At 35.8% G+C, this 72,089-nt stretch overlaps 4 protein-coding genes and 1 long non-coding RNA gene across 5 annotated transcripts; 1 reads left to right on the top strand and 4 right to left on the bottom strand.

Annotated features, from left to right (window-relative positions):
• Positions 1-12,929: 12,929 nt before the first annotated feature.
• On the bottom strand, positions 12,930-14,040 carry LOC115970946. The gene is made up of 3 exons (XR_004087180.1): positions 13,601-14,040; positions 13,444-13,516; positions 12,930-12,999 (listed from the first exon to the last, which is right to left on the bottom strand). It is a non-coding gene; the product is annotated as an uncharacterized LOC115970946 (long non-coding RNA).
• Positions 14,041-26,520: 12,480 nt separating this feature from the next.
• On the top strand, positions 26,521-27,504 carry LOC115970668. The gene has a single exon (XM_031090261.1). It carries the CDS (start codon positions 26,521-26,523, stop codon positions 27,502-27,504), a length of 984 nt encoding a protein of 327 aa, XP_030946121.1.
• Positions 27,505-30,589: 3,085 nt separating this feature from the next.
• LOC115970703 (chlorophyllase-1) lies at positions 30,590-33,900 on the bottom strand. Its single transcript, XM_031090290.1, has 2 exons — positions 33,454-33,900; positions 30,590-31,462 (listed from the first exon to the last, which is right to left on the bottom strand). The coding sequence occupies exons 1-2, from the start codon at positions 33,724-33,726 to the stop codon at positions 30,782-30,784; spliced, it is 954 nt and encodes a 317-aa protein (XP_030946150.1). The 5' UTR covers positions 33,727-33,900; the 3' UTR covers positions 30,590-30,781.
• A 4,540-nt stretch (positions 33,901-38,440) lies between these two features.
• On the bottom strand, positions 38,441-51,872 carry LOC115970667. Its single transcript, XM_031090260.1, has 12 exons — positions 51,777-51,872; positions 49,581-49,742; positions 48,772-48,919; positions 46,974-47,123; positions 46,040-46,132; positions 45,701-45,793; positions 45,423-45,497; positions 45,042-45,152; positions 43,966-44,235; positions 41,420-41,467; positions 40,679-41,106; positions 38,441-39,067 (listed from the first exon to the last, which is right to left on the bottom strand). Exons 1-12 carry the CDS (start codon positions 51,870-51,872, stop codon positions 38,441-38,443), a joined length of 2,301 nt encoding a protein of 766 aa, XP_030946120.1.
• An 8,985-nt stretch (positions 51,873-60,857) lies between these two features.
• LOC115970666 lies at positions 60,858-62,151 on the bottom strand. The gene is made up of 3 exons (XM_031090259.1): positions 61,999-62,151; positions 61,158-61,556; positions 60,858-61,025 (listed from the first exon to the last, which is right to left on the bottom strand). Exons 1-3 carry the CDS (start codon positions 62,149-62,151, stop codon positions 60,858-60,860), a joined length of 720 nt encoding a protein of 239 aa, XP_030946119.1.
• Between the last annotated feature and the right edge of the window lie 9,938 nt (positions 62,152-72,089).

The raw sequence follows: 72,089 nt of genomic DNA, 5'->3' as shown, positions 1-72,089 counted from the left end.
AAAAATCTTGAAATCCTTGAAAGAAAAAAAATTAGGCCTTTAAGAAAAAGTCACTAGGAAGTTCAATGCCCCTAGTTCAAGGAATTTTTTTTTAAATGACTTAAGGGCTCAATGCCCCTAGTCCAAAGTCTTTTTTCATTTGAAAAATTTTCTCTTTTTTTGGGAAAGATTTGGAAATCTTGAATTTTTTTTTTTAATATATATACACAAACAAAGCCCATTAAATGCTACATGAAATTTTTGAATTCAAAAAAAACATAGAAGAGAAGAGAAGAGAGGGGGTTTTTTTGTGTGCTTTGGAATGAAGGAGATGGGGGGTTTATATAGTAGTGGTGGAGGAAATATGAATGGAATGCCATTTAATGAGGGTTGACAAAGAATCATGAACCTAGACCTCATTTTAGCCTTAGGGGAGATCTGGTGCATTAAATGGAAAGATTGGTGGGAGTGAGGAGCAAGCCAAAATTCAGTTTTCCCGTAGCTGCTGTAACAGCTTGTAGAGCTAACTTTGAATAATCATATCTGACACAATTCTGATCGGAATTGTCTCGTTCTTGTTCTCAAATTGAAGCCCTGGATGTCTAGTTTCTGGGAAAATTAACCTCATTCACAAATTCAAAATATTCTAAGAGATATCAATGAAATGGTGAGCAGAGGTCATTTGTTAGAAAATGATTTCAGCACAATTAACATTAATAGGTCCCAAATTAGCTCCCAATTAACATTAAATGGCTCCAATCACTCCCATTTCAGACTTAATTGGTTCCAAATTTACCTTAATTAAAAGATAATTGCATAAATTACTCATTGAATAATTAATGTTTAACTATCTAGTTAATTAGGTGTGTACAACCCTATCATAAAATGTAGTCCTAACCAATCAAATTATGACACATCATTGTTCTCAAATTGATTATACTTATAACCAATTGAAATCAATTGTTCATAATCACATATAGTCGGACTCAATTTGTGATTGTGTATCTCGGCCATTAGAACTTGATTTGATGATAACTTTCAATCTGATGGTCCGATTAGGGCTTATGACCAGTCAATTTGATCATTACAACATCAAGATCATTTTGGTGAAATGAGATTAAGGATCTAGTGATCAGAATCAAGATGCATATTTCCAAGGTGAAATTACCCTTTTACCCTCCATGTGAGGTTAAATGCGAGCTGTAAAATGGGGTGTCAACACTTTGAAGACGAAGAACACACAAAGAACATGAAGAACGTGAAGAAAAAAGGATTTCTAACAAGCTCATTGCCAGAGATTTATTGTAATTCTGTTTCAGCAATCTTCGATGCATCCCTCAACCAAATTGAAGGATATTTTGTGTTCAAGTTAAAATCACATTACCACCAATCCAATCAATAAAGTCTTGCATGGAGATCAAATCGGAGGATCACTCTTTTGTAATTTCAGAGAATTGTACCACACAATCATTAATACAAATTCGCATTTGTAAAACTATATTACTGGTTTAATTTATTTCGAACTAGGAATTTAGTCGTTCTTCAAAGTCTAAGGTAGGTATGGTAATGATGGGGAGGGGTGGGGTTGAAGGATGAGATCTCCATCCCCGTCCTACCCTGTATGACGAGGAAAGCTTCCTTACCTCATCCCCACCTCTTGGGGCCCTGCCCCATCCCTTAAAATTCTATTTCATTTTAATTTGCCTCACAACTATAATAATTTTTTTTTAATAAAATCTGTTTCATTAATATATATATATACTTGAAATTCCAACTAATTTTATCTCATCAAATCAAACTAATTTTTAGCAATAATTAAATAATATTATCAAAGTATTTAACAAGACAATATAACAACAAAAACAAAAATCTAAATAATAGTCATGCATTTAAATAAGCTAGTATTAATTTGTTTGTTTAAATAGTAGAAATTTAGGATATGAAAAATTTATAATTATAGCCCTTATCAACATGAGGCTAGATGGGGATAAAGCGGGGCGGAGCTAAAATGTCTAAATCCATCCCCACCCCGCCCCATGGTGGGGGCTAAAATCTGGCCCCATTCCTGTCCCACCACCTTTGTGGGGCGGGAAAAACCTACAAGGGGCAAAGTGAGTCAAGGCAGGACGGGGCAAAATTGTCATTCCCATTAGATTGGTGGCGGCACTACAAAAAAATGGGTCTGTAGCCGCGTTTTTATAGGGTAGAGCTGCGTTTCTTATAGCCGCGTTTGTAAACGCAGCTATAGGTTTTTTTTAAAAAAAAAAAAAAAAAAAAATTCTAGGTTTTTTTTTTTCCCAGAAAATTCAAAATTCAAATATAAAAAATTCAAAATTAAACACAAATCCAAAAAATTCAAAATCAAATACAAATCCAGAAAATTCAAAATCAAATACAACATACTCACAATACAAACACACCCAAAAAATTAAAAATCAAACACAACATACTCACAATACAAACACAACCAGAAAATTCAAAATCAAACACAATGTGCTCCAAAATATAACACAAACCCATAAATCTCCTCTCATTCAACAAAACCAACCAAATCTAACACTAATTCCATTCAGGAAAACAAAAGCACAAGCTCAGAAACACAAAAGAACACAAACTTGTGAAGAAGGAAGAAAGAAAAAGGAAAAAAAAAAAAAAAAAAAAGGTACCCAGATGTGAAGGAAGAAAAAAAAGGAAAAAGAAAAGAAGAGGAAAAGAGTTACCTGGATGTGAAGAAGAAAAAAAAAAAAAAAAAAAAAGAAGAAGAAGAAGAAAGACTTACCCAGATGTGAAGAAGGAAGAAAGAAAAAGAAAAAAGAAAAAGAAAAAGAAAGAACGACCAAATGAGATTAGGTGCTTTCAACCCAAACATGTCTTTTTCCCATTATTTAAATGTACAAAAATAGATCGAAGTGGACCATAATGAACCAAAGTGATCTGAATGGACCAAATTCGACCAAATGAAACAAAGTGGACCAAATGGAGAGAATATGATTGAATGGACTGAATAGGAACAAGGTGGATCGAATAAGACTGAAGTGGACAGAATGGACCCAACGGGTCCAAAGTGGAGGGAATAAGATCGAAGTGATCAGAATAGGATTGAAGTGGACTGAATAGGAGCATTGTGTAATGAATAGGACTGAAGTGGACAAAATGGACCGAATAGAACCAAAGTTGACAAAATGTACCAAATAGGACCAAAGTAGATCGAATGGCCCAAATAGGACTAAAGTGGATCAAAATAGACAGAATGGACCAAATAGGACTAATGTAGACCGAATAGGACCAAGTAGAACCAAAGTATACATAATGGACTGAATAGGACCAAAGTAGACAACATGGACCGAATAGGATGAAAGTGGATAGAATAGAACCAATGTGGACTGAATACGGCCAATGTGAACTGAATGGATTAAATTAGACCAAAGTGGACATAATAGGACCAATATAGACCGAATAGGGCCAATGTGGACTAAATGGACCAAATTAGCCCAAAGTGGGCTGAATAAGATTGAATGGGCAGAATTGGACTGAATAGAAACAAATAGGACTGAAAAGGACAGGATGGACTGAATAAAATTAACGTGGACCGAATAAGACTTTTGAATATTTATCATTTTTAGGGCTCATATGTCTAATTTCTAAATGTCTATTTTAGTGTTTTTCTTTGTATTTTGTAACTCAAAAATAAATAATGGACCAAATTGGACCAAATAAAAATTGTTTAACTTATAGGGAGAACAAATTATCTTCAAATTTTTATTAAAAAAAAAAATTATACATTATATCAAAATATAAAATAATTATTTATTCTCAGACATCACATGAGTCAGCGAATAGTGATAATAAAAAATAAAGCATTTACACAAATTGAACTCCCAACGAAAAATTGTAGTCCAACAACTTAATTAAGAAGGTATATAACATTCAATTCCCCTAGATATTTGTTTTACTTTACTGAAATAGAACACACAAACAAATACAAGTCCAACATCAATATTATTGGTGAAAGTGTAAATGAGTTTATCAATCAATCAATAACCTTAACATCAAACTTTGTATGAAAAGCCAGAGGATGCATCACCAGCTACCACACTAGTGTAACGCAACATGTCACTCAGTGCAGCAGCTAGTGCACCAGGTGATGCAGACTCAGCTGCCACAGCACAGCATGCTACCCAGTGCAACAGCTTGTGCATCAGGTGATGCAGCCACCCAATGCAGCTCGTATGCCCTGACAAACACTGGACCAAGTCAGACAAGAAGTTCAAGAACAAATGAAACTCAGATTAAAGATTCAAGTAGAAATCCAAATTGTGTTTCAGAGTTGAAGAAATTGAAGAGTTGTAATTACTCATCTAAACGACAGTGTAGTTTAGTGTAGTTTTTACTTGATGTGTGTACAGAAACGGCATATAGCTTTTGTTAGTCAGTTTAGTTAGTTTTAGTCAGTCACGGGCATATAGCAGTTAAGTTAGTATATATACAGTTGTATAGTTACTGAATCAATCAATGAAATCATTTTTCATCAAGATCAATTTCTCATTACTTCGGAAGAAAGATAGGAATATTGGAAATTGTGACCGGAAAATCACAATTTTTTAGTTTAAATCTCGTGTGTATTTGTATGTGTGTTCCTTTTTGTGTGCTAGCATGCATGTACTAGATATTTCTCAATTATAAATACTAGTAAATCTTCCAAATGAAGCCAGTATCTACGTTGTGGCACCTTCTTCAAGTTAGCCCACAGCAAATGAAGGTACATCGGAAACTGCGTAATAACAAAGAATGTTATAAGCAACAAGCAGGTCACCATGCATATACAAGGAAGCTGCATTATTCCGTTGGTCACTGAAGATGAAAAAATGTCCACTGGAAAAAGATATCAAGGTTGTAACTATAGACACGTAGAACGCTGTTAGGCCGACCAAAAGCTTTGATAGTAAAGTGTGGTGGAAATCTTTTTTTCTGTAACCTGATGTGAGAATTGAAAGGAACATGACCACAGCTATAAGTGAAGTGCAGAAAGAGATGAAGGATGAGACGGCCAAAACTTTAGATGCCTTATTGTTTTTGTTTACTTCTTTGACACCATCAGGCACTGTGGTTGATGTAGTAAAGGTGATCGTGACAAAGAGACCTGCTACGACTGAGCATGCATTGCATGTGCTAGTTAGCCACTAACCACCCATTTTAACAAGATCCTTGTGTTTTTCGGTGAAGACGTCCTCTGGGGTTTGGCCATTCTTACTGAGAAGAGGAAGGCCTGAGCTTCTTTGCATTGAGTTCTTTATGTACTGCATTCCAAGAAAAAAAAAAATGACGTGGTTATTCCTTCACCACATCTATCATTGTATACTGAAACTATAAGCCCAAGCTTGCAACAAAGTACAAACTACAAACTAAGAAACAGTTTGTATTATCTTCCTCGTGTTATTCTATAAACCTAGTTATCACCTAGCAAGTCAAACCCATAAAACATATTATTTATAAAAGGGCCTTGGAATCAATGATCAAGCAAAAGTCCTCTCTAGCCTAGCTGTGATGCATACCTCATACCACTTGATTTCCCATTGCATTTGTGATGCAGCTCCTAGAACTGGCCAATTAAAATCTGCTTCTGCTGCAAGATGCAATGCACTATTCCCGTCGCAATCCACTTCATTAAATATACTGTATTTTAATGTATTTTTCTACCTGAGTAGGAGTAGGAGTTCATATACACGAGGTTGCTTATGCTTCACTCTCAATAGCACTACGTTCTTCCGGTCTCTATCCTCGTCATACATAGCTATAGGATGACGTTCAAGGATTTTCTCAACCATTTCAGTAATTCCATTTTTCGCTGCAATTAGTATTGCCGTTGCAGGTTGATCAATATCATCCTTTTTCCTTTCTTTATCTGTCATTGCAGAAGACAACAAATTTTACTTCAAATTCATATTTAAACTATATCATTTTTTCCCTGCAACATCTTTATTTTTTCTTAAGAAAAGTACATCAATTTCTCTAAATGTTTAGCGTTGGTAAATATCAAATCTTGAACTTCTTATTTTTGTTGGAGAACAACCTTGACATATAGATATGTACATTGAACATATTTTTCTAGAAATGTACTTAGTGTTATACATTTACAAAATCAATGTAATTCATGTATGAGTGTTATGAGTGATACATGCAGCAATTAATTACGAAGGTGTCAGTCCTAGATGTAACAACTCTAGCTAGCTTATAAATACCCATGTAATCCACTCACTTCGGGGAAACCAGAATTTGATCTAGATGTTCTTGTGTGCTTCCAGAATACTCTAGATTATTCTAGAGTATTTCCTATTTTTGCTCTAAGGGCATGTGTACCTTCAAATATCTATAGGGAGCAGAATCCATTGTATGAAAAAGGAGAAAGCCTTTAAAATCTTACTAATAAGAATTGCATTTCGCTTGGAACTCGCGACCTAGTTGTGGTTGCAACTAGCTCAATGATGGAATTCTAGCTATTAACCTTACTTTCAGCCTGCCCGTTTTTGTTTATTTGAACGCATTCCAATTTACTCCAGAAACGTAAGAAAAAACCCTAGAAGAGCAAATTGTGAATACAGAAAGCAAAAATACTCCTCGTTCCTTTAAGAGAGGGAAAACCCATACATTCCCTTAAAGAACCCCATTGTTTTCTCTTTTCTTTCTCTCTCACCATTTCATATCTTGAGTCTTGAGAGATTTACCATCACTACCATATTACCTTCAGAGTGATATTCCTGAGTGATTAATGTTGGAAACCAAAGAAAAAGCTTCACCCCAAATCCAAGAGGTGTCTTGGTGACTTATTGTTGGCTGCTTAACATGTGGACTTCGATATTAGATGAAGAAAGGACTCTAAGAAATCAGTTGCTAGCTAAAGTTTGGAAAGCCCGAGTATATATATAGGATAGCTTAGACTTGAAGTGTTTTTGTAATAATTATGTATTGCAACTATTCAAACTAGTGGAGTTTCAATGATGAAGAGATTTTTCAAGTTTTTCACTAAGAGTTCTGATGGGGTAAGAAATCGCCAAACATTGGGCCTGACGACCTCGGACTCATGGGCCAGTATTAAACATGGGCCGAGGACTTAGCATCACTTAAAATATTTGTATACACGTTTGGGATCCGAGGAAACCCTAGGAAGATCAAGATATTCACATAAAAGAGAATTCTAGAAAATCCGCCCTACAAGGGAATACTTGTCCATCACGCCTAGGATTGTTAGAAGTAGAGTCCCATATGGAAAGGACTTGGACTCCAAGAAGGAAAAGTCGACTCTCCACTACTATAAAAAGCCCTATAACCTCGCGAAGAAAGGTACGCATAATTTACCCTCTCTAGCACTTTAGAGTTGTGAGAAAAATTCTAACTTGACCTTCGGAGAGTATTGGGCCGGCACCACACCGGTGCTCTCAAAAGGCTTTCTTTCGATTGTTCTTGTTGTGCAGGATCGCTTTGAGTCGCGAGTGCGGTGTGACCTATTGGTGATATTTTCGGCATCATCAAGTTCTGTTTCCTCTTTGATAATACATCCAGTGTTATCGTTGATTTGCTCCTTTTATATTCATTTATTGTTATTTGAATATGCTTTTTATTGAAATTGTTTAATCATTTATATTTGGTATTAATTGGTAGTGTTGGATTAAAATTGATTTAGTTCATAAAAATTGGTTATTGGTGTATAAATATTTGCTAGGGTATTAATAACAATCTTTCACAATCAGTAATATTATTTAACCAAAAAAAATCTTGATCTAAAATATTTAAAGGATACTAGTTATGACCAATGTTCTTTAAAATATATTTCAGAATTCATAAAATGACTTGATGAAAGAAATTATTTTGCGTCATTTAAAGACTAATTTAATGTAAATATTTTGGTTAATAAGAAAAAATAATGTTAAAAACAGATTTTATGTATAACTATTTAGATCACAAGAAAATTATAATTCAAATTCAATCAAAAAGACAAATAATGAAATTGGAATTATCCAGAAAAAAAAAAAAAAAAAAAAAAATGTGGCTAGAACAGAATAAGATGATTACCTTGTAAAAATTGATACATTGAAGCATTTTGCAGCAAATTGTTCATGATCAAAACAGACCATGTGTGCCTCACCTTCATCATCCTTACCTTCCTTACCGTCTCCAAGGTGCTAGAATCATACCACCAATATGTGAGCAAGGAAATATACGAAGGCAACAGAACTGAATATGGTAGACGACGAGTGAGTACCAAATATAAATAGCATTGCCTTCAAGACAAGTTTCATAAACAAAAAGCACATAAACAAAAAGCATGTTCTGCAATTAGGTGGATGTTCTCCATTGGATAATCCCTGTGAATTTGATGGATCCTCTATATAAATTACCCTTCCTGGGCATCTTAATCCTGAAAATTAAAAAGATCTCATATACCAAATTTCAAATGAAAGTGTTACTAATCGTTCGGTACATATACAAATAGACATATACACAGACAACAAAACAGATAAAACACGGTATAAGTTGGAATGCCACATACAGTATACAGATGATAGTGCCTCATATACAATTTTTACAAACTCAAAGCAGGTTCTGCAATTAGGTGCATGGAAGCTGTACTGGAGCTCCGTTTAATCATTGTGTTTGACCAATAACAATAGAAGCTCGAGTCATGACAACATTTTTTTTTTTTTGGGGGGTTTCATTGTGTGTGTTAACATTTCTACCTCCATGGGTAACTTGTAGTCTTTCAAGGTTCTGTTCATCTGCTGCTGCTTGACAAGTGTTTTCCCGTGCTTGCCGAATTAGTTCCTGGTCATTTGTTATGGCAAATGCTGAAATGAAAGCAGCTAATTAGTTACAAAGCACGTTGTAAATGATTTTTTTTCATGCTACAAGATGATGAAGTAAGATCGGGTCCTACCACATGGAAACAAAGCATAATATATCTCACTAGTTACTCTTGGTGGCTTATTGCACTATTATTTGGGTTGAACACAGTGATCAAAACGACACCGCAGCGTGCAGCATGGCAACTAAATTAGAGACTTGCCAAAACGATATGTCGTCTAAATACATAAAGCCTAGCCTCAATCATTTTAAGAGACGCACAAGAGATATCAACAGAGCCTAGATCTACTGAAACTACGTGCATTGCCTAATAGATTTTCACGAGATCATCCTATTGCATTAGTCACATTTGTATTGAGAACCTAACGTTCCATAAAATCAATGACTTGATGTTTTTTTACTTGAGATACACTATCAATCTAAAAAATTATACATAGTATACTTACAGTGATAGATAATATTTTCAAACCATCGAAGATTGCTGCCACTTTTGAATGCAGAAGGCTTACTTGCAAGGAGATGGAGAGGAGTTATGCCTTTCTTATCACCAAGGTTTGCAAGGTCTTTATGCAGGTGAAGTATTATTAAGGCCAATTCTGCCAAGAACAATACCAAAATGTGACCAAATAATTAATTCTAGCGTATCTAACAGACTACCAATTCTCATCAACTGTTTTGTTACATTTATTTACTAACATTGTGTCATAAATTAGTCACATCAGCTTATTTGCCTTATAACGCACGCTACAAAAAACGTATAGCCGCGTTTGGAAAACGCCGCTATAGGCTATAGCTCCGTTTTCCATAGCCGCGTTTCTGAGAATCGCCGAGGGGACCTATAGCCGCGTTTTTATAAACGCAGCTAGAGACACCCTATAGCTGCGTTTTTACACCTTTCTATAAGATGAGACCTATAGCTGTGTTTTTTAAAAACGCGACTATAGACCTGGTTTGGGCAGATACACACTAAGGAATGCAAAAAACAGTTCCCAACAGATACAAACAATATTATGCTATTAGAGAAAGGAAAATTAAATGGTTCTTTGATACTCAATTCATATTCAATAAAACAACAAATTGTACCTATCAATATTTACTTTACGGGAAGTATAGGGAGTTTCTTAAGAGGAAAAAGATGACATAATTGATTTATGCAATGACAAGACCAAGTGGATACTTTCAATGATCAAACCCTTAAAAATTGTAGTAAATTGTGATTCAGATAACCCGATTGAACGATAATCAAATTTGTAGTCTAAAATGTGGGTACACAAATTGCCACTCACACACACACATCGAATGAAACATAGAACCATCCTATATTAACCGAGTTGGAAATACACCCAAAAATTCCTCTCAAGCAGAAACTTAGAGATCACTCTTGAAATTAAGCCTAGTAAAAAAATCCAAGCACTTAACCACCAACATTCTTTGTCCTAGCCTCTTCATGATCCATGGTACCAGCAGAAGTCGTCAACACAATATAATCACCCTAAACCAGACATTTTTCATCACTCCGCCATTTAATGAAAAAGTAAATGGCATAATCATATTAAGGTAAAATAATATATTAGGAGACATCTGGCTTGAAGGCTTGCACTAATAAAGTAACAGCAAATTTCCTGAAAAAGACTTTACAAGAAGCATGTGGTGCCAAGAGGATGCCCCCAATAAAATTTAGCAATAATATATATGGCATACTGAGATTTTCAAATGGTTGTAGAAATTAATATCTAGTTGCAAATAAGCTTAACATATGTGTAAGATACAAAGATTTATGGTCTCCACAAACTTGTGACACATAAATTGTTATCCCCAATGCAATAAACTTCAGGCTACATGCTAATTAGGAGGTGGTTGCAGTCTATTGTTACAATATTAAATAAGTGATCAAATTCACCTATTCCAAGCAACTTATACTTCTATTACAATTGGTAATTTATCATGCACAGAGAAGGTCCTAATTTCAAACCCTATCTCCACTCTACCCCCATTTAAAAAGTAAACAATTAAATTCATAATTTTTTTAACAGCTTAAATCTTTGGGACTATAGTTAATTCATCACCTATGACATAAAAAATTTAACTGAGAATTTAACTGAGAATTTAATTTTAAAAACAAAGTCCTATCAACAATACAACTACAACGTTCCCAAAAGCTCTACTAGTCCTTACTCATTCCAACCAAGTGACACCTCTCCCCCTTTTAATGTGAAGTAAGGTCTCTGGACAAATTTCATGGTTCGGATATTTAAAAAACAATCTAAAAGTTACTAAACTCGGAAAAAGTAAAAGTCTAGCTGCCTAGCTAGTCATCCTATGTAGGAGATTTTTGTTGGAGTCATTTACTTAACAAAGAAAAAAGAAACATAACTTTCATCAAGGGCAATTCTACACTTAAAATTAATATGTGAGAGAGAGAGAGGCAACAAAAACCCTTAAAAAGAAAAGGTACAAAACTTAATACTGATAGCTATTATTAGCAGTTTTTAGTACAAGAGAAACAACCAAAATAAGGAGACAAGAAAGAAGCAACAAAGAATTGGAAAAAAAGAGATAAGAAAGAAAAAAACAGTATACAAAAGAAGAAAAGTTTCTATAGTACTATTACAACTATATTTCACTTTTATTCAACAATAAAAGAAAAAGTGTCCCACTGCATTTGCCTAGTTCTATAGTAAATAATGCATTATAATATTACCATGCTGAAGTTCCACCAATCTCATATATTGCCACACAATTTATAAGTTTTTTCTATTAAAATTTGTACTAGCTTTAGCATTTTCCCCCAAAAAAAAATCCAACCCAATTACCATTAAGTGAATTAATCATATATTTTTAATTATTATTACTATTTGATAGTTGGGGAGAGTGAATTTGAACTTAAAATGTTTTCATTAGAAATGCAAAGAAAATATCAGTTAGTTATTTCAAAAAACTATATTGAGCCAATCTTGGTAGAAGATACAACTAAATAATACTAATTAATAATAATCAAATTTCTCATCGAAATTCAAATTCAAAGGAAAAAGGATTAATTTACAGGTAGGAGTAGTTGTCCTCCAAGCAAAGTCCAACCATGACCACGACCACAGAACTTCATAGGCTCACCTTGTTTGTTCTTACAAGCCCATATTCAAAAACCCTACTGAAAAACAAAATATTCAAAAAATAAACTGCATAATTTGTGGAAATCTACAAGGAGATGTACCATGTAGCCTTAATTTGTAGGGTATAGTGCAATTGATATTTGTGGGCTTGTGCTCAAAAGTAGGTGCAGCTACTTTATGTTCCAAAATAAAGAGTCAGGTATCATTTACAAGCATTAAGAATACCTTTATTCTTAATCAAGGGGTAGCACATTCTCACCAATTGGATTTATATGTTTATCATTGCTACTTGAATAGTAGCCTTCATTAATTACTACAGTTTTGGACACATTGGTTAATAAATAGGAGGTTAACTTAAGTATTAAGCATTCAATTGATGAACTTTTTTTCATCTTGAAACAAAATTTCCTATTTAAAAGTATGATTTTTTTAATGTACAATGAAATTAAAATTCCAATCCCCATTAAAACAGATATTGGTAATTTGTAGCTGGTCCTCCATGGATGAAGCTTCTGAATGACCCTTCTTTTAGGCATTTATCATGCCAAAAGGAAGGCCACTGTTGTCAGTAAAAAGACATGACCCAACAACCAAAAATTGAAGTATTAAGGGATATTTGGTCTTTTATAAACAATATTTCCACCTATCATCAGTAAGTTTTAAGAGGAAAAAAACATTAACACTTCAAGTCAAAGAAGCTATTTAGAAGTCTCTAGAATCAAAGACACTGTCTCTGTCTCTCCTTTTCAATTTTCTATATCCTTAAATCATCTTTAAGCAAAGTTGCCAACCTCAATCACCAGCATTATCCATCCACGTCATCAAAGAGTCAGTAGATTTTTCACTCCCAGGCTATTTAAGATTAATATACACTATTTTTAAAATGGACGAGTAATAGATTTTATTGCAATGAAACTTAAGATTGATATACTCTGTGTTCATCATAATGGTAGATAAAAACACATCATGCAAAATGAGCTCAGATGATATAAGAGATTTACCCATTTGATCCAAAGCCCTGGTTAGCTCTCACTGCAAGTCTTGCTTCCATATGCTGAGAATGACATGAGGTCACAAATCTAATGGTCAGCCACCTTCTCAATGTTAAGAGCCAATTTACAGCTCACATTATAACACATTAGCATATTGTAACATAAAATTGGAAGAAGCAATCAAGATGAGGAATACTAGGAGTTGTTGCAAAGCTAACTAAATACACCCATATAACTAATTGGCCAATGCAGCAAAACCATGCTGTAACTAACCTTTTTTTTTTTTTTTTTTTTTTTTTTTTTTTTTTTTTTTTTTTCCTTTTGCAAGTCAATCAGTTAATCTTCCATTAGATTCATACCACAACCAAACACTCAAAATCCTAGTTCTAGGAATAAGTTTGAGAAGAAGAGCTTCTTTGTGACTAAATTGCCATATTGTAAATACTAAATAGCAAGTACATAAGAGAGCAATTACATAAAATGAGCAAAAATTAATTATAATGAACCTGCATATTTGAAGGCCAAATAGGAAATTGCAAGCAACAATGGATTCGGATATTTCCATTCCATTTCTTTTAGCTGAAAAAAATAAGAATAATATTCAACATTTTTAATTTCAGTTTCCAGATAGAAAAAGAAAAGATGAAAAATGAAAGAGGGTACCTTTGGCTTCAGCAGTTCGAATGATGGTCTCAGCATTTGGTTGTAAGTTTGCAAATCATACATCAGGATTCTTTTCCATCTTAGTGGTGAGAGCTCCAATTGAACCAGGATGCACAAGTATTTGTCTTCACAAGTTGACTGAATTCCAGCAAGAGCTATTGCAGGTAGGGGCTGTCCTAAAAGGAGAAAATGTCTTCACAAGTTTCCCAGACAAAGTAGGGAAGGGAATGAATGTTAGGCAAGGGAAGGAGTATGTAGATGATGCTGTAAAACGCTTCTTTGAGGCTGGCCTTTATGCCAAGAAAATGGGAGGTGATGAAGAACAAATTGTCCAAATGAGGCCCTCTCTCACTACAAGGCCATCAAAATCTCCAAGCAAAAATCCATAAAGAGGATGATGCTAAAAAAAAAAAAAAAAAGTGATAGAAATATTTGTTGAGAAAACTAGTAGTGTATCATTAGGTACATATGTACAAAACCACTAATAGTTTTATGTATCTATTCAAATTAAAAGAAAGGTGAAAAAAAAGATATGGTAAAAGATAGATTACTGAATAAAACTATTTATTCTTTACAAGGCAGTTCTGGTTTAGTTGTGCTAAGTTGTTAAACAATTGATAGGCTCTTACAGTAAATTTTAAAAAATAAATAAATAAATAAAAACTAGTCAATTGATTTAGATGGTTTACCTTTCCGTCAAGAAGTCAACCAAGGGTGGAGCTAGGGAGTAAGGGGTTTCATTTGCCCCCAGCCCCACCAAAATCCCCGTATACATTAATGTTCTTTCTCTCTTTTGTTATCTATTTTTGATGTGTTATTTTGTATATATTTCTTTTATTTATCAATCAAGTTTCAATGAAAAAAAAAATAGAAAGAAAATCTTATGAAGAAGGTCCTCATTCTCCTTTAATGGTTTTTCATAAAGGGCAGCCTTGTTTGTGTGTATGTGTGTTTTGTGGGGTGTGGGGGGCAAGGCAGGGTTCAAGTCTCCAGGAGGAAACTTCACACATATATATACTTAGATTACGCTAGAGTAGAAATTCTATCTTATATATATATATTTTTTTTTAAAAAAAGTTTTAAACAATAAGTATGGAGGGAGAAACAAAACTGCTATTAATTAAGTGAATAATGTGTAAATCAATTAGCATTTAATGCTATTTTTTTTACCGTTAGATCTTTAGGAAATCTATGGCTTAAAAAGAGTGTAACTTGAACCCATAATATATATATATATATATATATATATAATCTTTAACGATGTATGCATAGTCAAAAGTCACAACTATTTGCTATAAGTCTCAGCAACGTTTTGTACAGAACTTTTTCAAAAGTTTTGGCAAACATGTTGAAGAAAATTCTTCCCAACCTAGTGTCGGAACAACAAAGTGCTTTTGTGAAGGATAGATTGATTTCTGACAATATTATGGTGGCTTTCGAAACCCTCCATTATATGAGGAACCATAGTTCAGGGGAGACGGGGTATATGGCACTTAAACTGGACATGAGCAAGGCATATGATAGGGTGGAGTGGTTGTATATGGAGAAATTGATGAAGAAGATAGGTTTTGGAGACACTTGGGTAAATTTGATGATGCAATGTATTTCAAGGGCTACTTATTCCGTTTTTATTAATGGAGAGCCACATGGTCACATCATACCTTCACGGGGGCTGCGCCAAGGAGATCCTTTGTCTCCTTACTTATTCTTATTATGCACATAAGGGTTTCATGGTTTGTTGAGAAAAGCAGAGGAGACTGGAGATATAAGGGGTGTTTCTATTTGTAGAAGTGCACCAAAGCTAACACACCTTCTTTTTGCAGATGACAGCCTTATTTTTTGCAGGGCAAAAATTAATGAGTGTGAGAAGCTTTTGGAGATCCTAGCCACTTATGAGCAAGCATCGGGGCAACAAATAAATAGAGATAAAACTACTCTATTTTTTAGCAGGTCCACTTCCCATCAAATGCAAGCTTCAATTCAAGCAGCCCTTGGAGTACCCGTGGTCAAGCAATATGAGAAGTATTTGGGATTGCCAAGTTTCATAGGGCGAAAAAAGAAGGATAGCTTTGCTAACATTAAGCAAAGAGTTTGGAAAAGGCTCCAAGGGTGGGAAGGCAAGCTCTTATCACAAGCGGGGAGAGAAATTTTAATTAAAGCAGTGGCTCAAGCTTTACCTACCTACACTATGTCATGTTTCAAACTACCGGTTACTCTGTGCCATGACATTGAAGCTCTTATTCGGAAATTTTTTTGGGGGCAGCGAGGAGATAGTCGAAAGGTGCATTGGGTAAGATGGGAAGAGTTATGTAAGTCAAAGGAGCAAGGAGGGATGGGATTCAAGGACTTGTCCCATTTTAATGATGCTTTGCTCGCTAAACAAACTTGGAGACTTCTACATGATAAATCCTCACTGTTTTATCGAATTTTTAAAGCAAGGTTTTTCCCAAATTGTTCAGTCATGGAGGCCACTTGTCCAAGCTCGGCATCCTATGCATGGAAGAGCATTATTAAAAGGAGAGATGTGATTAAACGTGGGGCTATTTGGAGAATTGGAGATGGGAAGTCAGCTCATATTTGGGGGGATAGGTGGCTGCCACAAAAACATTCAGCATATCTCCATGGATAGATGTTTTGGCTGAAGCAAAAGTCCAAAGCTTGATTGATGAAGAACGAAGATGCTAGAAGACTGAGTTAATTGATGAAACCTTGCTGGAATTTGAGGCAACATTGGTGAAAAGCATTCCCCTTTGCCTCACTGAGCAACCAGATGAACTAATTTGGCCTCACAGTGCTAATGGAGCATACACAGTCAAGTCGGGTTATAAGTTTCTGCAGACGGAATTTCAGAATCAACAACCGGGTCAGTCCGATCCTTTGATGCTCAAGCCACTGTGGAAGGGGATATGGGGTCTCAACATGCCAAGCAAAGTCAAAAATCTAGTTTGGAGAGCTGTGAAAAACTCACTCCCCACGAAGCAGAATTTAGTTAAAAGAAAGGTGTTAAATGATGACTGCTGTGATCATTGTAAGATGCAGCAAGAAGACACACTCCATGCTCTATACCTCTATCCGAAGTTGGAGGAAATTTGGCTCTCGGTACAAGCTTGGAACCAGCACAGTCTAAGGCAAATAAAGAGTTTTGTTGATCTTATGGGATGCATTTTGGCGGAGAACAGGGATCTGGAACTATTTGCTATGGTTGTATGGGCTGTATGGAAGAGACGGAATGATATGAGGGTTGGGAAAAGAGGTGAAAATCTACCAAACTTGGTGCAATTAGCTCGAAACAGGTTATAGGAATTTTTGCTGCATAATTATGCAGAAACAGCAGCTACGGACAGACCCTCAATGCAATGGCAGCCACCAGCGCACCAACAGTACAAGATTAATTTTGATGGGGCACTTTTCAAGGATGAAAACCAGGCCGGAATAGGGGTGGTGATTAGGGACAACAAGGGGGAGGTGATGGTCTCCTTGGCTCAGCGACTTCCACTACCTAGTACAGCTATTGAAGTTGAGGCCTTAGCAGCCAGGCGTGCAATGGAGTTGGCATTGGAAACTGGTCTCAATAAGGGGGTGTTGGAAGGTGATTCACAGATCCTCATGAACGCTCTGAAGTCAAACTCTCATAGCCTTGCACAGTTCGGTCATATTATCAAGGATATATAGTACTTAGCCTCTAGTTTCTCCATTATTTCTTTTTCTCATGTAAGGAGGCATTGTAATACTGTAGCTCACTCGATTGCGAGGCGGGCACTTTCTTTTTCGTCGTTACAAGTCTGGATGGAAGATGTACCACTAGAGATTGCAGATGTTCTTCAGGCTGATTTTCATAGCCTTAGCTGAATAAAATCTTTTGATGTGGATTCTCAAAAAAAAAAAATGTATGTTCTAACTGTTTTTAGATAAAGTACTAACCTCTGTAGACATGAAAGCTTGATCAGGGTTGTTTACAATCGGTGAGAGAGTTCCGTCGTAATCCAAAAACACAACCATCTGTTTCTCATGAGCCACACTCTTTATTTCTTCGAAAGAGCTTAAGGCGGATGGATGATTTTTCTGTAGCAATAAAAAAAAAAAAAAAAAAAACCTTGTTAGTAATTTACTACAACAACAAAGTTTTAGTGTGTACTTGGGTTGGCTTATTGGTTTTATATATATATATATATTATTTGTTGAAAGTAGATAAGAGTATAATATTGTATTTAGAAAATTTGAGGTTTTAAAAATTTTATATAAACAAATTAATATGCTTAATTAAGTTCCAAGATAAAAATTACTTTATTTTCAAAATATCTAGTTTTGTTATATTAATAAAACAAAAGTTGAGATCATCACATACAATGTCCTTACCAGCCACATATCATAAAAATCATCAATTACATCTTCATTGTCGTGAAATCTTTCTTCTGAGTTGGATTCCATGTTTAGAGGGCTGAAGGGAGCTGTGGATATACCATAGTTAGATGAAATTGCACACTATATATAATTAAACATAAATGAAAAAGAAAGAAAATAAATCAAGCTCTAGAAGAGGTGCTTGACCTGTGCATAAATAATTGAAATTCTTGCAATATGAATTATAGAACAGGACAACTTTTTTTGGGGGGTAAAGATAATTTTTTGTTTTAAATGTCATTACAGTTAAAAATTGTTGCTTTTGTTATGAAATAAGTTCTTAAGCCCTCTGCTCCATAATAAAATTCCACCTTGGTCATGGTTCATCAAAAGCAAGACACTAGATTAGACTCATAAATGTACATCGTCTAGAAGGCGGAAAAATAAGCTTAGAGATACGTGTCACTTAGTTGATACATGAATAATCTGTAAATGGTACAATGATTTCACTTAATATTGCTTTGCGGGAAGTACGTTTTTATATTTTAATGAAATAAAAGAGCAACCTTATACCAAAATTAAAAGCCAAAAATTAGGAAGAAAAAAAAAGTATTTAAAGGAGTCCTAAATTGATCTATTTTCTACTACCGATCCCTATACACAAATCGAGAAAATAATAAGAATTAAAATAAAATAAAAGAAAGGTTTCGTGGACCATAAATTATACACCCACCGACCCTCATAGAAAGGGTTAGGGGGACCTTGTCATCTGCAAGGGTATTTATAATCCTTTTCTACAATTGCAAGCATGGACTCCAAAATGCCTAAAGTTTTTAGGAGAATATTAATGCAAGATTTCTGTTTGTTTAAGACAATGACTGTCTTACCCTTACCCCTCTTTTGTTTAACAATTAATTGTCACAGTAAATTCACATCAAAAGTAAGGCTATGATGGACTTTCTAATCAACCGTAGAACTTAGAAAAACAAAACAAAACCAGGAGTTTTTTTTTTTCCTTACTAAGTGCTAACCCTTGGTGACACGCTACCAGGTTTCCTTCTTAATATAGGAGACCAACCCAACACACGTTAACGAAACGCTAGCTAGTATGAACATAAAACATATATACATTCAAATTTCTCTCTCTCTCTCTCTCTCTCTCTCAACCACATGATCAATCACACAAAAACCCATACATGCTAGCTGAAAAACATTAAAACATTAAGATCTATAACAAAATAAAAGAAGCAAAAATTAAGTAACTGAAGGCAAAAACATAATGAAATTTTGCTACTCACGGTAATATTGAACAAACCCACGTATCAAATTGAAGTTCTAAATCGACTGTATTTTGGAGGACAAATTAATTTGTCTCTGTAAATATTAAATAGAATCAAACCTTAATTATTTGCGATAAAAACACTATCTAATTTTGTTTTCCTTGCAAAATCAAAACTTTGTAACATAGTACATAGTATGTGCAGCTATGAATAAACAATGAAGTAAAAAGAATTAGAAGGGAGAGCAAAGAAAAAAAAGTACGTACTTTCTTAGTTGGGGTTTATTTGAGAAAACCTTCGAGATAGAAAAATTCGCAGGAAATTAAACTATGTAAGAAAGAAAACTTTGTTAGAAAGAGTGACGAGTGAAACTAAAAGGGAGAGGGGGTGGTATTTATAGAATTAGGAGGAGAGAATTAAAACTACAATCTCGTTAATGTCCTAGTAGTTGTAGGATTAAGAATACGGTAAAAGCATAGGTATGTGTTATTGTTATCATGATGACGGTGGTGATTCAATATTTACGTGTGCTTTACTGGAGTCGGTAGTGCATTAATTATTCCTAATTCTATTCGGATTTTTTTTTTTTTTTTTTTTTGAGAAAACTAATCGGAGAAGTAAATACTAAAGATTGAATATGTTATTATTAATTCACTTTTATGTAATAATGTAGTATGTCAGAAATTACGTACTAAGTATTCACTTGGGAATAGTTTATTAAGTTGAAATTAAAAATTTTTTACTAAAAATACTGTAAATAAAGGTAAAAGTTAGCTGAAATAGTACAATGAGACCCATGAATAGTACCAAACAGTGCAGTGAGACGCATGAATAATACCAAAAAGTGCAGTGAGACCCATGAGTAGTAGCAAAAATAAGTTAAATAGTAAAATAAGCTAGTTTTTTAAGTCAATGCCAAATGCAACATAAGAGTAATGGGATTTTTTTTTTTTCTTTGAAAAGGGTAATAACGATTAAAATACTTAATAGATGTTATGGTACTCGTTCCAAAAAAACAAAAAAAACAGTTAGGGTTCAAGATTAAAAAGTGAAGAGCAAATACAGACTCCCATAAACTTTAAAAATAAATAAATAAATAAAAAAGCAAGAGAGAGAAGAGCAAATAACTTTAAAATATGTAATTAAGATACATGTCAAACTTTGGAAGGCATCATGATTCTGAAATTAGATGTTCTCTAGAAAATAACAGTGTATTACACTCCTCTTCTTCTTCTTCTTTTCTTAATTTTTTTCGTGGGTAGGTATATTACATAAATATAGTAGTAGTGTAATTGTTATATGGGCAACCAGTAAATTACCTTGTTTTCCTGTTCAATAAAATTTTAAGTTTTCGTTGATATTTATTTGTCTAATAAATAAATAAGTACTTAATGAGGCTTGAGAACAAATATAAAATCAAGCATTATTTAGTACTTTCTAAGTACAGCACATGATACTGTCTCTTTCATCACACATTAATAGCAGATTTCATTATTTAAATTTGATTCTTCTGATAGAGTGAACTTGATTCATAATATATATATATATATATAAAGGTGAACTTGAATTTAAATCCCTACTTCCTTAGTTATTGTATGAAAAAACAAATGTGAATAAATTTGCTTGGTTTCCTTCATCCTTTTAGATGAAATTATAAGATTGTTGTCCACTTTCTTTATATTAAGAAACTAGAACTCACCAATTCAAAAATCATAATAAATACTTAAACTTCAAATCAGACCTGTTAATCCAGTATTTTAGTAGCTCTTGTGTCTCTATGACATGTTATTAAAAAAAAAAATTGCCACATCGATCATTATTCCATCAATTACATAGATAAAAAATTTATAAAATCAGATGAAGGGACCAATAATCTATTGAGTGTACACATGTGAGTGAAGTCTCATATTGAATAATGATGAAAAAAATGAGTGATTAATATAACATAATTGAGCACATACCCATTGGGCTTAGGCCTTTTGAATTAAAGTGTGTATCTATATGTTATATTAATTATTCAATGAAACTCTTTAAGATGTTTATCTCCCCAACATAACCTCAATTTCGACTGAGATTTTCCCTCAATCATTACTAGACTCAACACCTTTTAGTTGTCTTTCTTGAAATATGAATAAACTTCATCAAACACATAGGATATAGATTATAAAATTTTTAAAAAAAAAAAAATGACCAAGTAATGAAATTAATTCATAATCATTGAAACCATATATCTTGAACATACAAGTAATAATCATAATTTGACTACAATAACCAATCAATGAAGGCAATGATCATTCAAACCTGTAAATTAATAAAGCACAACATGAAAATGAAATTAACATGCTCAATGCCAAGAGTGCATTAAACCAAGTAACAATGTTTAAAGATTACATCAGAAATTATTAGAAAAACACAAATTATTAGAAAAACACAAATCTCTAACATAAAAAAGAAAGAAAAAAGAAAAAGTCTTCCCCCTATGTACGTTCTCCCCCCAGCCCCCCCCCCCCCACACACAATTAAATATATATAATAAAAATCATACAAACTCCCTACTCATTCTCCCCTTAAGAGCACTGCCAAAATAGACCAAAACTTCCCGCCTTTTTCTTCCGAAATGCCAAGGGAGAAACCAAGTAGCATCATCGCCACCAGCATCATGACAACCACGGATGTTCCAAATCTCAGTGCTCAAACGGGTTAATTAAGGTGGCGGCAATACACTCCTGACCCTATAGGAGCTGTTGAAGTCATGATCTCATGCATTCGGGGCAACAGTTGGTTGAAAACGTAATGTTTCTCCTTTTAGGCTAGAAAATAAAGTTTTTGAAATTGTTATAGTTAATAGTCATAGTGTTTGTTCTGTTTTGGCCCCTTAAATCAGATTGTTTAACTTAATATATTGTCCAAGCGATTACTTAGGTTAATTATTTAGATCTAGGTTAAACAATAATAAATCATATCATGCGCACAGCAGCAGAAAAGTAAATTAGGGATGTGCAAAAAACCCACAACCTGCCAAACCTGACCTGACCCAACCCAACCCGCCGGGTTAGGTCGGTTTTTAGGGCTTGGTGGGTTGGGTTGGGTTACAAAAAAATTTTTATAGTGGATCAGGTTGGGTTTGGGTCATAAAATTACAAACCCGCAAAACTCAACCCGACCCACCCATATTTTAATATATGTTTAAAATATATTATATATTTAATAAATTTAAAAATAAACAAAAAAAAAAAAAAAAAAACCAACTGTAGAGCACTTCCTTGGTTCCTACTATCATATATAATACAAAATCTTATTAGTTCTTTTAATATATATTTAAATATATTATATAATTAATAAAAAAATTAAAAATTTTAGATATATTTTGTTTATAACCGAGTTAGGAACTCATGTATATCTTGTTTATAAGTGAATTAGAATACTAATTCATTTATATTTTGTTTATCAACTCAATTGGATACTTAAACATATTTTTTTTACAACTTAGTTGAAATATTAGTTTATATATTAATGTATATTTTGTTTATTAACTCAGGTGGCAAGTGTGATATATATAAATATATATATATATATATATATATTCTTTTTTTTGCTCAAGTTAATAATAATAGTAATAAAAAAAATTCTCCAACCCATGGGTTCAACCCGACCCAACCCAACCCATGTGGGTTGGGTTGGGTTGGGTGGACTTATGTGATGGGTTGGATTGGGTTGAATTTTTTTTTACCCACCATGGTGGGTTGGGTCAAAAAATTTCCTTAACCAAACCCAACCTGGCCCATGCACACCCCTAAAGTAAATAACACCACGATATGATGATCTAGAAAAACCAATGAAACTAATCGTTTCAAGGTAAAAACCTGGAAAAAATTTGACCTACCTATCCTCAAGGTAAAACAAACCTACTATAAGAGAATTGAAGTATTTACAATCAGATTTAACTCTAAATTTATTGCTACCTCCAATAGTAACTTACTGACACGACCATATGCAAGCTCCAAATTCATGGACTCCTTCTTTCTTAGATTTGCACCACACAAGCACCCACGCTTGTGACTTCGAGATCTCACTCGAAGGTTTAGGAACACAAACTCTCCAGTTTATGACTCCAAGACCACCCTTGAAGGTTTAGATCATCAGCAGTTATTGATCTTGTTGCAATAACTTCAGATCTACTAGATCTAATGATATGAGAATGATTTCTAGTAGTGACTTTGAAAGAGGAAGGCACAATACCTTTTAGATCTCATAAGAGCACCTCCAAATTAAAGTCTCTTCGAAACATGCCTTAGGGTTTCCTTTATATACTATGTGGAATAGATCTGAAACCCTGATCACATAATGGGCCAATGTGCTGTTGGGCTTACTTAAAATTTTGCAGAATTTGATTTTCTAAGATTATCGATCGGTCGGATCTAATTTTTGAGCGGTCGGGTTTCAAAGAATTTGAACTCTTCTTTCTGTAGCTTATATGTTCTTGTGTTCTAACTTGTAACACCTTAAGTATTGTCTAATCAAACCTATAGATCTAGGAATATATATCTAGATAAGTTTGTACTCACAGGTTGCCAATTATTATAAACTTTTAGAACTTAACACATAGCTTTGTAATGAACTCTATTAAAGTTATTGGTTTTGACCCAAACTATAGCTATGATTTTTGGTTTTGATATTAAGTTGCCTCCAACCCCAACTTCCTGAAAATGTTGATGCAAACCAATGCAAGCTTGCTCTAGCACAGGCCACAGGAGAGGTGGAGAAGCTGCATTTGCACTAGTACTTGGATTTGCCAAAACTTCTTTAAAATTTAAAAGTGCTACTAGGCATAGATCATGTGGCAGGAGCCAGGAGATAATTCTAAATGTTGCCAAACCAAACCCCATATTCTCATTTGTGTTTTTAGTTCTTTTAATATATCAATTCTCTTTACTGTAATTGGCACTAGCTTGGGTCTGGAGCAAAAGAATTGCTTTATGTCACCATGTGCTCTAGAGGGATTGAACCACGAGGAGTATTTCAATGAGTGCAAAGGCTTATTTGGAAGGTGAGAGTGGGGATTTAGTAGCTATATATTTTGGACCAGGGACAGAGCTATTCTTGGACCTGGGGGGGGGGGCACTTTGACCCCCTTAAAAATATTATTGATATTTTTAAATGCTATAAAAAAAAATCCCAACAACAAAAATTAAGCCCAAACAACACCCCAAAACAAACACAAGCAAAAATAAAATAAAAAAATCAAAGCCGGTTCTAATTAGATATCTACCGAGTCTAGGAGTAGGAAACACCTAACTTACCTCACACATATAATAAAAGGAAAAAATAAGGGGATTTCTAAGCCATTCAAAAAAAAAAAAAAAAAAAAGGAAAACCTAACTTACGGCTGAACACAGAGGAGAGGAATTCGGCAGCCAGCGATAGAAGCAAAGGTATCCCTCTCAAGTCTCATCTCATATTGAATCCTTGTTTGGGATGACTTACTTTTAATAATGTGTTGACACTTGACACTATGACTTGTAAAGAAAACTTAAAAGAGAGCACATAGCAACTAAGCAAGCACAGGGATCGGAGAATTAGCCAATTTAGGGACGCTAGGGCCTGGGAGCCTGGGACAGAGAGACTCAAAGACAGAATATACTAGAGAGAAAGAGTTAAAAGAGAGCTTAGAGAGGTAAAAATCTTATCCAAGACCCATCTTTGTCTTTAACGGTTTAGCCCATAATTTATATTCTTTTATAAATGAAAACATTGCATCTAACAAACACAACACCACATGCAACAGTCACTCTTATTGCCATTGATGTTTTGAAATTTTTTTTTGTAGTTTTGTCTTTAGCAATAGTGAATAGCTATGATGTTTTGTGATTTTTTTTTGTAGTTTTGTCTTTAGTGTTTTTGTCTATTAGTAAGTGTCTTTTAAAACATCAAAGTTGGATAAATAATTAGAGAGATTATTTGTAACTTTAAAATTTATTGGTTAGTTGTTGAATGTTTGTGTGCATAGTATTTGTCTATTGTGTGTAATGATTATAGATTATTGACCATATAATAACATAATAATTTCAAATTATATTTTATTTGTAGATTATGAAAAAGTCAACTACCATATTTGATTTTTTCAAAAGAAAAGTTTCAAATGATTTAGAAGTTAATACTAGTGGTGCAACATTGCCAACCACTAATGTTGAGGAAAATCCTGATGTCCCAATTGAGGAAAATCTCGACATCTCAATTGAGGAAAATCTTGATGAACTTGTTGAGGAAAATCCTGATGTCCCTATTGAGGAAAATTCTCAAACAAAATTTCAAAAGGTTGATATGAGTTCGTTGCAATTAGAACTTGATCTTGGATTGCATAGACAAATATATACTTATCATGTTGATCAACGAGATGAGATCCAGTGACGTTACATTAAGTTGGGTCCATACCAGCCTCGTTTTAAAAAATTTTAAAAATCTGAGAAGGGTCGAAACTTTCAAGGTTCTTGGTATGAAGATGATCACTTTAAGTCATGGCTTGAATATTCTCCTAAAAAAGATGCCGCTTTTTGTCTACCATGCTTTCTCATTCATAAGCCAATTGGGCATTACGGACAAAATGCATTCACAATTAATGGATTTAAGAGTTGGAAGAAAGTTAGAAATGGTGAAAGTTGTTCTTTTAGTCTTCATTTGAGGAAAGATCTTAACTCCACTCATAGAATTGCCCATAAAGCGTGTCTAGATTTGATGAACCAGTCTCAACACATAGACAAGGTAGTGAGCAATTTCACTTCAAAAAAAATTGCAAATAATCGAGTACGATTGAAGGCTTCAATTGACGTTGTTCGACATCTTGCCTTGCAAGCTATTGCTTTTAGAGGTCGAGATGAAAGCTCTACTTCAACCAATCAGGGAAACTTTCTTACGACATTGGATTTGATGGTGGGCTATAATGATATTGTTGAAATAATGGCAAAAGCTCCAAAAAATGCCACCTACACATCACCTCAGATTCAAAAAGAAATTCTACATGTTATTTCAACCAAAGTGAAGAAGGCAATTAGGGAAGAAATTGGTGATACAAAGTTTTGCATATTGGTTGATGAAGCTCGTGATGATTCCATGAAAGAGCAAATGGCTGTGGTTTTAAGATATGTTGATACAAATGGCTTTGTGCGAGAATGATTTTATGGGATTGTTCATGTTGTTGACACTGCAGTAATAATCCTTAAAAAGGAGATATATTATTTGTTCTCTAATTATTGCTTAGATATCCAAAACATTCGAGGGCAAGGATATGATGGTGCAAGCAACATGCAGGGTGAGTGGAATGGATTACAAGCTTTGATTTTGAATGATTGTCCATATGCTTACTACATTCATTGTTTTGCACATCGCTTACAATTGGCATTAGTAGGAGCATCAAAAGCAGTTGTCCCTCTTAATAGATTTTTCACTAAATTGATTTCGATTATCAATAATATTCGTGCTTCATGCAAACGTATTGAGCAATTAAAAATTGCTAAAGCTTTTGACATTGCATATTTTATTGATATTGAAGAGCTTGAGACTGGGAAAGGACTTAATCAGATGGTCACTTTACAACGACCTGGAGATACTCGTTGGGGTTCGCATTATGAATCGGTTTCTAACTTGATAAAGTTGTTTAGTCCAACATGTGAAGTTCTATTTAAAATTATAGATGAAGGAAATTCTTCACAAAAAGTAGAAGCAGAATCCGCTTATGAGGTATTAATTTCATTTGAATTTGTCTTCATCTTGCATTTTGTTAATGAAACTATGGGGATCACGGATAAACTTTGTCAAACTTTGCAAAACCAATCGCAAGACATTTTAAATGCTACGCATTTAGTTTCATCCACTAAAAAACTTATTCAACAATTTAGAGATGAGAAATGGAATGACTTACTAGCTACTGTGATATCATTTTGTAAGGAACGCGATTTAGATGTCTCTGATATGAATGCTCGTTATGTTGCAAGATTTGGCCAATCTCGTCATCAACAAGAGGACTTTAGAAATAAGCATTATTATAAAGTAGATATTTTTAATGCAGGAATAGATTCTCAATTACAGGAACTAAATCATCGGTTTAGTGAGCATGCCATGGAGTTACTTACGCTTAGCTCAGCTCTAGACCCTCAAGAGGCATATGAATCTTTTCGAGTCAGTGATATTTGTTCATTGGTAAATAATTTTTATCCAATAGACTTCACAAATGATGAAAAGAATAATTTGGAAAAGGAACTTGATCTTTATAAGTATGATGTAGTTTAGCATTCAGGGTTCAAGAATTTGAAAAATATTTCTAAATTGTGCCAATGGATGGTGAGAACTAGAAAATCAGAATACTATCCGCTTATTTATAGAGTGGTCAAACTTGTGCTTACTCTTCTCGTTTCTACTGCAACTACAGAGCGAACATTTTCAGCTATGAATGTCATCAAAACTTACCTTCGCAACAAAATGGAAGATAAGTTTTTGTCAGATGCTATGATGTTATTCATCGAAAGGGACATTGCTGCAACAATTAGTACGGATTCAATCAGAGATGATTTCGAAGATTAAAAAGACGGCAAGTTCCATTTTCATAAATAACTGCATTGTAATATCTTAAAAAATAATAATTTTGTGTATTTTTCTTTGTTGATGGTTTATTAAATGAATGTTTATTTGGAGTTTCAATTTTTTTTTTGTTTATACTTCTGCCGCCCCCCCCCCCCCTAACTCCAAGTCCTGACTCCAACTCTAATTTTGGGTGATCCAAATCTTTAGTTATGATGTAAAAATAACTATTGTCTCTTATGAAGGCTAATTATTTAATAAAATTCTCTCTCTCTCTCTCTCTCTCTCCATCTCTCTCTCTCTCTCTCTCTCTCTCTCTCTCTCTCTCTCTCTCTCTCTCTCCATGTGTTGCTTGTTATTGTGATATGATTATGTTGATATTGGTACTAATGTGTACCTAAAAGGCTAGCACGCGTTTGATCTTAGAAATTGTGCTATATTGTGATGTGGTGTGATGATTTCTTGATAGAATGATGTTTGATAGACTGAAAAATAAAATTTTTGGTCAAGCTGTGATTTCATGGCTGGAGAAATTGTAGAGAAGTAATATAATTTTCTAATATGTAATAAGCAAAACTGAAGAGGAGGGGAACAGAAGTCCCCTCTTTGGTGCTCTAGGGCCTGTTTGGTATTTTATCTCAAACTCACATTTTCACATTTTAAATAACATTACACATATTTCTACACACTTTTTCACCCACATGTATTTCAAAAAACTACAAAGTACAAACAACATTTCTTAAACTACTCTACCAAACACCCCCTATTCATTGGAGAAGGATCCTCAATGTTTTGAATACATTAGGAACTTCCTCTTATGACAATTAAACTTCTACTTACCCTTACTTAAACTTTTCAAAAAAATATTTCAATCATAAAATTTGAGCAAAGTACAAAATTTTGAAGTGTGAAAAATAAAGTGCCAAAGAGCTCCTTTTAGAGTCAATTAGCACTATTTGGTTTGGTCAAAATTACCATGGTTTGTTTATAAAAATTGGCTGGTGTATAATCCTAGAAGATATTATGCTTTTAAATTATCATTTATTTTGTAGAAACAAATAACTAGTTTTAATAATTATAAAATTCCCCATTATATACCACGGTTTATCCTACACATGCATATCTTCTGCTCCATTTGAATTTTTTTTAACGACCAATTAAAATCAATTCACATCCAATGTATTCATGTCCATTTTAAGATCATTCTTCAACTAATGAGAAGTAACCTTTGACACATCTTGTTGGGAACTTGTAAATTTGATACAGGGAAATTCCATTTTGCCCACTGTGGCTCAATTTGATGTGAAAGGACCTTTTTGTCTCTAGACACACGCATGACAATTTTACCCCTAAATATTTTGGGATTTCAATTTTACACCAAGACAATTGATCAAATTCCAATTTCTTCATGGTGTCAAAATCAATTTTGTATTTTCACCGACAAATAGTTTTAACTCATGTGGACAATGTGATCATTTGGTCCTAGTACCAAGTACCAACAATTTGCTGTCTTTTGTAATTATTGCAAAGTGCAAAGAACCAATTTTATATACGGACATATGCATGCATGTTATTCGACCCTGATGTATATGTTATTAATTAGCTGTGCTTGCAACATTATTGCAAAGTGCAAAGAACCAATTTTATATATGGACATATGCATGCATGTTATTCGACCCTGATGTATATGTTATTAATTAGCTGTGCTAGTTGCAAGCACAGCCTTAATTCTCTCTCTCTCTCTCTCTCTCTCTCTCTTTATTCTTTGTTTTGTCTTGTATTTTTTTGGTCGATTTTAAGTGTCGTAGAACCAAAATTAAGAAGTACTACTGATGAAGTATAAATTCATCAGTCGTAATGAACATGTTCAGATGGAGTCAGATATTCGTCTGCGTCGCCGTAGAAGTAGCAACCCCTCACGATAGTCACCAGTGTGGTGTCTGCCACAACGCCTCTGATACCAAAGTCAGTATAAGAAGCTTATAGTAAATAACAGAGCATAAAAATAACTAGGGGTGTTGTTTTTGTGTCAATGTACCTTCTGTTGGAGGGGTGAGGGCTATATATATACATTCTCTTAGCTCCTAGCCGTTGTGGCTGTTATGGTAGTTTTAATGCTCCTTTGGATAACGCCTCTTCCCTAGTAATGTGGATTTTAATGGGCTTCCCACAGCTGGCCTTTTAACTGCCCGACTCATTTATTGACTGTATTGAATGGCTTCTCTACCTTCGTCAGAGGTGTGGTTGTATCGTCAGGGATGCTTAGTTGTTTCGTCTGTTAAGGTGACTTCGTCAGTATCTATGACTTTGCCCAAGGAGGTTGACTTCGTTAGTCCCGTCAACTACATAGATAAAACCAGAAATGCTTGGATAGCTGAGGGGAAACTCTATCTTTTGTATCAAATAACATAGTTTGTTATATGGAGTCTAACCTTGCATGAAGAAACAAAACTCCTATGCTGGACACTCTTTTGTGCTTATTTAATTTAAAAACAAGAAACAAAACCAAAGTTACATATTCCTCACCAATATACATACATACATAATCAATACAATGTGCTACATTAGTGTACTATATGTTTATACATGCAGTGTATGCCCTTCTCAGCTCATTCTCACAAAGCTACAGCGTGAGAGAATTTCCTTCTAAATTGATGTCCTATATGGGTAGGGGAATTTGACTTTCCTTCCAAATTATAAAATTGTGCTTACAATCAGGATATGACTTTAAATTCTATCTTCTCAACTATAAAAAATTAAAATAAATAAATAAATTGAGAGAGGGAGGTTAATTATCTAGTCACAAACCAAAATAATTTAAATACTTAATAGTCCTTTAGATTAAAACATAAGTTCTTACACATTAAAATACAATAGAATTTCAGCCCAAAGAAAAAAGAACAATAAATTGAGCTACTTTTCACCAAATACGTACTCCACAATCCATGTTTTCATTCCCAATAAACTTGAGCATTATGCATGCATGAATTTATTCTTCAATAAATTCAACTGGTTCAAGCTTCGCAGGAGCGAGACTAGGATCAGCCAAAATAGCTACAAAATCCCGACTCTCACCTTCCAAATAAGCCTTCAAAAACCCCACAGCAATCCCACCTACACTCCTCCTCATGGGGTCTCTTGGACCCTTCCCATTCACACACAAACAGCCACTCAATTCCCCAACAATACCCGATGGATCATCATTTAGCATGTCCATGTGACCATAGTCCTTAGCAACAAAATGTGCACATGGAGGCTTGCACTCATTGAAAAATTCGTCGTGGTTCAAACCCTCTGGAGCACATGGTGGCGATAAGCAATTCTTTTGCTCTGGACCCAACCCAGTGCCAATTACTGTTACTGGAATTGATAAGTTGAAAGATCTAGGAACATAGGTGAGAATATGGGGTTGGGTTCGGCAACATTTAGTACATCCAGCCACGGGGTCTATGCTTAGTAATACTGAAAATATTAAGGAAGTTTTGGCGTAACCCAGTGCTAGTGCAAATGCAGCTTTTCCACCTCTGCTGTGGCCTGCTAGAGAAAGCTTTTGTAGGTTTGCTTCAACATTTTCAGGAAGCTGAGGTTGAAGTCCACTTGATAACCAATCTGTCACTTTTGCTGCTGATTCAATTTCTTCGAGTCCACTCGATGGTATGTAGAGGTATAGCTTAAAAAGAAGATGATACAAACATGAATGAGAGAGAGTTCTGTAACAATTTCAAGAAGAATAACTTCTTGTGACCATTGAATAACTCTAAAATGGCTTGTGGGAGATCCATTCTTTCCTTAAAATAATTTACATTAGATAACCTGTTTTTCTTCACATTTCATACAATTTCCGTATCCTATACTAAAAAAATTAAATATATATTCATCCATTTCCTGAAATGTGATTAAGTTTTTGGATAAATTATACTAACCTTCTTAAAGTTTGGGAGAATGTTAGAAACCCATATATATGTTCTTATTTTGATAAACCATATTTCATCCCTCCAAGTTTTGATATAGATAATAGATACCCTTCTACAACCTCCTCATTAATTACATGCCATTATAATTAATAAAATCAAAACATGCGTTTTTTAAAGTAAAAATTCATCAAAATGTTTATATAATAAGAAAAATCAAATAAGAGTATCTTCAGGGAGTTTGTGTCATTTTTGAAAAATATTAGACAATTTTTGAATTTCCTTAAATCTCGATGATGGTTGATGTGATTTACCCTATAGTACTTTATTTAAAACCATGATTAAATTAGCATTTTTAGTCTAGTATTTCAATTTTATCCTTGAATAGAATGTTTTAACCATTGTATTAATTTAGTGTCTATTTTCTCTCAAAAAAAAAAAAAAAATTAGTGTCTATTTGGGAACACTTTATTTAGCTGAAACTGAAAACTTTTTGCGGAAAGTACTGTAGATAAAGCTAAAGGTAACTGAAATAGTACAATAGGACCTAAATAGTAAAAAAAAAAAAAAAAAAAAATGGCTTTTATAACCAATGCCAAATGAACACTTAATCTCTAAGCTTTAATAAGGTTTTAATTAGGACTTAAATAGTACAGTAGGACCTAAATGGTATAAAAAAAAAAAAATCCATTTGTCATGTCATGACATGACAAATGGATTTTTTTTTTTTTTTTTTGGCTATAAATGTTCTCAATGCATATGTTGCACACTAGACTGCATGTCAGTATTACAAGATCAAAATGTATGAAAACACATGAATTTAATATTCCATTTAAAAATATATATTTGTAGCCCCAAAACCTTAATTTATTGATCAGATCAGCATAAAGATATAGACAAGGAACAGTACGGATGATATTGACCTGTTTTTAAAATTTAAAAGGACCACAATACTCCTTTTCATAAAAAATAAAAAAGGACCACAATATTCCTTTATATAGCTTTGTCCCTTCTTTTGGTTAGTAAAATCTTTAATTTGTTAAGAAAAAAACCCCCCACAATATTGAAAAATTCAATAATTCATAAATGATGAACTAACAATAGTTCATAGACCAAAATTGCATTTTGAACTGAAAACATTATATAAAATACGACAACTATGAAAGGGCGCCCTGTTATATATTTTTACTTAGTCATCTCATCAAACATCTCTTGTATAACAATGATTAACATATAAAATATCTTAAATTGGTACAAAAATTCAACCAATATATGTCAAAATAAGTGACGTCCTAACAAGAATGAAAAGTGCCCACAAGACCATAGTTTTGTCAATACAAGTACTATTCACAAAAATCTTAAAAGTATCTTTGACACAACTTTTAGTTTATTTGTTTATTATACAACATTTTAAAACTTCATTTTTTTTTTTTAATGTACAACATATTTTAAACAATATTTAGTAAATAAGTAAATAAACTTTTAATAAAAGTTAATATATGGAAATTGTTTCACACAAATAAAAAAAAATAAAAAACAACAACAACAACAAAATTTCCCAATTTTATAATCACAAGTAATAAGGTAACAAGCATAAACATAAAAACGAGACACAAAAAAAAAAAGGGAGAAAGATATTAGTTCAATTAATATTCTTAGTAAACTAAATTAGAAGAGTACAAATAGAAAGGAGAGAAAGAAATTAAGTGATCCAAATCAATGTATAGCAAATAATTGGGATTCGAAATACCTGAGGAGCAACAACAATATAACCATGCGAGGAAATATGTTCAAGGAGTTGAGAGTAAAAGCAAGTCCGGAGGTAGAAGCCATGAAGAAACAAGATTACAGGGTATTGGCCACTAGTAGTTGGTGTAACAATTAGCAATGGCTTTGGGGGTGGACTACTAGTGCTATCATCACCGTTTGATGTCTCCACTTTCTTGCTTATGAAAGGAAGTTTTCCTTGATCAAAAACAGTAGTAGTTGTTGCCAAAGCTGGTTTACCTTCCAATTCTGCCATGGCTCTCACTCAGCGTTGTACCTTGTACGTGTATTTCTTTGTGTGTGTATATGTGAGAGAGAGAGAGAGAGAGAGAGAGAGAGAGAGAGAGAGCTTGTGTTCTATAAAGTAAGGAGAATCTTGGCTTCTTTTTTCTTCTTCTTTCTCCTTTTCTTCTTGCACGATGAAAATAATGTTAATGATTATAGCGTTATAAATGTGACGACGATATTAACAAGTTGCAAAAATATTATTAGTCAAAATATCTTTTGTTAGGTTAGAGTATTAACTGGTAGTTAGAGCACGCTAATTAATGAAGTACTTGTAAAAATTAATAGCAAACAACAAGACAAGAAGGTGTCATCTTCCTCCTTGGCCCAAAGTGTTTTGGGGAGAGCGCAGAGAAAGGGAATGTAACCATTGAAATTATAGTCTCTATTCACTTATTTAGCAAAATGTTCTAAAAAACAATTTTCTATTCTATATGTGTTCTCTAAATCATTATGTGTTAAAGATATATATTAGACATATATTAGCCCAATGTAATAGGCCCAATCCCAGTCCTGCTTGTACTAGTAGTCTAGGGTTTAGTTGCCTATATATACTCATGTTATGGCTCATTATAACACAGGTTATTGTACTACACTCTTACACAATAAAATTGTAGCCCTTAAGGGATTCCTCCGTGGATGTAGGCCGTCAAGGCTGAACCACGTAACCCTCGTGTTCTTGATGTTCCTATTCTATACTTCCTCTTCCACATCCACTCTAGCATACACAACATGATATAACACATTGCGTTTCTAATATTATATTCGTTTAACATGGTATCAGAGCCAAACTTCGTTCTTGGCATCAAACAAAACATCTCTAACAAGCAAAGAAGAATATCACGTGCACACCACCATCAAAAGTCACACATGCTTGTTGGCTGGATCTAGACTCCACGGCATCTCGTAGCCGCCATGGCTCACTGCTGTGTCCAGATCTTCAAGCCCAAGCAATCAGTGCCTCTCCCTATCAGATCTATACATATCAAGCATTCGCCTGATGAAACCAACAAGACATAAGTGCTCCACGGCATATCATGAACAAAACCCAAGAATCCGACCTCCAACGGCAGCCGCACACGCCACCACACGCGCCCAATGGCTCCTAGAACTTTCACACGCACCACCGAAGATTCTCGACTCCCAGCTAGGATCTCAGTCACACGCGCCACCAAGACGGCCTTGTCATCCACCGATCCACTTGGCCTGAGAATCTGGTAATCATACGAGGTCACACGCGCCAACACGCGCCGCCTGCGTTTCCGGATCTTTCCCACGCACCGCCAAAATTTCCTATTGTGTAGCTCATCCATTGGCCACATGCACCGTCCTATCGGCCAGGGCAACCACCGATCTGCCAACGGGAAAAATATGGCTTCCAACCGGCGTTGCACGCGCCTCCACGCGCCATCTGGGTTTCTGGCTTCTCCTCCACGCGCCGATGAACATCACACGCTCTTGCCAGGCGCCGGAAAACTATTGCTGATGTCATCTGACGTCACCGGATGACGTCATCAGTCCACGTCAGCAGCCATGCAAGCACATCCACATCAGCCCTAGTCCACGTCAGCGACATGTCATCAGTCACGTCAGCAGTGTTGTCTCGTCAGCACCACGTCACCTAGCTAACCGTTGACCCGGACCACCCGGATCTGACCCGTGAGCACTTTGACTGTTGACTTTGACTCTGGACCAATTGACTTTGACTTTTTTGCATTGAACTTTGACCAAAAGTCAAAATTTCCAAAATGGCCTATCTTGCTCAGTTTTTCGCGTAGATTCCGATTTTGGGCTCCGTTTCTTCATTTGAAGCTCCGAAATTGGTCAATTGGCACATTCTTCATTGTGGTTTCTTCAAAGGCATTCTTCAAGGCATCTCCAAGTGATCTTCTCATATTTATCCAACCTCAAGCCTTCATCGAGCTTCCGCCTTGAGTTTGAGGGAGGGTGTTAGAGATATATATTAGACATATATTAGCCCAATGTAATAGGTCCAAGCCCAGTCCTACTTGTACTAGTAGTTTAGGGTTTAGTCGCCTATATATACTCATGTTATGGCTCATTGTAACACAGGTTATTATACTACACTCTTACACAATAAAGATATAACCCTTAAGGGATTCTTCCATGGATGTAGGCCGTCAAGGCTGAACCACGTAACCCTCGTGTTCTTGATATTCCTATTCTATGCTTCATCTTCCGCATCCACTCTAGCATACACAACATGGTATAACACATTGCGTTTTTAATATTATATTCGTTTAACATTATGCAAAACCAAAAAATATATATATCCCAAAAGTATTTTCTATTCAATTTAGGTCCTCCTTGAAAATTTTTAAATAAAATAAAATTTTTATTTATTTATTTTATAATGGTGATCTATGCGTGTGTGGCTTAAGGCACACCGCCATAAAAACCATAAATGGACAGGCCAATACAAGAACCACTCCACAACCAATGACGAGTCATGACGAATCATTGCTACTGCCTAAGATCCTTTAAGAGTTGCCAAAAACCTTCGTGATCTCTCTCTCTCTCTCATCCAAATCTGGATTTTTTTTTTCTTTTTTTGGTGATTTGTAAGCCAATTTTGCTAATTGTGTTGCTCAATTGCTGGTTTGGGTGTAGTGGAGGGTTTGGCCAATTGTGAGGGTTTGGATGTTTGGCAGTCAAACATATTTTTGAATTTACTAGTAAGTAGAAAATAATGCAAGGTTTATGTTTTTGATAATTAGAAAATCATACAAGATTAAATGTGCAGAAATTCAAATTAGAAATGATAACTTTATAATTTAGCAAAATTTAACAATGATCCAATTAATATTGTAACACAAAAATTTAGAGCTTTATCCTTAAAACTCAGCGAAGTGACTTGAATCTCATGTATAGAATGAGACCTATGGAACGAGTTGGTCTTAAATTTTTTTACTCCCACCGACACAATAGTAGGAGTAAAAAATTAAATTCTGATGCCAAAATGTTGCTCATGTACCACGTTTTTCAAATGTAACATCAAGGCCGAAGTTCATAAGGCCCACCTTAATCAAGTGGGTGTTGGAAAGCAACTCAATGGTCCAAATCAAAAGTGGGCCTAACTCATTCAATTCTATGAAAATTAAGGAGAAGATTATTCGATTTCAGTCCCAAGTTTTCGCTGCAGACGCGTAATATTAGGCACATATGATATGACATGACCAATCCGCGCAATACAGGAGGGATCGAGTGTGGAATAAGAAATTTTTGTCATCCCACATATTTGAGCATTAAAAATTAATTAAAAATAGCCTTTTTTTTTTTTTTTAATACAAGATAAAAATTCTACTTGATAGAGGTATTTTTGCCTAAGAAAGTCTTTTTGGCACTTTGACCCGTCAAGATGAAATATCTTGTCTTTGGCCCATTAGGATAAATGCCTCCTCCAACGAGACCTACCAACCAAGGATTTGTCAGGATAAATGCCTCATTCGATCCCTTAAAGTCCCAACAGATCGATGTTCCACTCAACTCAAAGACCCATTGGGTAGCTCGTGTATATGCCTGAATGATGATTCAGGCCTCGTCATTTGCATACCGACAAATGAATGATCATACCAACGAATGAATGATCATACCAGCGATTGAGTACACTGAGTCCCGCAATCCTTCACGTATTCTCAATGCATGTGTCCCTATATGGTAATAACTTGCACACAACGCCCAAAAACCCTACTACACGTTCGTATCTTCCTATGGGAAGAAAAGCCTTAAGATCTCAGAACCTTAACTTCAAATCTCCTCTACAAGGAAAGCTACTACATTCAAGAGATCTTGGTCAGCTCTATACCACTATGTAAGAATCAAACTTTCTCTTCCTTAAGGTACGTGAAATTTCCTAACTCTCACATTCTTGAGTTTTAAGAGATTCTTCTATCACTGATTTAACCTTTAGAGAGTTTTTGGCCGGTATTTCACTGGTGTTCTTTCTTGGTTCTTTGTTCCCTTATTCTTCAAGTACCCTAATTGGTGCAAGTGTGGACAATCAACTCGCTAACAATTTTTGTTCCTCACTATATAATGAAATTGACAGTTAAATGCAAAGCTCAAATACATTTTTCTTTTATGTACACATTAAATCAAGTCTTATCCATACAAATTTGTTTACGAACACATTATTATGTTTAAGCTTGACTTATTCTATAGTTACACTTAAACATGAGTATGAGACTGGCTTGTTTACTAAATACGCTAACATAAACAAACATTTTCTTAAGTCAACCTCAAGTTATCCATAAATTAGTCTGGTTAATTTATAGACATCCCATGTCTAACTAACTTAGGGAGATTACTAAAAAAGATGAGAACATTGGGATTACATGTTAACGCATCAACATATTTGTTTAGACAATAACTAATCCAACAAATTTAAATGAAATTACAAACTCTATAAAAAATTTATTTCCTACCATTTTTATTTCCTACAACTATATATAATTAAAGTTGACTCAAAACATTCAAATTCAAATTCATAATGATAATAAAAAATAAAACATACAAACCAATTGAACTCCCCACAATAAATTGTGGTTCAACAACGTAATTAAGAAGGTAGATAATATTCAATTCACCCAAATAAAATTTGTTTTGCTTTATTGAAATAGAGCACACAGTACAAGTATAGTATCAATATCATTGGAGAAAGTGTATCAATCAATAACCTGAGCCATCAGATTCTTGAAGATAGGAATGTTAACCCTGTATGTACGTTGTGGCACCTTCTTGAAGGTAGCCCACACCAAATGAAAGTAGAGTGGAAACACTGCCATAGAAGACACCGTTACCAACACGTTGGTCACTATATACGAGGTGGAAGAGACAAATTTTAGTTGATTCCTAAAGATGAAGAAATGTCCGGTTGTGAAGGACACCAAGGTAGAAGCTATGGAAATGTAGAATGTTGTTAAACCCAGCAAAAGCTTTAGTGGTAAGGCGTGGCGGAAATTTCTTTCTCTACACCCAGATGTGGGAATTGCAAGGAACATGACAACTGCTATGAGTGAAGAGTAGAAGGACACAAAGGATGAGCAAGCGTAAATTTTGGATGCCTTATTGACTGTGGTTTCAAAGCCCTCAGGCACGTTGGTTGCGGTGGAAAAGGTACTTGTGACAAAGAGGCCTGCTACCACTGAGCATGCATTCGATGTGTTGTTTAGCCAATTCCCTCCTTGTTCAACAAGTTTCTGGTGGTTCTTGGTGAAGACCTCCTCTGGGGTTTGGCTATTATCGTTGCTGAGAAAATGGAAGCTTCTTGGCAATAAAGATTTCTTAATGTACTGCATGCATTTTGAAAATAAAAAGACAAGGTTATACTTTCATATCTATTTCAAATGGAGAGGACCTAATGCATTCTGTTACTACATAAATGAACGTTACATGCATTAACCTTAGTCCAAGCATGGTACAAAGTCCAAACTAAGGAAGGCATTAGTTTCTTTCTAAAAGCAAGGTCCAATCAGTGACCCCATTGTAACAATTTGTAGTAGTTTCCGACATGCTGATCTAGTCAAGTGGTGGGCTGATAATTCATCCAAGATCGACAAGCTTTTTGTGTGTACGTGTAACAAAATCAAGTGCTGAGAAATAGTCTATCTCATCCTTGTCACAGTATCCTATAAACCTAGTTAAGATCTAACAAGCCAAACCTAAGAAAAATACTAAAGCTGCTACAAATTTTATAGTTTAACATCTCCAAACTGATGCAACAATGAATATAATTTGTGAATTTTAAAAAATATAATAAATGAATATCAAAATTAATCTTTTTGGTTATTGATTTTTTTTTTTTTTAGAATACTAAGTATTTTAACATACACACACAAGGGGAGAGGAGAGCAAGTTTTAAAAAAACTAATAATGGTATATATCCAAAAGGGTCCAACTCTTTGATACACAACACATGTTTTAAACCTCTATAACTCACACTCATTTTCCAATGTGGGATAAACCCACTTTTTTTTTGTTATTAATTAGTTATATATCAATTTGTAAAATTTATAATATCTCTAGCATTACTCTAAATATTATGGAGTAATGTTAAAAATACTAAAAATTTTACTATATAACACTTACAAATTGATGTGGCACCAATCACAAAAAAGTCTGAAAAATACTAAACATACTACAAGTTTTATTACATAAAACTTATAAACTAAGGGAAATGCTAACAAGTGCCCTTAGGGCACTGATTAATAATCCAATTAAAGTAAATTTTGACATCAATTTTATGGGAAATAAAAAAAGCTGTCAAAACATTAATTTACTTTTTTTCTTTTCCCATAAAAACTTTCTTTAACTGGATTTTTAACTAGTGTCCTAAGGACACTCATTAGCATGACTCATAAACTAATTAGTAATAAATATAATTGATGGGCTTCAACCACCTCTTAAATGAAGGGTTTTTTTTTTTAGAAGACTCTTAAATGAAGATTTGAATTGCCTCTTCATGATTAATGACACATCAGTTTGTAAACTCAATATAGTAAAATTTATAGTACTCATAACACTACAAAAAAGTATTTATATATTTATTACTATTGTCACAATAGTTTGTAAAGGAATTACTAAGTCTTTACGAACTCTATCTTGTGGCAATGAATATGAAAGGTGGATTTAAAAAGCATAATAAATGAATAACATTGACAAACCGATATAATAATGAGTATAATTTGTGGATTTCTAAAAATAATAAAAGAATGTCTAAATTATTTATTTTTTATTAGTGACACATTAGTTATAAAAATTATGTATTTGTAAAAATTTTAGCATCCCTAATATCACTCATTTATAAATATTTTGTAACAATTTTAGTAGTTTCCAATATATAATATAGGAGGAATCAATGATAAATAAAAGTCCTCTTTAGCTTGGTCATTCTGGGCTCTTACCTCATACCATTTGATTTCCCATTGCATTTGGGATAAGGCTCCCGGAACTGGCCAACTAAAATCTGTACTCTTCGCTGCAAGATGTAATGCACTATTCCCCTCATTATCCACTTCACCAAAAATACTTTCTTTAATAATTTTCTCCTCCTTGAGTAAGAGTAGGAGCTCATATACACAAGGTTGCTTATGCTCCGCTGTCAATAATACTATGTTCTTTTGGTTTTTATCCACATCATACATGGCCATGGGATATCTCTTGAGGGTTTCCTTAACCATTTCGGTAATTCCATTCTTTGCTGCTACTAGTATGGGTGTTAACTCTGACAGATCAATGTCTTTTTGTCTGCTTCTTTTCTTCTTTTTTTTGGTAGAATCTTGTACATTTGTTGCCTTTGACTGATCACTGTCTTCCTTTTTCTTTTTTTCCTCTGTTATTGCACAAGACAATAAATTTTACTCAATTTTATCCAAAACTATTATCATTTCCTTTTCTGTGAGCATAAAATATATTGTGCAAGTGCAACATATTTAATTTAATTTTTTTTTTAAAGAAAAATACATAATTTTCTCTACCCTGCGTAAGAAATGAGGGGGTGGTTGGAGGGTAAGAGATCGATAAGTAGGGAGGGGTATGATTACACTGTTCATTTTTTTGGATATTCTAAAAAGGAAAAAGTTTCATTGATAAATCATGTTCAACCCTATTGAAGCAATATAAGAGTAATCGGGGAATGAACTTACCTTGCTCAGGCATCACAGGTATTAAGCTTTTAATCGGCTCTTCAATATCTACAATAACAAAATTGAATTGAAATTGAGAGAATCTCTTTAGAACATAATAATAAAACACCAAAGATAATATACATATATATATATATATATATATTTATTTAAAAGGTTTAGAAGCAAGATTGAAAATGAATTCTCTATGAAACTGACTACTAGAGAAAGATTATGAAGACTAAAAAATGTTCTAGTGTGTTGGTGTGATGAATATTAGAGAAAGCAAGAGAATTTTTGTGATAATATAGCTAAATTTCTCTCTCTAGAAAATGATTTGGATTTGAGGCATGTAGTGGATATTTATAGGCTCAAATTACAATTGTTTCAGTTTGTAAAGGGTTCTATAGCTTTCTAGAGATTGAACCTTTTTGAGGCTTATTTATGGACAAATAAATTTTTTGGAGCATTTTTCATACTCTTGCAAAGGCATATGCATTACATGACACATTGACAACATTGTTTCTCTAACGTCAAATAGACATATCTTACTCATTTTAAATCAAAATTATGTCAAATTTGTGTTTATTTTGAAGTCTTGGGTGTCTATATTCCAATAAAGCAAGGTTCACTCAAAAAACCATTATAATTAAAAGATATGATCAATTGAGTAAGCAACCATCATTTTTCACCATCGCCTACTAAGCAGTTTTGAGCATTGTTGATTTTTTATTACTTTCGAACTATATCAAGAATACCTCAATCATCCATGAGTGACAATTTCAATCTCCTCCTTGGGACATAAATTTAAGATTAATAACTGATACAAATTTAGGTATTTATAAAATAATTGACGTTCTTTTGACTACACTTATAACTAAAAGTGGAGTCGAAAGTCTTAAAAATAAGAACCATTTTGCAGATTAATAAATTTTAGTCCAAAGACATGTAAATGTAAATTTTAGTCCAAGCAAGCGAAGATAGAAACATGGGTTCAGCGAAATGGGTATACTGTTTAGTGTATAGATGAGAATGTGGGTCTATCTCTCCTACAGGGGATAATGGTTTGGAATATCCATCCTTTCCGCAGGGAAAAAAAGCAGCCATATCCTATCCACAAGGGATATAAGTATGGAATATTTATCCCTCCCGCAATGGATAAAGGAGCATTACTTCCTACAATAGAATTTTGGAGGCCACCCACTGAGTAGGAATTTAGGCTGATGAGAAGACCACTCATCACATGAGAATTTACATCAGGAAAAGGTCATTCACTAATGTAAGAAGTTAGACCAAAAAAAATCACTCGCTATGCAATAATTTACATCATGGAAAAGACCACTCACTATGTGAGCATCTACACTAAAAATGACCCCTCGCTATGTGAGTTTACTTCACAAAGGTTATTGACTACACGAGAAATTACAACAGAAGATACCTACTCCTGCGTGAGAATTTACTTTAAGAAAAAGGCCACCCAAAGGAAATTACAACAAAAAAGACCTACATGCCCTACCTCCATCATTGGTTCTCATAACAATGTGATTTCTTATTATCATTTATAACCTTTTTTTTTTTTTTTTTTATAGAAGAATTATCATTTATAACTAGAGACTAGAGTAATGTTGTAAACACAACAATTTACATAACAATTTTCACAATAGTTGGATTCACAGAGTTTTATTAGTTTTTATAACAATTTTCACAATAGTTGGATTCACATAGTTTTACTAGTTTCTATAACAATTTACATAACAATTTTCACAATAATTCGATTTACAAAGTTTTATTTGTTCTCGTATAGACCCATCAATAATGTCACTTGATTACCTATATTAATGTCAGTGGTGAAATATTTGTAGCTCTAGATCTATAACTAATGGCGTTGGACTTGTAATGGGCTGAGTTTGATTTTGGGCTTTGTGTTTCCAAGATGATACATAAAGTGGGCTAGTTGAAACCAGGCCACAGTCGTTATCCATTGGCTCTAATGGCCTACTATGCTCGAATCCTTAGGCCCATGCCCTGCAGGCTTTCTCACAACTCACAAGGCAACCCTCCCACTACTAAATCGTCGTCCAAGTTGGCCGTGCACGTAGTTGAGGAATCAGAAACAACACCACTGCACGAGTTATCTACTTATCTCCTAGATTTTGGTTACTATAGGGTAATTATTGGTTTATTATATTTTATGTAAATCTTATATTGCAAAATGCAAACTAAATAAACGTGTACTATACATATTTGTAAAAAGTATACAATGTTGTACACATATGTTTGTTGTACAATGTAAATCTTACATTTATTACTACATTGAAAACTAAGAATTTTCCTTTATTTAAATAAGTTTACTTTACAAATAAATTTACTTTCCAATTAATATTATTACTAATTTTAGGCTTTTTAACTAAGAAATTAAATATTAGTTACGTAAAGTCATAAACTATAATTATTTAAATAAATCATAATAAGTAAATAATTTGAATGCGATAAAATATACAAATTAATAAATAAATTGTGTAATTGATTATCTCTTGAAAAATATTAAGGTTGAATTAGATTATTACCTTTTCCGTGGTCTTTATTTAAGCTGGATAGAGTACGCAGATACTTCTCAGTTAAATCGTCTTCAGTTTTTATGACACCATAAGGGCTCTTCTCATCAACTTTTTCAGATTTTGCATGCTCATGTATCACTGGATCGTAGGAAGAAAGCGAATGTATGTCTTTTGAAAATCGATACATTGAAGTGTTCTTCAACACTTTGTTCATGATCAGAATAGACCATTCGTTCCTCAACTTCGTCCTCCTCACCTTCGTTACCATCTCCGGAGCTCCTAAAGATCCATACCACCAATAAAGTTACCAATTAAATCTGACATATAGATATTTGTTAAGTAATTGAATAATGAAAATACTAAAGTCATTACTAATTTTATAATAAAAGATTTACAAATTAATGTAACAATGAACGTGGTTGATATGACATCAACAAAAATTATAATAAATTTCAGAATTACTTTTTTATTATATGCTTAAAAAATGATATGCCATTTTTGTAGTAAAACTTATGTACTAAAATATGTAGTAATTGGAGCATTACTAATTCAATAATTGATAGATATTTTGGACATATATATAAAGGAAAACAATAAGTATAGAGTTACAAGATGGACAGACATAGCAGTGTTAACTGTCTAAGCTACAAGTAGTTAACACTAAAAGAACTAAGCAACAAGTGTTGTACTTAAGCTTATAATGTGGAGTTAGTCCAGGTATGATAGTTGTTAGGAGTTAGTTTTTAATTTCTCATTTTTCGACAACAAAAAACTTATTACCAGTTAAGCTAACTATAACTCATAATGCAATTTACTTCTCAACTTATGTACAATTACACATAGTGAAATTTTCTCTCTAGACTAGCAAATATTTTCTTGTGTGAATAATGAATTTCACATCTTCCTAGAATGACAAATTGTTAATGGTAGATATTAAAATAGTGTCGGTAGACTTACGTGAAAACCAATAATAATATAACAATTCAACCGATATAAAATTTGTTGTGAAATCTACTGTGTGTTCATAGCTGGAATTACTCAAAGGAAATATATATAACAGAGAATAAGGGACCGCGTATAAGTACCAAGTATTATGAGCACAGCCTTGCAGACAATTTTTACAAACTCAAAGCAGGTTTTGTAATGAGGTGGAAGTTGTAATTGATGCCTTTCAACTCGATAGGGTGATGGGTCTCCTACAGCACAAAATTACGAATGAGAAAATATAAATTGATCCATATTAATACATTTAATAATATCATTCTCTTGAATAGACCAATAGCAACAAGCTCAAGTCAAATCACTGAAATAGTGAAATGTATTTGTGTGCTAGCTTCTCAAACCTTTTTTTTTTTTTCTACTCAGGCTTCTCTGACTTCTTAAACAGACTCATACAAGTAGCGAACATTTTTTTTTTCTTATAACATATTATGGTGTGAACATTAATTTCTCGCTTTGAAATCTACCTCCGTGGTTAACGTGGTCTGGTCTTACAGAGTTCTCTATATCAGCTTCCTTCCTTGTGGTTTTTCTAAAAATTGCTGAAAAATGAAAAAGAGCTTAGTTATAAAGTATATCTCAAATCAAAGTCTTCATTTTCCCTCTTTTCACATGAATAATATATTTTATTATGAATTTAATTAGTATTTAATAAGTAGAATCTATTATGACGTGAGAGAGGAAGTTTATATCACTGTACTCCTAGTGTATTGAAGATTACAAAAATAATAAAACAGAAATATACATGGCACTGCCGTGAATACAAGTTTTACAAACTCAAAGCAAGTTCTGTAATTAGGTGGATGTTGTAACTTATCCCATAGAGCTCCGTTGGATCCTATACACAAACACAATTAATCAATATCAATCCGTTTATAATCATTGTCTTGACCAATAACAATATATAGAAGCTCAACTCATGATATCAAAAGAAAAAAGAAAATCCCTTAGCTTTTATCACTAACTACTTGAACACACTTTTCCTCTATTAAAAAAAAACTACTTGAACACACACGTTAGTTTTTTTTTTTTTTTTTTTTTGGTAACACATTGTGATGTGTGTGTGTGTGTGAACATTTCTCACTTTGGTGTCTGTCTCCAGGGATATCTTGTGATCTTAAATGCTTCTTTTCTGCTTCGTTAATTAGCTCCTGTTCTTCTGTTCCTCCGACAATTGCTGAAATGAAAGCAGCTAAGTCACATACCACATTGTAAATGAATTTTTCATGCCACAAGATGATGAAGATAGATCGGGTCACATATCACAAGGAAACAGAGTATAATCTTCCGTACTCTTGTTGCACTATTATTTGGTGATTTCTTATAGGAGATTGTTAATCATACGTGAAATTTTTTGCCTTCGATAGAGAAAATGAAGAACAATTAAAATATATGAACATCAATGTATTTGTCGTTGTACCAAATCATTTCACTCTTTATAAGTAAGAATGTAAGATAACGATATTGTTGTTGCAGAAAACCTCGACAGATCTGAGATCTCCCAAGTATACCTAATTTCAAATGGCCAAACTAACATTTTATCTATATTGCCTTACTGACCATTGTGCTACATGTTATATTCATAGCTTCCATTGTTTACATAACCACTTTTAAATTTTTATCATTTAAGTCACTTAATCCAAAACACAATTCCACCCAAGCTCTTTGTGCCTTCCAAATATCTGACAATTTGCATCACTGCTTGCCACTGAGCTTTACATAGTCCAGAGGATCTTACAGAGATGCATAATAATTAACCCGTTAGATATTCTCTCCAATTAACAATGGATACAGACATATAGTAACGGTTAGTTGGAAATAAATGTAACTAAATTAAAATTCTGCGAACTTGAATTCTGGAAGGGTTGATAGTTTAATTCGGTGACAATAATCATTTTCTTCTTTAAAATGATTTGTAATCCGATATTAAAAGAGGGGGTGGGTGGAGAAAAAAAAAAAGACAAAATAGTGATATGATGTTTATTTATTTGATCTTTAAAATTTTACAATATACTCACAGTGATAGATGATATTTTCAAACCATCGAAGATTGCTGCCACTTTTGAAGGCGGAAGGCTTATTTGCTAAGAGATGGAGAGGGGTTATGCGTTTCTTATTGGTAAAATCTACCAGACCTCCATACAAGCCAAGTATTTTATAGGACAATTCTGCCAAGCACATAACCAAATGTGACTTAATGATTCTTTTATCTGATTCTAAGTAATAACAACAATAACAATAACAACAAATTTATTCGACAAATTAATAATCCACTTCCATGCTATCAAAAACAATAATTATAATTTACTTTCAAAACTCAAACGAAATTCAAGTAGTTGATGAATAAAATTTTAAATAACGTTACACTACTTAATAATTTTATTTTGGATGCAAATTTTGACAACTTCAGTTGAATCACATTTTTTTTCTTGTAACTTCAATATTTGCAAAATTTCAAGATCATCATAGATAAATTACTATCTAATTTATCAAATTTTTAACTTTTTCTATTTTAAAATTATGCATTAACGATAATAGTATAGATCAAATAGCAAATAACATATTATTGACACAAAATTTGTTACGTAATATATTGCAAACATAGAAAATATATAATTAAACAATGAATTTTCAAAATATTAATCTATTAAAAAATTATTAGATGGCATAATATTACTTATAATTACAACAAATACAACTTGATTGTAATATATATACATATATATATATATATATATTTATATATTTACCCTTAATATTTTGTTATTGGATATATATTTTGACAAATATTCATATGCATCACATTTTAGGATAAAAAGAGATCAATAACTACCTCATTTATATATCAATTATTTAAATTTTAGCTTTTTTGTATTTTAAAATTATATACAAAACATAAATTTATTAAATAAATAGATAATGATTGGTTAACACAAAACTGATATTGGTATTAAAAATAATGAAAAGGTATAATCTAACAATAAGATTTTTTGGAATATGAATATAATAAAAAATGATTTAGTGGGGGGTAATATTTACAATATATATATATATATATATATGCAAGTGTCTATCACTTAATTGTTAAAGCATTAAAATGCTTATTATTTAAAAATAAATAAATAAAAAGGATAACTACACTTCTCTCCCTTGAGATTTTGGGAAATGACACTCTATCCAAACCTGAAGAGAGAATTTTAAAAAAAAAAAAAAAAAAACACTCTTATTTCTTAGGGTTTGAAGAAATTAACAATCCCCGCTCTATTTATATTAACAGCAGAATATTCTAAATTTCTATAAAAATCTCTTTACGTACAAAAGTTTATCCATATTTAGTATAAACATAATTGATAAATTCAGAATAAAAATGCAAAGTTTATCAAGCACCAAAAATACTTGTAGTGACAAATCTTTCCACATTCCTTGGAAAAAAAGAAAAAAAATTGACACTTAGTATGTATGAAGGGTAATTTTGAAAACCTACCCTTGAACTTAATATACAACATTTCTAAACTCTGCATGTTTAATTAAAGTGTATTTTGGTTAAATAGATGTTGAGGGGAAAAGTGTTTTTATTTTTTTCTTCAGATTTGAGGAGGATCTCTCTAAACCTCAAAGGATAGAAGTTTAACTACCGATTACCAAAAAATAAAGCATCAAAATGCTCACCAAAGTGTTCTTCAGCGATAGCACAGTGTAGAATGGTGTCACCGTTATTTCTTATACAGTAGTCTTCATTAGGGCCGCATTCAGAATGGAGGTAAAGGAAAGCGTCTTGTTGACCATTAAGTGCTGCTACGAAGAGAGGGGACTCACCTTCATTGTTATAAGTATTAATCATTGATTTTGAGATGCTAATGATGAGGCTACACATCATCACACTCCCCACTGATGCTGCAATGTGGAGAAGATTATTTCCTTTCTTGTTTTTCCTTCTTAAAGCACTTGCTATGCGTAAACTTTCCTGAGGTAATAGTTGTAGAAGTTTTTCAAAATATTCTTTTTGGTCATCAGAGATTGCTAGGTGGAATACCGTGTCCAAGGAACTGATGATCGGGGCAGTACATAAAAACATTTCTTTACGACATATTTCAAGGACTTTTTCCCATTCCCCTTTGACGGCACTCGGATACAATGTTTCATAACCTTCGAAGCTTTCCAATTCGGGGTGGATAATGAATTCTTCGCATTGTGTGTAATGTTTATCTATCCAACGTGAACAAGCTTCAATTTCTTTCCAATTTTCATCAACCCAATCTAAAAAATCTTTCATCGACTCCGAACACTGAAGGTGAAAATGGAAAAAAATTAGGATTACCGTCGAGGAGCCAGTTTGCAACAATGGATTTCTTTGTACTATCATTTTATACTAAAAATGATCAGTCTCCTACTAAATCAACACCCTATATTTTATAATAAAAAAAAAATAATAACTTTTTTGGCTGAGAGAGATTTTCATTAGCTCGAAATGCTAAATCATTATGTATGGCTAGATCTGATTGTAGTTATGCAGTTTGGTTATAAGAGGCGTTTCTGCAGGAAAGTCTCTCTAATGATGTTATTAATCCAGCTGGTTAATGATATATTTTGAAGCTTTCTATCAAAAAATTTATGCATCCGAGTACCTTAAGAGGCGAGGGCAGCGACGATATTTTTATTTCTGTTTCCATCATGTCTTTTGTTGTCGCAGGAGCCTCCAGCATTTCTATTTTTGAAGCCACTTTAACACATTCAACGGCAATCCTCCCAGGATTCAATGAGACCAATCCTGATAGATTAGGGTTCACCTGCAATCAAGAAGACAATAATGTCAATCTCTAATAGTATAATTGGGAAAGCAACATAAATTACATTCCTAATTGATTTTATTTAAATTAGTTTCCATGTTAGTCTTTTAGTAGACTAAATGATTTCTATTACATTATATTTCTAGTTTGTTTAGAAGTCTTACAAGTCTTCTACCTCATTATAAGAAATTTTACAAATTAAGCCACCAAGAAACCATCAATGTAATAATTTGAGAGAGCACATATTACTTTGGATCAATATTTCTAGCCACTTACAGAAAGATGGTTCTACTTACAAGAAAAAATGTCTCTACACACTTGATATATACCTAATAGTTTATTTAGTGCATCATATGTTGGTGATTTGAGCAACTATTTATAATGAAATTTGAGATTGTGCAGTAAAACCGGGTCCACCAAAGACTTGGAGTTTAATTAAATTAATATTCCATTTCATTTGCCCTAATGAGTGTTCTCTCTCCAAATCCATCGTCTTTTGAACAAGAATTTAAACCTTTTACTTTTCCAAAATAGTAAAAAGAAAAAGAAAAAACAAAGAACTAGAACCTAAATGAGAGAGAGATTCTCATAAAAATAAAATAAAGGGGAAGGAAGAACACGTGATATGAATAGGGGTCATACTTTAAAGTAAAGAATTGATATCTGAGAAATGAATAGGCAGCTAGAGTACTATACACCATACAGTACCGATGGGGCCATATCTGGGCTACTTTAATAAATTTGAAGTACGACAACTAAAGTCAGATTTTTAATAATTTAATAATATTTATATAACATTTATTTTAACTTTTCATATTATAATTTTTTAATTTAAAATCTTTATATTCTTGCTTTTTTTATATACAAAATTACTAACTAGTAACTAAAGGCCATTTCACATTTGTATTTCAGTTTTTCTAACATCTCTCTTTTGAATGATAATAAGACTAATTCACATCCTCTTGTTATATAATGGAATTTAAGTAGGATTTTATCAATTTTAATTTTGAAAAAAAAAATTATGCAAAAGCAACTTTAACAAAGTTTGGAAAAAAAAATTCAATATTCTATATATCAAAATCATTAAATTTTATAATTGAAAAAAATTTATAACTATTTTTTATATTATCTTTAAGTTGCATTATTTCATTATCTCTTAACTTATTCTCTATTCGAAATATCTTCATCTAAATTTTCTGCTATAAATTTTATATTGCTAGTAACCAATTTTTTTTAGATATTCTAATAAATATATATTTTTTAGTATTTTAAAAAAAAAATTGTATCAAGAATCAAGATTAGTATTTTCTATAAAAATGATAAATTATAAAATACTTATAAATAAAAACAATACTATTTACAATATAAATTTATTAAATGACAAGTACAAAAGCTTATTTTTCCTTTCTTTCTCATGTCACGGCTTATACTCTTCGCTCTCTCTTTTAATTTATTCAAGTCATCACGGAACACGACAACTGGACTTGTTTGTGATGTATAGACTGATCATGTGTGTCATGATGTGGTGCGCTTAATTTGTTTCTAGTTCAAAAGGGGACCAGATTAATATTAGTCATATATACGTCTTCTTTTTTGGAAATTGACGAATCATTAATGAGGCTTAAAAAACAACAACAGGTTCAAGACAAAGCCTTTTTAAGTACATTCCATTGAGTTTCTCCTCATAAACATTAAGCAAGTTCACAGGCGGACTATCAAAAGACTTAGATCTAAATCCTAACTAGCTCCCATTCTTGAAAGGCTGTCCGCATACCATTTAGTTTCACGATAGTAGTGCTTAAAATGAATCCAATAAAAGCAGGAAACTAACTGTCTGCAATCATCCAAAATAGGAGAAACCACATTATTCACATAAGTTGAGTTACCTAAGACAATCATCAATAGTTTTTGCATCAACTTCAACTTCTAGAGAAAACAGGATTAGACTACAACACATAATTAATCCATCCTGGAGGCCCACAATTCAGCAACAAAACTATTAGTAATTCCAATTTTCCTAGAAAACCCCGCTACCCAGTGACCATTCTCATCTCTGATAATGCCTCCATACACAGCTAGACCAGGATTGCGAATAGCTGACCCATTCGTGTTTAGCTTCACCCACCCCATTCGAGGCCTTTCCCATACTTATATATATATGACTTATGAGTCTGAAAGGAGACTTGGAATTGAATCATTTTTCTTCATTATTTTTGGGGAGTTTAAGGAGTTATGAGTAGACCACTTTTGATTTGAACCACTAAGATTTGCTTTCCTACAATGAACTACCTTAAGGTTGGCTTTGACGTATTGTATTTGGAGAACGTAATGGTCAAACTATAAACTGTTTCAGTCAAGTAAAAACCTGATGATAAGAGATGTTCATAGTTGAGAGTAAAAGTCTTCTGGATGTCCGATAATGGGTGCAACATTCTAGGCAATCCAGCTCCTAATGACACTATAGCCTAACTATATTTTTCTCAAATTTCAACAAGAGTGAACATGAAAACTGCATACATTCGATAAAATAGTCACATATTCAAAAAAGTTTGGGTATCCTCATTTGATTAAAAAAAAAAAAAAAAAAACCAAACCTAAATCATTATTAGTGACGAATACTAACCATGTCAACATTATAGAAATTAGTGATTATAAAAGCTCTCCCTCTCTCTCTCTCTCTCTCTCTCATACACACACAAATGGTTTCCCTCTTTGTCTACACCTCTCTAAGCCAACCTAGGAAATATGGATACTTCATTTAGGGTGACGTACCCGTATCATACCCATCTCAGACCACTATGGTACCAATCATTTCAAGTTATAATTTTTCAAAAATTACTCGAGTTGCTGTTTAGTAACATTTCTTGTGTAATGAACTACTTCAACAAGGAAAAACCGTGGCTAGCATGGGCTCTTTGTCATCTTTTGAACAAGAATTTAGCTTTTTCTCTTGTCTGTACCACACCCAAAAAAAAAAAAAAAAAAAAAAATTGCTCGAGTTACTGTGCAGTAACATTTCTTGTGTAACAAACTACTTCAACAGGGAAAAACCGTGGCTAGCATGGGCTCTTTGTCATCTTTTGAACAAGAATTTAGCTTTTTCTTTAGTCTATATCACACCCAAAAAAAAAAAAAAAGGGTAGAACCTTACCTTAAAAAAAAGTGTGAGAGGGCCAGAGGGGGACAAAAAGAAAAAAAGAAAACAAGGAATATGTTAGCTTAAATGGGAACACACGCGATGCTAATGGTGCACAGTTTAAGAAAAGAATATAGGCTAATTAATGAGTTCTACCTGTACGTACCTTTACCCCCAAAACTAATAGAAGGCAATGACTTGTGTAAGTATTCTTTAGTCAAATAACCCTTTCCTAAAAGCATTCATTCTTAGTAGAGCCATGATTTGACTTTATGGAAACAAAATTTTATACACAAGTATATATGCATATGTACTTGAACATATATATAGATTGTTTGAGATGAATATAAAATATAAAAAGTCATTTGGGTGGGTATATATTAATGAAGCCAAAAAAATTTTGCGATTAAGTCAAAATTTCAATTATGAATGAAAAGCTTTATTTGTTATGATTATCCTTCTTCTTCTTCTTTTTTAATACTTATTACACAAATTTGATGAATTAATAAAATTCTACATAAAGAATTTTTTTTCCTTTTTTAAAACTCTAACTTAATTTGTCAATTTCCCTATTTTCCTTTAATTTTTATAATATGTTGTCAACCTTAAAACACTGATAAAATATGAAACAGTTTCTTTCTTTTTTGAATGCGTTTTGTGATATTAAAAATTAGTGTATTGATTATAAGTGTGGGGACCGGCCCAAAATAATGGGCTAGTCTAACTACAGGCCCGTCCGAGAAGCATCCTGTCCGAGGAGAAATCACAGATAAAGCATTATTCAGGCCCAGTAGCGCCAAAGAAACCTGTCTGAGGAGTAACTCCTCCTCGGACATTACGAAGTCCAGACGAGGAACTCGCCCCAACCATTGCAGTTCATCCTCCCAGCATATAAAAAGAATAAAATCCAAAATATCTCATGGAAAGCTGCCACCACCACATTAATTGCGCCACAACCACCCTCTTGGCCGCATTAATGAGGAAAAGACCCCTGAACAGTACTACCTTGGCCTCTGCAACTCATAAAGGGAGTGATAAGGGCGTCTGATGGGACAAGTGCTCAGGTAGATGCTTAGATGATCAACAAGTGTAAGGTTGAGATGAGAACAAGAGAACTATATAATGTAGTGGAGTCCCTCAAAGAAAGGGACGGAAAAACTGTATTCGGAACTGAAGAAATAGAATCTTACATTAGAGATCCATCCTTGTGTTTTTATTTTCTGCAACAATATTGTCGATGTATCAGACCGAATAGGATCACTGAGGTTAAGTTCTTTGACCCATCCTCTACAAATATTTATTGTGGGTTGCGCCTTGAGCCGAGGCCTGATCAATAGAGTTTGGGCCAGGAAAATCGTGCAACTACAATTGGCGCCGTCTGTGGGAAGAACTAGGGCATCAGCTAGCACAACGGTCGAGCATGGTAGAACTAGGTCCGCACCAGGAGAATCCTCACCAGGCTAACTCCCAACAGACACAACCCGCCGAGTCCCAGAGGCAAAATAACCCCGCCAACCCAGGCGGCAGGGGAAATCGTGAGGGAAGTGTGCATACTATCCGGACAAGCCAGAGTCACACTCAGATAGGTAGTCACGTGTCCCAGAGGCGAAATAGTCACCAGGCCATGCAGCGAGAGATAGATGATCTGAAAAGGAAGTTACGACGTGTGCAGCGAAAACGATCTCCTTCTGACTCAGACGAGTCCTCTAATGCGGAGGATGCGAGTTACCGACGGAGGTCAAGGACCCCCCCAAGTGAAACCTTTTCCTACGAGAAGGAACCACGCCCTGTGCGGAAGTATGAGAGCACATCCAGCAAGGGTTCGGGAAACGATGCCATGAAGAAGGCGCTGGACCAGGTTTCAAGGTCCCCCTTCACGTATAGAATTGAAGGGGCTAAGCTGCCTCGACGCTTCAACCAACCGGCATTCGCCGTCTATAACGGCCGAGCAGACCCGGTAGAGCATGTGAGTCAGTTTAACCAAAAAATGGCAATCTACTCGCAAAACGAAGCCCTTATGTGCAAAATCTTCCCATCCAGCTTGGGATCAATGGCGATGAGGTGGTTCAACGGCTTGAAGACAAATTCCATAAGCTCATACAAGCAGCTCACTCGGGATTTCTACTCCCGCTTTATCACCAACACCAGAGTTCCCAGACCCCTCAGTTCGCTATTGTCCTTATCCATGCACGAAGGCGAGACTCTGAAAGCATACTCGGATAGATATTGGGAGGTGTATAACGACCTAGATGACAACCATGATGCTGTCGCTATCAGCACGTTCAAAAGCGGACTCCCCACCGAGCATGGCTTAAGGAAATCCCTCGCTGGTAAACCGGTTGCCAACGTTGATCAGTTGAGGGATAGGATCGACAAGTACAAAAGGGTGGAGGAAGATCAGCTGCAAGGAAGGGGAAAGGAGAAGGTCATTCCCCCCAAAACAAATTATTTTAGATCGGAACGGTATAACCCTAGCCAGCCGAGGAGAGACTTTTCGCGACAGGCTGGGCAGAGCAACCCGCAGACAGTAAATGCCGTCTTCAAGGAGCCAGTACAACAGGTGCTGGAGAAAGTAAGGAACGAGCCCTATTTCAGGAGGCCGAGAAAGATGGCTGGAGACCCTTCCAAACGTAACCAAAACCTGTACTGCCACTATCATCAGGACCATGGGCATACCACTGAGGATTGCAGAAATCTATGGAATCACTTAGATCAGTTGGTCCGAGAAGGGAAGTTGCGTCATCTTCTGCACCCCTCGAGCGGCCATCCCGGCCAAGCAGTATAGGAGTCTCGAGAGGAGGTGTCCTTAAGACCCCCCACCGGAACAATTCATGTCATCCTCGCCGCACCAGGAAGAACTGGGCCACCCTTCCCCAGGGTACTAGCTGTTGATCGGCTCCCCTCCGGAAACAAGCAAAGGGAACCCAAAAGGTTAAGAAAAGGAAGCTCCTTGATACTAGGATTCTCGGACGAGGATAAGAGATGAACTATTCAACCTCACGACGATGCCTTGGTGGTTACGTTAAGAATTGGGGGCTTCGATGTAAAAAGGGTGTTAGTAGACTCGGGAAGTGCGGTAGAGATAATGTACCCTGATCTATACAAGGGGCTGAACTTGAAGCCGGAAGATTTGGCAGCCTATGATTCCCCCCTTCTCAGCTTCGAAGGAAGGATTGTTACGCCAAAGGGGCAAATCCGACTACCCATACAGACTAGGTCGGAGGTGGTAGAGGTGAATTTTATCGTGGTCGACGCTTACTCACCCTACACCGCAATAGTTGCCAGGCCATGGATCCACGCCCTAGAAGCCGTAACCTCCACACTTCACCAAAAAGTAAAATACCCATCCAGATGACAAGTAGAAGAGATCCGAGGAGATCAGGCCGAGGCCAGGAAGTGTATGGTGGCCGCCATTTTACATAGGCCCCATACCGAGTCCTCGACCCCAGAGAGCTTATAGCAACCAGCCACCTCGGCAGGGCAGGGCGATGGGCCAGCCGAGGAGATAAAATGCGAAAGTTTAGATAAGATCGCTGTCAACGACAACCCGGAGAAATTCTTTCAGGTCGGCTCTGAGTTGCCTTCTCAAGAAAAAGAGGAACTGGTCAGATTTCTCAGAGGAAATGTCGATGTGTTTGTATGGGACGCCTACGACGCCCCGGGAGTCGATCCCAGCCTTATTTGTCACCACCTGAACGTCAACCTCTCTTCCACTCCAAAGAAGCAGCCACCCCGACGCCCTTCAAAGGAACATGTTAGTGCCGTAAAAGACGAAGTGGTAAAACTGAAGAAAGCAGGGGCTATTAAAGAGGTCTTTTACCCCGAATGGTTGGCAAACACGGTGGTGGTGAGGAAGAAGATAAGGAAGTGGAGGGTCTGCGTGGATTTCACGGACCTGAACAAGGCGTGCCCAAAGGACCCGTTCCCCCTACCCCGAATCGACCGATTGGTGGATGCGACCGTGGGACACCCTCGAATGAGTTTCCTGGACGCCTTCCAGGGCTATCATCAGATACCCCTTGCACTAGAAGATCAAGAGAAGACGGCTTTCATGACTCCCATCGGAAATTATCACTATAAAGTGATGCCGTTTGGGCTGAAGAACGCAGGCTCAACCTACCAAAGGATGATGACCCGGATGTTAGAGCCACAACTGGGCAAGATCATTAAGGTTTACATAGATGATATGGTTGTGAAGAGTAAAAGGGTGTCCGAGCACGTGAAAGACCTCGAAATAATCTTCGCCATCTTGAGGGAGCACCGGTTGCGACTGAATGCTTCCAAATGTTCATTCGGGGTCGGGTCTGGGAAATTTTTAGGGTACATGGTGACCCACCGAGGAATAGAAGTAAGCCCCGACCAAATCAAGGCAATTAACAGCCTACAGACTCCTCGGAACCCGAAGGAAGTGCAGAAGCTCACTGGTATGATTGCAGCATTAAACCGGTTCATATCACGATCAGCGGATCGATGCCGACCTTTTTACCTCCTAATAAACAAGTGGAAAGGGTTTGAATGGTCGGAGGAGTGTGCTCGGGCTTTCCAGCAACTTAAGGACTACCTGTCCCGACCACCCATTATGTCCAGCCCTGAGACAGACGAGGTGCTGTTTGCGTACGTCGCTGTAGCTCCCCATGCTGTAAGCCTGGTACTGATACGGGATGATAACGGGGTGCAACGATCGGTTTACTATGTGAGCAAATCATTACATGAGGCCGAAGTGCGATACCTACCTTTAGAAAAGGCAATTCTGGCGATAGTGCATGCCACACGGAAGCTTCCTCATTACTTTCAGTCGCATACGGTCATCGTCCTAACTCAGCTTCCCCTTCGAGCAGTGCTTCGAAGCGCTGACTACACGGGAAGGATCGCCATGTGGAGCGCGCTTTTGGGGGCCTTTGATATCAAATATATGCCCAGATCCTCCATCAGAGGTCAGGTCCTCGCAGACTTGGTAGCGGAGTTTACTGAACCCTCTATAGAAACAGTAACCGAGCAGAAAGACATGGATGGAAAATCGGTTGGCGCAATTTCAGCAGGGGGGACCTTGCATTGGAAGTTCTACGTGGATGGCGCGGCCAACCAGAGAGGATCTGGAGTCGGGATAGTTTTAGTATCGCCGGACGGCGCTGCCATTGAAAAATCACTAAGGCTCGGATTCTCGGCTACGAACAATGAGGCCGAATACGAAGCCTTACTTCAAGGGATGACGATGGTTCAAAGATTAGGTGGAAGAGTAATAGAAGCATTTTCGGACTTTAGGTTGGTCGTCGGACAAGTGATGGGTGAGTTGGAAGCCAGAGATGCTAGAATGCAAGAGTATCTAGGACAAGTCAGACGCCTACAGACGAGTTTCGAGTCCTTCAATCTGACGCACATTTCCAGGAGTGTAAACACCCATGCAGACTCGCTGGCCACTCTAGCCACGTCCTCGGTGCATAATCTGCCGCGAATGATCCTTGTTGAAGATCTAGCCCAGGCAAGTCCCATCAGTAGAAACCCAGCCCAAGTCCATCAGATCAGAAAGAGTCCCAGCTGGATGGACCCCATAAGGAACTTCCTCCAAAACGACATCTTACCGGAGGAAAAACTAGAGGCCGAGAAGATACGTAAGAATGCTCCTCGGTTCTGGCTATCAGAGGATCACAAACTATATCGGCGCTCCTACTCTGGACCGTACCTACTCTGTGTACATCCAGAAGAATCCGAGTCTCTACTGGAAGAGTTACACGAGGGAATTTGTGGAAGTCACACCGGAGGAAGGTCGCTGGCGCACAAGGCACTCACCCAGGGGTACTGGTGGTCGAACATGCAAAGAGAGGCCCAAGAATACGCCAAGAAGTGCAATCAGTGTCAAAGATTCGCCCCGAATATCCACCAACCCGGAGGGGTTCTCAACCCCCTCTCTAGCCCGTGGCCATTCGCACAATGGGGTCTTGATATTGTCGGACCTTTCCCCAAAGCTGCGGGGAACAAGCGATACATAATAGTTGGAACCGATTACTTCACTAAATGGGTGGAGGCTGAACCTTTGGCCAACATTAGGGACATGGATGCCCAGAAATTCATCTGGAAGAACATCATCACCCGCTTCGGAATTCCACGTACACTCATTTCCGACAATGGTCTTCAATTCGACAGTAAGGGCTTTAGGGAGTATTGCCGCGAGTTCGGGATCATTAACCGATATTCCACCCCTGCCTATCCCCAAGGAAATGGGCAGGTTGAGGCCGTGAACAAGGTCATAGTGAACGGACTAAAGAAAAGGCTGGATGAGGCAAAGGGGAGATGGGTAGAAGAGCTCCCGCACGTCCTATAGACCTATCGGACAACGCCACGACGGTCAACCGGTGAGACCCCCTTTTCGATGACTTATGGGGCTGAGGCCGTGCTCCCAATCGAGAACAACTTTCCCACGCTAAGGTCTAACTCGTTTACCCCAAACGGTAACGACGAGTTGTTGGGAAGAAGTCTAGACCTAGCCGAGGAAAGAAGGGAAAAAGCAACGATTCATATGGCCTATTATCACCAGAAGCTGAGGCAGGGGTATGATGCCAATGTTAAACTGCGACCTCTGGGTCCAGGTGATCTCGTGATGAGGAAGGTTCTCGGCAGCGCAAAGAACCCCTCTTGGGGCAAGTTGGGGCCCAATTGGGAAGGACCATACCGTGTAACGTCCGTGGCCGGGATAGGCGCCTACTACCTAGAAGATTTGGATGAAAAAACTGTACCTCGACCATGGAATGTAAATAACCTCAGAAGATATTATTATTAATGAAAATGGCTTAGACCATGTTTTGTTTCGTAATTATCCTGTGCCTACTGGTCTATTTACGACTATTCATAGTTTTAAACAGAACCTAAGTCCTGCATGGCTCCTCGGACCACAGACTTAGGGGAAATTAATACTCATGACAATTTATTCATAATTTTAAACAGAACCTAAGTCCTGCATGGCTCCTCGGACCACAGACTTAGGGGAAATTAATACTCATGACAATTTATTCATAGTTTTAAACAGAACCTAAGTCCTGCATGGCTCCTCGGACCACAGACTTAGGGAAATTAATACTCATGACAATTTCTTCATAGTTTTAAACAGAACCTAAGTCCTGCATGGCTCCTCGGACCACAGACTTAGGGGAAATTAATACTCATGACAATTTATTCATAGTTTTAAACAGAACCTAAGTCCTGCATGGCTCCTCGGACCACAGACTTAGGGGAAATTAATGCTCATGACAATTTATTCATAGTTTTAAACAGAACCTAAGTCCTGCATGGCTCCTCGGACCACAGACTTAGGGGAAATTAATGCTCATGACAATTTATTCATAGTTTTAAACAGAACCTAAGTCCTGCATGGCTCCTCGGACCACAGACTTAGGGGAAATTAATACTCATGACAATTCATACAAGTTTTAAACAGAACCTAAGTCCTCCATGGCTCCTCAGACCACAGACTTAGGGGAAATTATTACTTAAGGCAACCATACAAGTTTTAAACAGAACCTAAGTCCTGCATGGCTCCTCGGACCACAGACTTAGGGGAAATTAATAGTTATGACAATTTGTACAAGTTTTAAACAGAACCTAAGTCCTGCATGGATCCTCGGACCACAGACTTAGGGGAAATTATTACGTATGATAGATTGGGAGATTATTACTTAAGGGAAATCATTTTAAGGCGTGCGCGCAGTCTAGCACCATTGCAACCCTCATTCGAATGCGCTGCCCAACAACCCTTTTTATCTTGACCGTTTACATTTATCTATGTCGCTGCAAATGTTTATAAAAAAAAAAAAAAAAGAAGCGATACTAGCATGCATCCACAGAAAGTAAAGCAAACATTCTATATTAATATTCCGAGGGCAATACAAAGAGAGGTCCTTACAAAGGAGCGCAAAAACAGGACGATTCTCATTCAAAAAAAAAGAAGAAAAAGAAGAAGGGAATACAAAAATTAAAAGCCTAAAAAGCTACGCCTTAGCAGGGGGATCTTCCTTTGGCTCGGGCTGAGGAGGAGGAACCTCGATGGCAGGATCCGTGACAGGATCCTTTGCCTTATCAGGCACAGGGACGGCATCAGGCACCGCCAAATTTTCCTCCGAAGCCTCTTGGGCGCCATCAGGATTCTCTCGGATCTCCTGAGGATAGAAGATGTTCTCGGGCAGTCTTAGCGCCGAATCCGCAGGAACTCCTGCAGCATCGAGAGCATGAGCCCATGAGATGCTATAGTAGTCCCTGCACACCTCAGGGATCTCCTCGGATAGCCTGGCCTCCGTTTCTTGGGCCCCAAGCTGGAGAGCAGCACTCTTTTCAGCCTCTGCGGCCTCACGGATCAGCTGAGCCTCCTCTTTGACCCGCCGCAGCTCATCCTCAACTTTTTGCATAGCAGTCTTGAGATCCAGCACTGCCTGCTTCTCGGTGGCAAGGTTAATCTGGGTCGAGTACAGCTCTTTGCGCTGGTCCTCAGCCTGGGTCTCAGCGCTTTTCAAACCAGCCTCAGCGCTCTTGCGCCGCTTCTCCGACTCCTTAAACTTCTCCGTGAGTTCAAGGTGGTCGTGCTTTGGAGACCCCAGGGTTTTCTCCATCTCCGTCCGAGACTGGGTCTCAGCCTCAGCCCGACTGCGATTATCACGGCAAAATTCCTCAGCCACAAATACCTGCTGAGTAATCTGCGAACGAAACAAAATTGGTTTAAAAATTTAACAACGTTAAATGAATTAATAAAACAGTAAAAGGATTACTTACCATCGCGAGATCCCTTTTGAGGGATAGGAAGATCTCGGGCTGAGAGAACCGCCTGTAGGCCTCCATGTCCCGAGGAAGGAGTAGAGGTTGTTCTAAGGCATCAGCCACGTACCCTGCCCGGCCTCGGTTATACTCTCGGACCGACGTATTGTAGGGGATGGCAACCCCATCCAGCTCCAACTTGGGGTTCCATGCGCGCGGGGTAGCGCGCACCTCAGCAAGGTTCTCCTCATCCCGGCTTTCCGAGGAGTTACCTCTTCTGCTCCTTGGCGCCCGAGTTGTTTTTTGCTGCTTGGTCGGCTGGGCAACCACTTCACCCTCCTCAAGAGTGTCAACCGGCCTTTTCTTCTTCAGGTCCGGATTAACCTTAAGGCCAAGGTCCGAGGTGTCCTGAGGGGCCACAGGAGGAAGGGTCAGGGCCTGTGACTGAGTTGGGCCCTTTGATGACTGACCCTTTGATGACTGACCTTTCCCTCGAGAGGCCATCAACTCCTTTAAAGTCTTTCCCTTCCCGGCCATGGGCTCTATTTCTTCGTCCGAGGGGTCGTCCGAGCAGATGATTATTGAGGGAACACCAACTGTGGAGTGCTAATCCTGCTCTCCTTCAGGATCAGAAAGCTCAACCAAGGGGGATTGCTGAACTTCCTCCTCAAAATAAAACTCGTCTATCTCTTCCTCAAGGGAAAGACGAGATGATTCAGTTTCCTCTTCAACCGGAACAGCAACGCCAGGCTCGTTTGGCGGAGGCAGTTGCTCTGCTAAATAGGGATCACGAACGCCGGGTAGCACAACCGGTGGTAGATCACGTTGAGCTAGGAACCCGGTCTTAGACACGTCAATCCTAGCCAACCTCGGACTGCCAGCCCTTATGGCATGACCAATAGCTTGGAAGGAACTGCTCAGAGGTTGATAACCCAGAACCAGATGGGCCGCATGCAACTGTCCGTCCTCAGTAACGTAGATCTCCGACCTTAGAAGGTAGTTCAACGCCGGCACATTCACGAAGTTGATCCGAGGAGCGACGTGAACTCTATCTGCAAATGCACAAGAAAAGTGGGATTAATTCATGAAATTTTCCAGTTGTAAAGAAAGCAAGAAAAACAACCCCCCCAATACTAAACCCTTTCCCAAAAAGGATTGGTCCTAAAGACGCCGCACCTGGGTTTACTACCCGAGTTGGACAATGGATACCATCGAACCACTCCCCCGAAGCAATAAGGAAATCGTTCTTCACGGTCTTATTGGATATTGGGAGACAAGAAATCAACCTAACGACCTCGGATCGGGATTTAAGATAATACCCTCCGTTCTCGATGTGGTGACACTCGTACAGATAAGCCACATCGTGTCAGGTAAGGCCTAAATTCATTCGCTTGTCTAGGACATCTACGCAGCCTAATATCTTGAACATGTTCGGGGCACATTGATGCGGCGTCAACCTATGGTTGAACAGATATTCCCTAGTGATCCTACGCATGGGAAGTGTCATCCCTCCCTCTATGAAAGCAATCTTGGGGATAACAACTTCTCCCTCGCCTCTATCTGTCAACACTCCTTCGAGAGGACAATACTGCAGCCCCACCCCAGGGGGAATGCGGTATTTTGCCCTAAAGGCCTCCATAGCGGCCGGAGTTTTTACTAGTTTTTCGAATCTACCCATTTGAGCTGAACTAGAGGAATGAAAATAAAGACCGAGAAGAAAAGTAAAGTCCGAGGAGGGAATCGAAACGACGAAATGAACGGAATTCACTGATACCTTCACAAAACGCTCAATGGGATTCCTGGAAATCTCTCTTGGAGGAGACGCCTCACGAAAAACGGCTACGGTGGCTTAGCGGGCGCAAGTATTCGCAGATCTCTGGGGTTCAACGGAGTTCTCTGGAATCCTCTGGGGTTTATGAGATGCAGATAAAAAGAGAAACTGAACCCCTCTAACGCCTTATATAGCCGGGAGGAGAGAGAAAAGATCGCTCCTGCCTAAAAATTCGAGAAAAAACGATGGTCGTTCGATCCACGCCACACCGTTGGATAAGGGAGACATAACGCCTCCAGAAGTAAATGGCCGCGCCTCGTAAATTGTAGCGCGTCCAACGTAACTGTCCGCACGCGCGTCCCAATTTCTCCTTACTTCTAACCTCTCACTAACATCAAAACCCCGTTTTTTTCCTCGGAAGGAAATAAAAACCGGAGTTTTGAGGGGCTATTGTGGGGACCGGCCCAAAATAATGGGCTAGTCTAACTACAGGCCCGTCTGAGAAGCATCCTGTCCGAGGAGAAATCACAGATAAAGCATTATTCAGGCCCAGTAGCGCCAAAGAAACCTGTCCGAGGAGTAACTCCTCCTCGGACATTACGAAGTCCAGACGAGGAACTCGCCCCAACCATTGCCGTTCATCCTCCCAGCATATAAAAAGAATAAAATCCAAAATATCTCATGGAAAGCTGCCACCACCACATTAATTGCGCCACAACCACCCTCTTGGCCGCATTAATGAGGAAAAGACCCCTGAACAATACTACCTTGGCCTCTGCAACTCACAAAGGGAGTGATAAGGGCGTCTGATGGGACAGGTGCTCAGGTAAATGCTTAGATGATCAACAAGTGTAAGGTTGAGATGAGAACAAGAGAACTATATAATGTAGTGGAGTCCCTCAAAGAAAGGGACGGAAAAACTGTATTCGGAACTGAAGAAATAGAATCTTACGTTAGAGATCCATCCTTGTGTTTTTATTTTCTGCAACAATATTGTCGATGTATCAGACCGAATAGGATCACTGAGGCTAAGTTTTTTGACCCATCCTCTACAAATATTTATTGTGGGTTGCGCCTTGGGCCGAGGCCTGATCAATAGAGTTTGAGCCAGGAAAATCGTGCAACTACAATAAGTATAATAAAATTTTAACATATGAACAAGAAATACATTAAAGAAATTTAAAAAAAATAAAAAAAAAAAAAAAAATCTAATTATAATTGTGGAAGGAGCAAAAGTTGTAAGATATACCTATAAGCCTTTTTTTTTTTTAATTCCCCCCCCCCCCTTTACAGCCCTCACCTCTCAGCCTCACCCCTCAACTCCTATCTCTGCTTATGTTCCTCAACATTTTTATCATGAGTTTGAATCTTCTATCTCACATATTGTACTAGGAGAGATTTCTTTTATCTTAGAGAGAATGAGGTTTAACGTAGAAGAACTCAATTATTCAATAATTAAATTCACAATCTGAAATTTTCCAAAAGTTAAATTCTCATGCCCTTATATAAAATATATGGATAATATCTCCTCCCATTTAAATAATTCAGTTTCCTCTAATTTTTAGCCACAAGTGACATTATTTGATATATATTTGTGGTTTAGAGCATTCCTATCAAATTATGCAAAAAAATCTATATTCGGTCCATTCAGTCTTATTCAATTTTATTCAATCCACTTTGGTTCTATTTAGTCCTATCTGGTCTTGTTCTATCCACTTTGCTCCTATTCAATACACTTTGATCCATTCTGGTCCTATTCGGTCCAATTTAGTCCTATTCGTTCCAATTTGGTTTTATTCTGTCATATTCGATCTATTTGGTCATATTCAGTCCACTTCGGTTCTATTCAGTCCACTTTGATCTATTCGGTCCCATTCGTTACTATTTGGTCCAATTTGGTCCTATTCAGTCCACTTTGGTCCTATTCGGTCCAAATTGTTTCTATTCGATCTATTCTATCCACTTCAGTCCAATTTGGTCCTCTTATTCAGTCCATTATGCCCATTTTGGTCTTATTCAGTTCACTTCAGTCCTATTCAGACCATTCTCCCTATTTGGTCCACTTTCATCCTATTCGATCTATTTTAGTCCTATTTTGTCAACTTCAATCCATTCAGTTCAATTTAATCCAATTTTATCCATTTTGGTATGCTTTGGTCCATTTTGGTCTACTTTGGCCCATTTTGATCCACTTCGGTCCATTCGGTCCATTTTTGTGCACTTACATAATGACAAAAGACAGGTTTGAGTTGAGAAAACCTATTCTAAATCCAAAATTATAATATGCTCGGAACTTCTTCTCAAAAAATAAAATAAAATAAAATAAAAAGAAGAAAAAGAAGAAAGAAATGTAGGCTTCCTTTAATTAAGGGATGTCACTCTCCTTATTGATTTACTCACTAATGCATTGTTACAAATTATAGTTGAAATGAAATTGGTATTGTTGAAATGAGGGAGAGCTACTGAGTTGGTCTTCAAAATGATTGGAGCATTTCGTCAAACATGTGTAAGCTCCAAATGGCTTTACTTGCATACAGTCAAAAAGGGAGAAATTGTATCAGTATTCAGTCAAAGAAACACTGAAAAGTCTAAAATACATGCCTGGAATAAGATGGCTGGGCAGGTAACACTTTTATAAATTAGACACTGAACAGATCTTCTCCAAGATCAAGTCTTATCTCTGCCAGAATTTTTTATTTTATTTTGGTTAATAGGGATTTTAATTTTCAAGCTCATAATATCACTGGTTGGGCCGTGTTTTGTAATTGGAAGGGGCTTCTCTTCAGCTTCTCTTTTGCCTTCAATCTATGTAATTATTCATCAAAAAAAAAAAATCATGGATTAGACTGGTGTTCAAAATAAGGCTACTGTCGGTCTTTTAGTGTTCTTTACTTTAGTAACTTTAGTTTGACGTCTTTAGTTTCGAACTCCCAAGTCATATAATTAAACCACTTTTTGCTAAGATTTTTGTTTGAGTGGACAACTGCTTTAATTAGTGTCACTTCATGGTCTAATTTTAATTTGGTCATAGATTATGTTGGGCTCTAAGGATTTAGATCTAAATGTTTTAGAATTTCAATATGTAATATTGGCAAACCATGATCAAAACTTAGAGTCTAGATTTAGACTGCTCAAAGTATGTTTATTGTGAAGTTAGAATCAAGTAATTGCAGAAAATTACTGTTCACTTTCTGCAAGGCTCGATCGATCGAAAATTAGACTCGATCGATCGAAGCTCGTGCAGAATGTTTTTATGCAAAATTTTCCAACTCAGCCCAAGCCTATATGACGTGTAGGGTTTTATGTTTTGCTTTAAGTATAAAAGGAAAAACTCTAGCCACGTTTTCAGGTTGTTGATGCGGTGTGTGTGAATCTCTTGTGAGATCTAGAGGTGTTTGCCTTCATACACACTTAGGATTATTAAAATCAAGATTGATGTCAAGAGCTTGGTCATCGCTTCAGTTGCTGCATAAAGAACTTAAAGAAAAACACAAGTGGAAGTACTTGTGGTTGCTGTGAATCCAAGAATGAAGTAGTCCATGGACTCGGAGCTATCACATGGCCGTGGTAGTAAGTTTTCTACTCGAGGTAGCAATAGGATGTTAGTGGTCTAAGTCGTTATTGTAAAACTTCAATTCTTTCATAGTAGATCTGTTTTACCTTGAGGATAGCTAGGTTAAATCCTCCCCAGGTTTTTTACCGGTTTGGTTTTCCTGTATTATCATATCATTGTGTTCTTTATTTTTCGCATTGTTTACATGATATGATATACTTGTGTTAATCTAGTTTTGAATAATTTACCTAAGTAATCACTTGGCTAAATATCTAGGTTAATCAACTTGTGTTTTAAGGGGTCTAAAAACGTACAAGTGATATCGGAGCGGGTTAGCTCTAGTATTTAGATCCTTTGATCTAAGAGTTGATCTTTGACCCCTGTTGTCATGGAACACGGTCACTCTCTTGTGATCCCACCTCATTTTGATGGGAACAATTATGCCTACTAGAAAGTAAGGATGAAAACATTCCTGAAATTTATTGATGAGAGAGTCTGGAATTCCGCTAAATACGGATGGGAAAAGTCCACTACTCCAATTAGCGAGTGGCAAACTTCTGAGAAATAAGCAGTCACTTTTAATAGCAAAGTTATGAATGCTATTTATAATACTGTTTCTATGGAGGAATTCAAGAGAATCTCTAATGTTGAGGTTGCTCATACTACATGGAATATTCTCCAAACTGTGCATGAATGCACAAAGGCAGTTAAGATTAACAATTGCAGCAGTTAACTACTAGGTTTGAAAGTATTAGAATGTCTAATGAAGAATGTTTTAATGAATTCTATGCTAAACTGAATGATATTGTTAACTCTGCTTATAATTTGGGTGAAATCTATGATCAACCTAAGATTGTTAGGAAAATACTTAGATCTTTGACTGAGGACTTCAGACCCAAAGTGACTGTCATAACTGAAAGCAAGGATATGGACTTCATCCCTGTTGATAAACTTGTAGGATCTCTCCAGTCCTATGAGTTAGACCTACCCAAGGAAAACAAATCCAAATCAATGACTCTCAAGTCAGTTAATGATGTTAATGGGAATGGATTTGATGATGAACTCTCTACTACAGAGATTGCATATCTTGCCAAGAACTTTAGAAACTTTCTTAGGAACAACAACATAAGGGTAAGAGGTAAAAACAATGCTGAACCTAGAAATTTTAGGAGGAATGATCCCACTAAAGTAAACAATACTGAAAAACCTAAAGAGAAAGTAGGTCAAACCTCTAATAATTTTATGGGTCAACAATGTTTTGGTTGTCAAGGGTATGGTCATGTAAATCAGAATGTCCTACATTTTTTATATCAAAGGGTAAGGTTATAGCTGTAACCCTTAGTGATGATGAAGTTTCTGATCATAAGTCTGGTAGTGATGAGGATGAAAACTTCATTGCTTTCACAGCTACTGTTGTAGTTGATGAAAGTGTTGTGGCTAATGAGAACCCTTCTGATGGGGAACTCTCTGAGAATGATGATTTGCAAGAAGCCTATAATAAGCTTTGTAAGGTTGCTGCAAAGGATGCTATGAATGTTGATTTAGGTTTACAGAAAATTGCTTCTTTTAAACTTGATAAGAAAAATTTGTTCTTGAAATTGTTTGATGCTAATGAATTGCTTGATAAGGTGAAGATTGAGAACATGTTATTGCTTGATAAAGTTAAAAATTTGAAACTTGAATTATCTGTTGCTAGAGAACAAAAAATAGGTCTGCTAGTTCCAAACTTGAACACATGTTGAGTATTCAGAAGTCTCCCTTAAACAAAACTGGTCTAGGTTTTGAAGATAGCATCTCTGTGCCTAAGACTCATTCCACAAACTTTGTTTCTTCTTCTAAACCTTCCATGAGTGAGATTATCAAACCAGTAGAAGTTACACCACTTAGGAAGATTAGGGTTGATCTTAAAGAGTCTAAGTCTAAGAATTCCACCCTTCCTAAGGATAAGTTGCATGATAGACCTGCATGGGTTTGTCATTTTTGTGGAATGTCTAGGCACATTTGTCCAAACTATTTCAAGTTGCAAGCTGTTAAGCGAGCAAATAAGTTAAAAATACCTATACCTTAAGCACAATATCCCATGGTACTTATTGGTGAGTTGGTAAAGGTTTTAAACTTTTATTCCAATCTTGGAGTTGCTCATCATTCTAATATGAATAATAACTCCAATGCAAAAGTTGCATCTAAATGCAAAAGTTGCATCTAAAAAGTTTTAGATGCAAAAGGCTCGACCTAATTGAGTCTTTCTGACATGGTCCTTGTGCTTCATCTTTCTATTCTTTGTGACCATTCTTCTTTGTTATTTTTTGTTTTCTTTGTTTCTAGGAATTGCATTGCATAACATTTATGCATTTCATGCTAGGCTGTTTTTGTAATTATTTTCAAAAATAAAAAATAAAAAACAAAAAAAATGAGGAAAAGGAAAGAAAAATGTGTTTTACATTATTTTTCTTGGATTTGAAATCAAGGTTGGTCATATTATCTTTATATAACATGTTTATGTACTTTGTTTAGTTTGGATGAGCTTATTTTATTGCACTTTACTAGTTTGAGCTTTGTAGTGCATGTTGTGTGGGAGTTGTTTATAATTTTTTATCACATGATCTTGATTTTGAAGTCACATGCTTTTGATTGTAAGGACTAAAAAATCCTAAGAGAAAGGCATAAATAACCATCTCACCACTGTTTACTAGCCAATCATGAACACCTTAGTGCATATCATATGATTTTGTGCTCGAGAAAATGTAGCACATGTACAAAAAGAACATAAGGTGTAGCCTCGGCTTATAATAAAATTCAAATTGAAATAAAAATTGGTGTGTACATTATCTGGACTATCTTAATAAGTTTCAAATCAAATAAAATTGGTGTGTACATTATGAGGCAAATCAAGAAACTTACATGATTGCAAGCTTATTTTCTAGGAGATGTGGGAGTTATATGATACAACTCTTTAGGTGATAGTCACTTTCAAACTTATGTGATGAATTTTGTAGAAATTGTGATTGATCACTATTTACTTATCACCTCACATGTATCTCAAGCTATTCTAGTTGCACACACTACACAAGTTACTCTTTGCTAAACTTAGTACATTATATTGTGTGTGATCTTGTTATGGCCATCTAAAATTAAAAGTTCCTTGATTTTAACGCAAAATGTGTTTAAAGTTTGAGATTTGGGGACAAATTGATTGATAATCTTGTTTTTGGAAGATCTGGGTTAAATTCAAGGGTTTTTGAAAAACTTTTCATCTCATACTCATGCACTCCATTCATAAAACATTGTGCTTTGAAGAGTTTCTACATTAAAATGCTCTGTTTTTCAAAAAATTGATTTTTCCAGATTTTCGATCGATCGAACCTGTTGTTCAACCGATTGAAATTGCGATAAAAAACTTGGTTTGAATCTACCTGGCTCGATCACTGCTCAATTGATGCTGGATTGATCGAATGTGATTTTCGATCGATCGAATCTATTTTTCGACCAATCAAAAATCGGTTAATGAGTTTTTAAAAAAAGTTTTTCTCTCACATGTTCATCACACTGTTCATACCTTTTTCAAAAGTTCTTTGACTTCTCTTGCTTGACCGATCCAATCTTAGCATTTTTTTGCTGTTTTTTTCCTAAATTCTCTCAAGGTTTTTATCTTCTTGTGCCGGTAAGACATTTCTACCCCTTCTTTTTCATTTTATTCACATATTTCATGCATTTTTCATGCATTTTAAGTGTAATTTTCGGACTTAATGATTTTTGGGGTTTTTGATTTTTGAGTTAGTTTCTGTCCAAATTGATCAATGGGTTTTTGTTCTAAGATGATGTAAACATGTTTCCATTGCTTTAATTTGATTAATTTGGTGATTTGAGATCAATTTGAAATTCTAGGGCTTGAAACTACACAAATTTGGGGATTTTCTTCAATTGGACTTAATTTGGTAAAATTGACTTGTGAAATTGATTGATTATGTCATTATATGATGATTTCTATCCAGTGTAATGATCAATTACTCAATTTGGTTAAATTTTTGAAAGTGGGTTTTCAAAATTTGGGGTTTTTTGTTATAAACTCTATGTTCAAGTCAATTCTTGGTTTTTAAAGTATAATTGGATTGTTCTCAATGCATTAGAGTATGCATCATTTGTTTATTCTGTTCATGCATCATATAGAGTCATATTTTCTATATTTTTTTTTCTCTCTAACCTTGTCTGATGCAGTATGCCTTTGGTTTTCTTTGTTTTTCTTTCTTTGGTTTCTTTTCTGTCTATTCTTTCCAACCCTTAGCATCATGGTTAGGAAGACTAGAGCCCATAGGACATCCACCTCCTCTTCTACTCCAACCTTTGATTGCGATAGGTTTCAAACTAAGAAAAACCAAGAAACCTATGAGAAGCTGAACATCTTTAGATCAGTTTGGGCTGAGAGGAAGGTAGTGTTAGATGAGCTAGATCTGGAAATTAGGAGGAACAACGTAGGGGCAAATTACCTTTGTTGGATATTGATCATCCTCCTCTGTCTACCTTGATTAGAGAGTTCTACTCGAACCTCTTTGTCCACTCCAATGATTCCAACACTCAGTTTGTGAAGAGTTGGATACGGGATGAAGAGTACGTCATTACTCCTTCGGTAGTGGTCTCTGCTTTTAGGGTGCCTAAGGTATAGCAGCTTGTGTACCCTTATGATGATCCCCCTCCTCTTGATGACATTATGTCATATCTCACTGGTACTTCCATTTAGTGGAGTACTGATCCTCAGATTACTTCTCATGAGTTGATCGAGATTTATTACTTTTTTTTCCGGATTTCCTATCATTCCATTTGGCCCATCTCTCACTTGCACACCATTCCTATAGAGAGATGTGCATTTTAGTATACCCTTGTGACAGATGCTTCTATGAGTTTTCCCACTCTTTTCATTCATTCCTTGGTTGAGGTTCATAGAAGTAGTTTTACTGCAGATGGTCTTTTCTTCCCTATTTTTATTCATCGGATTTTGTTACATCTAGGATTAGATGAATTTCCTGCATCTGAGCCCGTACATATTATAGCTCCCATAGATGCCACCTTCCTTCGGCAGAGAGCTACTCAGATGAGAGCTAGCTCTAAACACCCTTGTGTTGAGTCCTTTTCAAGTGTTGCACCTCCTCCTCTTTC

Source organism: Quercus lobata, chromosome 12 (genome assembly GCF_001633185.2).
Source record: "Quercus lobata isolate SW786 chromosome 12, ValleyOak3.0 Primary Assembly, whole genome shotgun sequence".
NCBI classification, from domain to species: Eukaryota; Viridiplantae; Streptophyta; class Magnoliopsida; order Fagales; family Fagaceae; genus Quercus; species Quercus lobata.
Note: the sequence above shows the minus strand (reverse complement) of the source record. Positions and strands in the feature narration are given on the sequence as shown.

What these genes read in the sequence shown, in the direction of transcription:
- LOC115970668 (XM_031090261.1), top strand. Translation starts at nt 26,521, where the DNA reads ATGCAGGGTGAGTGGAATGGATTACAAGCTTTGATTTTGAATGATTGT.
- LOC115970703 (XM_031090290.1), bottom strand. Translation starts at nt 33,726, where the DNA reads ATGGCAGAATTGGAAGGTAAACCAGCTTTGGCAACAACTACTACTGTT. An exon ending in ATATTGTTGTTGCTCCTCAG is followed by an intron (nt 31,463 to 33,453) that starts GTATTTCGAATC and finishes CTTCTTTTTAAG; the next exon opens with CTATACCTCTACATACCATC.
- LOC115970667 (XM_031090260.1), bottom strand. Translation starts at nt 51,872, where the DNA reads ATGGGGTGGGTGAAGCTAAACACGAATGGGTCAGCTATTCGCAATCCT. An exon ending in TGTATTCACGGCAGTGCCAT is followed by an intron (nt 45,498 to 45,700) that starts GTATATTTCTGT and finishes TTCATTTTTCAG; the next exon opens with CAATTTTTAGAAAAACCACA. An exon ending in AAATAAAGACCACGGAAAAG is followed by an intron (nt 41,468 to 43,965) that starts GTAATAATCTAA and finishes TTGTTATTGTAG; the next exon opens with ATATTGAAGAGCCGATTAAA.
- LOC115970666 (XM_031090259.1), bottom strand. Translation starts at nt 62,151, where the DNA reads ATGGCCGGGAAGGGAAAGACTTTAAAGGAGTTGATGGCCTCTCGAGGG. An exon ending in CCTCGGACCTTGGCCTTAAG is followed by an intron (nt 61,557 to 61,998) that starts GTTAATCCGGAC and finishes TTTCGTTCGCAG; the next exon opens with ATTACTCAGCAGGTATTTGT. An exon ending in TTGGGGCCCAAGAAACGGAG is followed by an intron (nt 61,026 to 61,157) that starts GCCAGGCTATCC and finishes TTCTATCCTCAG; the next exon opens with GAGATCCGAGAGAATCCTGA.